Source organism: Meles meles, chromosome 15 (genome assembly GCF_922984935.1).
Source record: "Meles meles chromosome 15, mMelMel3.1 paternal haplotype, whole genome shotgun sequence".
NCBI classification, from domain to species: domain Eukaryota; kingdom Metazoa; phylum Chordata; class Mammalia; order Carnivora; family Mustelidae; genus Meles; species Meles meles.
The window spans coordinates 79,273,820-79,344,366 of record NC_060080.1 but is presented as its reverse complement, the minus strand read 5'-3'; positions in this window follow the sequence as shown (position 1 = coordinate 79,344,366).

Below are 70,547 nucleotides of genomic sequence, written 5' to 3'. Positions count from 1 at the left end.
GAACTGGGCACACACGGCCGCAGAGGCCTGTTCGCCTTCAGGGCGTTTCTAGCTTTGGGAAGCCTAAGGGACTGGACGTGCACTTAACTCCGAGGATCGAACGGGTTTCTCGTCTGCCCTTGTTCTGAGTTCTGTCCCGAACTCGGAACACACGGCAGAAGAGGCCTCCTCGCAGGAAGAGCCTTCATACGTTTTGGAACCCTAAGGGCCTTCGTCGGCATTATACTTAGAGCTTCCAACGTGCTTATGGTCCGCCTTTGTTCGAAGTTCTCTCCTGAACGGCCAACACTCAGCCACCTATGAATCTGCACTAAAGATCGAGTTTAAGGTTGGGAAGCCCAAGGGTCTTGGCCTGCACGGACTTTTCCGTCTGCAACTTGCTGTTAGTGCGCCTGTAGTTCCAACTTCTTTCCGCCCCTGGGCACCAACTGCCCTTGGCGCACCTTCCCTTTAAGACCGCGTTTACGTTTTGGAAGCATAAGCGTCTTTGTGGGCCCCTCCCTCAGAGTATGCCACAAGCTTCTCGTCCGCCCTTGTTCGAAGGTCTTTCCTTAACTGGGAACACACTGCCACTAAGGAGACTTAACCTTAAGCGCGAATATACGTTTTGGAAGCCTAAGGGACTGGGCGTGCACCTCAATCCGAGTATCCAAAGGGCTTCCAGTCTGCCCTTGTTCTAAGTCCTTTCCTGAACTGGGAACCCAGGACCCCGTAGGCCTCTTCGCCTTCAGAGCGTTGATCCGTTTTGGAAGCCTAAGGGACTGGACGTGCCCTGAACTCAGCGTATCCAACTGGCTTCTAGTCTGCCCTTGTCCGAAGTCCATTCCTGAACTGGGAACACACGGACGTATCGGCCTGTTCGCCCTAAGAGCGTTTATACGTTTTGGAAGCATAGGGTCCCGGACGTGCACTTAACTCAGAGTAGCCAACTGGCTCCTAGTCTGCCCTTGTTGTAAGTCCTTTCCTGCACTGGGAACGCACGGCCGAATAGGCCTCCCCGCGTGAAGAGCCTCTGTACGTTTTGGAAGCCTAACGGAGGCTGCATTTTGCTTAGCGCTTCCAACTGGCTTCTCATCCGCCTTTGCTCTAAATTCTTTCCTGAACTGGGAACACACTGCCCCAAATGGGACTTCCCCCGACAGGGCGAGGATGCAAGTGTAAGGGTCTTGGTGTTCACTTCCCTCAGAGAATCCAAGTTGGCGTCTGTCCGTCCCGGTTCTAGCTTCTTTCCTCAACGGGGAAAACACGGCCAGAGTGGGTTTCAGTATGCAGCGGGATTTTACGTTTTGGAAGCCGAAGCGCCCTGGCGAGCACTGAACTCAGGGTCTCCTACCTGCCTAGAGACCGCCCTTGTTCTAACACCTTTTCTCAACTGGGAAAACACGGCCCTTGTGGAGTGTTCACCTCCAGTGCGTGTGTAGGTTTTGGAAGCATAAAGGCCTCGAGGTGAATTTAACCCCGAGTGTCCCACATGTTTCTAGTCTGCCCTTGTTCTAAGATCTTTCCTCACCTGGGAACTCACGGCCCCTTATGGGACTTAACCGCAAGAGCGATTACACGTTTTGGGAGCCGAAGGGACTTGCGTGCACTTACCTTCGAGGATTCAACGGGCCTATCGTGCGCCCAGGTTCTAACTTCTTTCCACAAGTGGGAACACACCGCCACATATGAATCTTCACTAAAGATCGAGCTTCCGTTTTGGAAGCATAAGGGTCTTGCCCTGCACTTAGCGTGGAGCATGCAGCTTGCCCATCGTGCACGCGGGTTCTAACATCTTGGCACGACCGGGAGCAAACTGCCATTGTGAATCTTCCCTCTCAGATCGCTTTGGCGTTTTGGAAGCATAAGCCTCCTTGTGGGCCCCGAACTCAGAGGATCCAACAAGCTTCTAGTCCGCTCGTGGTCTAAGTTCTTTCCTGAACTGGGAACACCCTGCCACTGAGTAGAATCCACCTTACGTGCGATTATGCGTTTTGGAAGCGTCAGGGACTGGACGTGCACTTCAATCCGAGTGTCCAGCGGGCTTCCAGGCTGCCCTTGTTCTGAGTCCTTTCCTGAACTGGGCACACACGGCCGCAGAGGCCTGTTCGCCTTCAGAGCGTTTCTAGCTTTGGGAAGCCTAAGGGACTGGACGTGCACTTAACTCCGAGGATCGAACGGGTTTCTCGTCTGCCCTTGTTCTGAGTTCTTTCCCGAACTCGGAACACACGGCAGAAGAGGCCTCCTCGCAGGAAGAGCCTTCATACGTTTTGGAACCCTAAGGGCCTTCGTCGGCATTATACTTAGAGCTTCCAACGTGCTTATGGTCCGCCTTTGTTCTAAGTTCTCTCCTGAACGGCCAACACTCAGCCACCTATGAATCTGCACTAAAGATCGAGTTTAAGGTTGGGAAGCCCAAGGGTCTTGGCCTGCACGGACTTTTCCGTCTGCAACTTGCTGTTAGTGCGCCTGTAGTTCCAACTTCTTTCCGCCCCTGGGCACCAACTGCCCTTGGCGCACCTTCCCTTTAAGACCGCGTTTACGTTTTGGAAGCATAAGCGTCTTTGTGGGCCCCTCCCTCAGAGTATGCCACAAGCTTCTCGTCCGCCCTTGTTCGAAGGTCTTTCCTTAACTGGGAACACACTGCCACTAAGGAGACTTAACCTTAAGCGCGAATATACGTTTTGGAAGCCTAAGGGACTGGGCGTGCACCTCAATCCGAGTATCCAAAGGGCTTCCAGTCTGCCCTTGTTCTAAGTCCTTTCCTGAACTGGGAACCCAGGACCCCGTAGGCCTCTTCGCCTTCAGAGCGTTGATCCGTTTTGGAAGCCTAAGGGACTGGACGTGCCCTGAACTCAGCGTATCCAACTGGCTTCTAGTCTGCCCTTGTTCGAAGTCCATTCCTGAACTGGGAACACACGGACGTATCGGCCTGTTCGCCCTAAGAGCGTTTATACGTTTTGGAAGCATAGGGTCCCGGACGTGCACTTAACTCAGAGTAGCCAACTGGCTCCTAGTCTGCCCTTGTTGTAAGTCCTTTCCTGCACTGGGAACGCACGGCCGAATAGGCCTCCCCGCGAGAAGAGCCTCTGTACGTTTTGGAAGCCTAACGGAGGCTGCATTTTGCTTAGCGCTTCCAACTGGCTTCTCGTCCGCCTTTGCTCTAAATTCTTTCCTGAACTGGGAACACACTGCCCCAAATGGGACTTCCCCCGACAGGGCGAGGATGCAAGTGTAAGGGTCTTGGTGTTCACTTCCCTCAGAGAATCCAAGTTGGCGTCTGTCCGTCCCGGTTCTAGCTTCTTTCCTCAACGGGGAAAACACGGCCAGAGTGGGTTTCAGTATGCAGCGGGATTTTACGTTTTGGAAGCCGAAGCGCCCTGGCGAGCACTGAACTCAGGGTCTCCTACCTACCTAGAGACCGCCCTTGTTCTAACACCTTTTCTCAACTGGGAAAACACGGCCCTTGTGGAGTGTTCACCTCCAGTGCGTGTGTAGGTTTTGGAAGCATAAAGGCCTCGAGGTGAATTTAACCCCGAGTGTCCCACATGTTTCTAGTCTGCCCTTGTTCTAAGATCTTTCCTCACCTGGGAACTCACGGCCCCTTATGGGACTTAACCGCAAGAGCGATTACACGTTTTGGGAGCCGAAGGGACTTGCGTGCACTTACCTTCGAGGATTCAACGGGCCTATCGTGCGCCCAGGTTCTAACTTCTTTCCACAAGTGGGAACACACCGCCACATATGAATCTTCACTAAAGATCGAGCTTCCGTTTTGGAAGCATGAGGGTCTTGCCCTGCACTTAGCCTGGAGCATGCAGCTTGCCCATCGTGCACGCGGGTTCTAACATCTTGGCACGACCGGGAGCAAACTGCCATTGTGAATCTTCCCTCTCAGATCGCTTTGGCGTTTTGGAAGCATAAGCCTCCTTGTGGGCCCCGAACTCAGAGGATCCAACAAGCTTCTAGTCCGCTCGTGGTCTAAGTTCTTTCCTGAACTGGGAACACCCTGCCACTGAGTAGAATCCACCTTACGTGCGATTATGCGTTTTGGAAGCGTCAGGGACTGGACGTGCACTTCAATCCGAGTGTCCAGCGGGCTTCCAGGCTGCCCTTGTTCTGAGTCCTTTCCTGAACTGGGCACACACGGCCGCAGAGGCCTGTTCGCCTTCAGGGCGTTTCTAGCTTTGGGAAGCCTAAGGGACTGGACGTGCACTTAACTCCGAGGATCGAACGGGTTTCTCGTCTGCCCTTGTTCTGAGTTCTTTCCCGAACTCGGAACACACGGCAGAAGAGGCCTCCTCGCAGGAAGAGCCTTCATACGTTTTGGAACCCTAAGGGCCTTCGTCGGCATTATACTTAGAGCTTCCAACGTGCTTATGGTCCGCCTTTGTTCTAAGTTCTCTCCTGAACGGCCAACACTCAGCCACCTATGAATCTGCACTAAAGATCGAGTTTAAGGTTGGGAAGCCCAAGGGTCTTGGCCTGCACGGACTTTTCCGTCTGCAACTTGCTGTTAGTGCGCCTGTAGTTCCAACTTCTTTCCGCCCCTGGGCACCAACTGCCCTTGGCGCACCTTCCCTTTAAGACCGCGTTTACGTTTTGGAAGCATAAGCGTCTTTGTGGGCCCCTCCCTCAGAGTATGCCACAAGCTTCTCGTCCGCCCTTGTTCGAAGGTCTTTCCTTAACTGGGAACACACTGCCACTAAGGAGACTTAACCTTAAGCGCGAATATACGTTTTGGAAGCCTAAGGGACTGGGCGTGCACCTCAATCCGAGTATCCAAAGGGCTTCCAGTCTGCCCTTGTTCTAAGTCCTTTCCTGAACTGGGAACCCAGGACCCCGTAGGCCTCTTCGCCTTCAGAGCGTTGATCCGTTTTGGAAGCCTAAGGGACTGGACGTGCCCTGAACTCAGCGTATCCAACTGGCTTCTAGTCTGCCCTTGTCCGAAGTCCATTCCTGAACTGGGAACACACGGACGTATCGGCCTGTTCGCCCTAAGAGCGTTTATACGTTTTGGAAGCATAGGGTCCCGGACGTGCACTTAACTCAGAGTAGCCAACTGGCTCCTAGTCTGCCCTTGTTGTAAGTCCTTTCCTGCACTGGGAACGCACGGCCGAATAGGCCTCCCCGCGTGAAGAGCCTCTGTACGTTTTGGAAGCCTAACGGAGGCTGCATTTTGCTTAGCGCTTCCAACTGGCTTCTCGTCCGCCTTTGCTCTAAATTCTTTCCTGAACTGGGAACACACTGCCCCAAATGGGACTTCCCCCGACAGGGCGAGGATGCAAGTGTAAGGGTCTTGGTGTTCACTTCCCTCAGAGAATCCAAGTTGGCGTCTGTCCGTCCCGGTTCTAGCTTCTTTCCTCAACGGGGAAAACACGGCCAGAGTGGGTTTCAGTATGCAGCGGGATTTTACGTTTTGGAAGCCGAAGCGCCCTGGCGAGCACTGAACTCAGGGTCTCCTACCTGCCTAGAGACCGCCCTTGTTCTAACACCTTTTCTCAACTGGGAAAACACGGCCCTTGTGGAGTGTTCACCTCCAGTGCGTGTGTAGGTTTTGGAAGCATAAAGGCCTCGAGGTGAATTTAACCCCGAGTGTCCCACATGTTTCTAGTCTGCCCTTGTTCTAAGATCTTTCCTCACCTGGGAACTCACGGCCCCTTATGGGACTTAACCGCAAGAGCGATTACACGTTTTGGGAGCCGAAGGGACTTGCGTGCACTTACCTTCGAGGATTCAACGGGCCTATCGTGCGCCCAGGTTCTAACTTCTTTCCACAAGTGGGAACACACCGCCACATATGAATCTTCACTAAAGATCGAGCTTCCGTTTTGGAAGCATAAGGGTCTTGCCCTGCACTTAGCGTGGAGCATGCAGCTTGCCCATCGTGCACGCGGGTTCTAACATCTTGGCACGACCGGGAGCAAACTGCCATTGTGAATCTTCCCTCTCAGATCGCTTTGGCGTTTTGGAAGCATAAGCCTCCTTGTGGGCCCCGAACTCAGAGGATCCAACAAGCTTCTAGTCCGCTCGTGGTCTAAGTTCTTTCCTGAACTGGGAACACCCTGCCACTGAGTAGAATCCACCTTACGTGCGATTATGCGTTTTGGAAGCGTCAGGGACTGGACGTGCACTTCAATCCGAGTGTCCAGCGGGCTTCCAGGCTGCCCTTGTTCTGAGTCCTTTCCTGAACTGGGCACACACGGCCGCAGAGGCCTGTTCGCCTTTAGGGCGTTTCTAGCTTTGGGAAGCCTAAGGGACTGGACGTGCACTTAACTCCGAGGATCGAACGGGTTTCTCGTCTGCCCTTGTTCTGAGTTCTTTCCCGAACTCGGAACACACGGCAGAAGAGGCCTCCTCGCAGGAAGAGCCTTCATACGTTTTGGATCCCTAAGGGCCTTCGTCGGCATTATACTTAGAGCTTCCAACGTGCTTATGGTCCGCCTTTGTTCTAAGTTCTCTCCTGAACGGCCAACACTCAGCCACCTATGAATCTGCACTAAAGATCGAGTTTAAGGTTGGGAAGCCCAAGGGTCTTGGCCTGCACGGACTTTTCCGTCTGCAACTTGCTGTTAGTGCGCCTGTAGTTCCAACTTCTTTCCGCCCCTGGGCACCAACTGCCCTTGGCGCACCTTCCCTTTAAGACCGCGTTTACGTTTTGGAAGCATAAGCGTCTTTGTGGGCCCCTCCCTCAGAGTATGCCACAAGCTTCTCGTCCGCCCTTGTTCGAAGGTCTTTCCTTAACTGGGAACACACTGCCACTAAGGAGACTTAACCTTAAGCGCGAATATACGTTTTGGAAGCCTAAGGGACTGGGCGTGCACCTCAATCCGAGTATCCAAAGGGCTTCCAGTCTGCCCTTGTTCTAAGTCCTTTCCTGAACTGGGAACCCAGGACCCCGTAGGCCTCTTCGCCTTCAGAGCGTTGATCCGTTTTGGAAGCCTAAGGGACTGGACGTGCCCTGAACTCAGCGTATCCAACTGGCTTCTAGTCTGCCCTTGTTCGAAGTCCATTCCTGAACTGGGAACACACGGACGTATCGGCCTGTTCGCCCTAAGAGCGTTTATACGTTTTGGAAGCATAGGGTCCCGGACGTGCACTTAACTCAGAGTAGCCAACTGGCTCCTAGTCTGCCCTTGTTGTAAGTCCTTTCCTGCACTGGGAACGCACGGCCGAATAGGCCTCCCCGCGTGAAGAGCCTCTGTACGTTTTGGAAGCCTAACGGAGGCTGCATTTTGCTTAGCGCTTCCAACTGGCTTCTCGTCCGCCTTTGCTCTAAATTCTTTCCTGAACTGGGAACACACTGCCCCAAATGGGACTTCCCCCGACAGGGCGAGGATGCAAGTGTAAGGGTCTTGGTGTTCACTTCCCTCAGAGAATCCAAGTTGGCGTCTGTCCGTCCCGGTTCTAGCTTCTTTCCTCAACGCGGAAAACACGGCCAGAGTGGGTTTCAGTATGCAGCGGGATTTTACGTTTTGGAAGCCGAAGCGCCCTGGCGAGCACTGAACTCAGGGTCTCCTACCTGCCTAGAGACCGCCCTTGTTCTAACACCTTTTCTCAACTGGGAAAACAGGGCCCTTGTGGAGTGTTCACCTCCAGTGCGTGTGTAGGTTTTGGAAGCATAAAGGCCTCGACGGGAATTTAACCCCGAGTGTCCCACATGCTTCTAGTCTGCCCTTGTTCTAAGATCTTTCCTCACCTGGGAACTCACGGCCCCTTATGGGACTTAACCGCAAGAGCGATTACACGTTTTGGGAGCCGAAGGGACTTGCGTGCACTTACCTTCGAGGATTCAACGGGCCTATCGTGCGCCCAGGTTCTAACTTCTTTCCACAAGTGGGAACACACCGCCACATATGAATCTTCACTAAAGATCGAGCTTCCGTTTTGGAAGCATAAGGGTCTTGCCCTGCACTTAGCGTGGAGCATGCAGCTTGCCCATCGTGCACGCAGGTTCTAACATCTTGGCACGACCGGGAGCAAACTGCCATTGTGAATCTTCCCTCTCAGATCGCTTTGGCGTTTTGGAAGCATAAGCCTCCTTGTGGGCCCCGAACTCAGAGGATCCAACAAGCTTCTAGTCCGCTCGTGGTCTAAGTTCTTTCCTGAACTGGGAACACCCTGCCACTGAGTAGAATCCACCTTACGTGCGATTATGCGTTTTGGAAGCGTCAGGGACTGGACGTGCACTTCAATCCGAGTGTCCAGCGGGCTTCCAGGCTGCCCTTGTTCTGAGTCCTTTCCTGAACTGGGCACACACGGCCGCAGAGGCCTGTTCGCCTTCAGAGCGTTTCTAGCTTTGGGAAGCCTAAGGGACTGGACGTGCACTTAACTCCGAGGATCGAACGGGTTTCTCGTCTGCCCTTGTTCTGAGTTCTTTCCCGAACTCGGAACACACGGCAGAAGAGGCCTCCTCGCAGGAAGAGCCTTCATACGTTTTGGAACCCTAAGGGCCTTCGTCGGCATTATACTTAGAGCTTCCAACGTGCTTATGGTCCGCCTTTGTTCTAAGTTCTCTCCTGAACGGCCAACACTCAGCCACCTATGAATCTGCACTAAAGATCGAGTTTAAGGTTGGGAAGCCCAAGGGTCTTGGCCTGCACGGACTTTTCCGTCTGCAACTTGCTGTTAGTGCGCCTGTAGTTCCAACTTCTTTCCGCCCCTGGGCACCAACTGCCCTTGGCGCACCTTCCCTTTAAGACCGCGTTTACGTTTTGGAAGCATAAGCGTCTTTGTGGGCCCCTCCCTCAGAGTATGCCACAAGCTTCTCGTCCGCCCTTGTTCGAAGGTCTTTCCTTAACTGGGAACACACTGCCACTAAGGAGACTTAACCTTAAGCGCGAATATACGTTTTGGAAGCCTAAGGGACTGGGCGTGCACCTCAATCCGAGTATCCAAAGGGCTTCCAGTCTGCCCTTGTTCTAAGTCCTTTCCTGAACTGGGAACCCAGGACCCCGTAGGCCTCTTCGCCTTCAGAGCGTTGATCCGTTTTGGAAGCCTAAGGGACTGGACGTGCCCTGAACTCAGCGTATCCAACTGGCTTCTAGTCTGCCCTTGTTCGAAGTCCATTCCTGAACTGGGAACACACGGACGTATCGGCCTGTTCGCCCTAAGAGCGTTTATACGTTTTGGAAGCAGAGGGTCCCGGACGTGCACTTAACTCAGAGTAGCCAACTGGCTCCTAGTCTGCCCTTGTTGTAAGTCCTTTCCTGCACTGGGAACGCACGGCCGAATAGGCCTCCCCGCGAGAAGAGCCTCTGTACGTTTTGGAAGCCTAACGGAGGCTGCATTTTGCTTAGCGCTTCCAACTGGCTTCTCGTCCGCCTTTGCTCTAAATTCTTTCCTGAACTGGGAACACACTGCCCCAAATGGGACTTCCCCCGACAGGGCGAGGATGCAAGTGTAAGGGTCTTGGTGTTCACTTCCCTCAGAGAATCCAAGTTGGCGTCTGTCCGTCCCGGTTCTAGCTTCTTTCCTCAACGCGGAAAACACGGCCAGAGTGGGTTTCAGTATGCAGCGGGATTTTACGTTTTGGAAGCCGAAGCGCCCTGGCGAGCACTGAACTCAGGGTCTCCTACCTGCCTAGAGACCGCCCTTGTTCTAACACCTTTTCTCAACTGGGAAAACACGGCCCTTGTGGAGTGTTCACCTCCAGTGCGTGTGTAGGTTTTGGAAGCATAAAGGCCTCGACGGGAATTTAACCCCGAGTGTCCCACATGTTTCTAGTCTGCCCTTGTTCTAAGATCTTTCCTCACCTGGGAACTCACGGCCCCTTATGGGACTTAACCGCAAGAGCGATTACACGTTTTGGGAGCCGAAGGGACTTGCGTGCACTTACCTTCGAGGATTCAACGGGCCTATCGTGCGCCCAGGTTCTAACTTCTTTCCACAAGTGGGAACACACCGCCACATATGAATCTTCACTAAAGATCGAGCTTCCGTTTTGGAAGCATAAGGGTCTTGCCCTGCACTTAGCGTGGAGCATGCAGCTTGCCCATCGTGCACGCGGGTTCTAACATCTTGGCACGACCGGGAGCAAACTGCCATTGTGAATCTTCCCTCTCAGATCGCTTTGGCGTTTTGGAAGCATAAGCCTCCTTGTGGGCCCCGAACTCAGAGGATCCAACAAGCTTCTAGTCCGCTCGTGGTCTAAGTTCTTTCCTGAACTGGGAACACCCTGCCACTGAGTAGAATCCACCTTACGTGCGATTATGCGTTTTGGAAGCGTCAGGGACTGGACGTGCACTTCAATCCGAGTGTCCAGCGGGCTTCCAGGCTGCCCTTGTTCTGAGTCCTTTCCTGAACTGGGCACACACGGCCGCAGAGGCCTGTTCGCCTTTAGGGCGTTTCTAGCTTTGGGAAGCCTAAGGGACTGGACGTGCACTTAACTCCGAGGATCGAACGGGTTTCTCGTCTGCCCTTGTTCTGAGTTCTTTCCCGAACTCGGAACACACGGCAGAAGAGGCCTCCTCGCAGGAAGAGCCTTCATACGTTTTGGATCCCTAAGGGCCTTCGTCGGCATTATACTTAGAGCTTCCAACGTGCTTATGGTCCGCCTTTGTTCTAAGTTCTCTCCTGAACGGCCAACACTCAGCCACCTATGAATCTGCACTAAAGATCGAGTTTAAGGTTGGGAAGCCCAAGGGTCTTGGCCTGCACGGACTTTTCCGTCTGCAACTTGCTGTTAGTGCGCCTGTAGTTCCAACTTCTTTCCGCCCCTGGGCACCAACTGCCCTTGGCGCACCTTCCCTTTAAGACCGCGTTTACGTTTTGGAAGCATAAGCGTCTTTGTGGGCCCCTCCCTCAGAGTATGCCACAAGCTTCTCGTCCGCCCTTGTTCGAAGGTCTTTCCTTAACTGGGAACACACTGCCACTAAGGAGACTTAACCTTAAGCGCGAATATACGTTTTGGAAGCCTAAGGGACTGGGCGTGCACCTCAATCCGAGTATCCAAAGGGCTTCCAGTCTGCCCTTGTTCTAAGTCCTTTCCTGAACTGGGAACCCAGGACCCCGTAGGCCTCTTCGCCTTCAGAGCGTTGATCCGTTTTGGAAGCCTAAGGGACTGGACGTGCCCTGAACTCAGCGTATCCAACTGGCTTCTAGTCTGCCCTTGTTCGAAGTCCATTCCTGAACTGGGAACACACGGACGTATCGGCCTGTTCGCCCTAAGAGCGTTTATACGTTTTGGAAGCATAGGGTCCCGGACGTGCACTTAACTCAGAGTAGCCAACTGGCTCCTAGTCTGCCCTTGTTGTAAGTCCTTTCCTGCACTGGGAACGCACGGCCGAATAGGCCTCCCCGCGAGAAGAGCCTCTGTACGTTTTGGAAGCCTAACGGAGGCTGCATTTTGCTTAGCGCTTCCAACTGGCTTCTCGTCCGCCTTTGCTCTAAATTCTTTCCTGAACTGGGAACACACTGCCCCAAATGGGACTTCCCCCGACAGGGCGAGGATGCAAGTGTAAGGGTCTTGGTGTTCACTTCCCTCAGAGAATCCAAGTTGGCGTCTGTCCGTCCCGGTTCTAGCTTCTTTCCTCAACGGGGAAAACACGGCCAGAGTGGGTTTCAGTATGCAGCGGGATTTTACGTTTTGGAAGCCGAAGCGCCCTGGCGAGCACTGAACTCAGGGTCTCCTACCTGCCTAGAGACCGCCCTTGTTCTAACACCTTTTCTCAACTGGGAAAACACGGCCCTTGTGGAGTGTTCACCTCCAGTGCGTGTGTAGGTTTTGGAAGCATAAAGGCCTCGAGGTGAATTTAACCCCGAGTGTCCCACATGTTTCTAGTCTGCCCTTGTTCTAAGATCTTTCCTCACCTGGGAACTCACGGCCCCTTATGGGACTTAACCGCAAGAGCGATTACACGTTTTGGGAGCCGAAGGGACTTGCGTGCACTTACCTTCGAGGATTCAACGGGCCTATCGTGCGCCCAGGTTCTAACTTCTTTCCACAAGTGGGAACACACCGCCACATATGAATCTTCACTAAAGATCGAGCTTCCGTTTTGGAAGCATAAGGGTCTTGCCCTGCACTTAGCGTGGAGCATGCAGCTTGCCCATCGTGCACGTGGGTTCTAACATCTTGGCACGACCGGGAGCAAACTGCCATTGTGAATCTTCCCTCTCAGATCGCTTTGGCGTTTTGGAAGCATAAGCCTCCTTGTGGGCCCCGAACTCAGAGGATCCAACAAGCTTCTAGTCCGCTCGTGGTCTAAGTTCTTTCCTGAACTGGGAACACCCTGCCACTGAGTAGAATCCACCTTACGTGCGATTATGCGTTTTGGAAGCGTCAGGGACTGGACGTGCACTTCAATCCGAGTGTCCAGCGGGCTTCCAGGCTGCCCTTGTTCTCTGTCCTTTCCTGAACTGGGCACACACGGCCGCTGAGGCCTGTTCGCCTTTAGGGCGTTTCTAGCTTTGGGAAGCCTAAGGGACTGGACGTGCACTTAACTCCGAGGATCGAACGGGTTTCTCGTCTGCCCTTGTTCTGAGTTCTTTCCCGAACTCGGAACACACGGCAAAAGAGGCCTCCTCGCAGGAAGAGCCTTCATACGTTTTGGATCCCTAAGGGCCTTCGTCGGCATTATACTTAGAGCTTCCAACGTGCTTATGGTCCGCCTTTGTTCTAAGTTCTCTCCTGAACGGCCAACACTCAGCCACCTATGAATCTGCACTAAAGATCGAGTTTAAGGTTGGGAAGCCCAAGGGTCTTGGCCTGCACGGACTTTTCCGTCTGCAACTTGCTGTTAGTGCGCCTGTAGTTCCAACTTCTTTCCGCCCCTGGGCACCAACTGCCCTTGGCGCACCTTCCCTTTAAGACCGCGTTTACGTTTTGGAAGCATAAGCGTCTTTGTGGGCCCCTCCCTCAGAGTATGCCACAAGCTTCTCGTCCGCCCTTGTTCGAAGGTCTTTCCTTAACTGGGAACACACTGCCACTAAGGAGACTTAACCTTAAGCGCGAATATACGTTTTGGAAGCCTAAGGGACTGGGCGTGCACCTCAATCCGAGTATCCAAAGGGCTTCCAGTCTGCCCTTGTTCTAAGTCCTTTCCTGAACTGGGAACCCAGGACCCCGTAGGCCTCTTCGCCTTCAGAGCGTTGATCCGTTTTGGAAGCCTAAGGGACTGGACGTGCCCTGAACTCAGCGTATCCAACTGGCTTCTAGTCTGCCCTTGTTCGAAGTCCATTCCTGAACTGGGAACACACGGACGTATCGGTCTGTTCGCCCTAAGAGCGTTTATACGTTTTGGAAGCATAGGGTCCCGGACGTGCACTTAACTCAGAGTAGCCAACTGGCTCCTAGTCTGCCCTTGTTGTAAGTCCTTTCCTGCACTGGGAACGCACGGCCGAATAGGCCTCCCCGCGAGAAGAGCCTCTGTACGTTTTGGAAGCCTAACGGAGGCTGCATTTTGCTTAGCGCTTCCAACTGGCTTCTCGTCCGCCTTTGCTCTAAATTCTTTCCTGAACTGGGAACACACTGCCCCAAATGGGACTTCCCCCGACAGGGCGAGGATGCAAGTGTAAGGGTCTTGGTGTTCACTTCCCTCAGAGAATCCAAGTTGGCGTCTGTCCGTCCCGGTTCTAGCTTCTTTCCTCAACGGGGAAAACACGGCCAGAGTGGGTTTCAGTATGCAGCGGGATTTTACGTTTTGGAAGCCGAAGCGCCCTGGCGAGCACTGAACTCAGGGTCTCCTACCTGCCTAGAGACCGCCCTTGTTCTAACACCTTTTCTCAACTGGGAAAACACGGCCCTTGTGGAGTGTTCACCTCCAGTGCGTGTGTAGGTTTTGGAAGCATAAAGGCCTCGAGGTGAATTTAACCCCGAGTGTCCCACATGTTTCTAGTCTGCCCTTGTTCTAAGATCTTTCCTCACCTGGGAACTCACGGCCCCTTATGGGACTTAACCGCAAGAGCGATTACACGTTTTGGGAGCCGAAGGGACTTGCGTGCACTTACCTTCGAGGATTCAACGGGCCTATCGTGCGCCCAGGTTCTAACTTCTTTCCACAAGTGGGAACACACCGCCACATATGAATCTTCACTAAAGATCGAGCTTCCGTTTTGGAAGCATAAGGGTCTTGCCCTGCACTTAGCGTGGAGCATGCAGCTTGCCCATCGTGCACGCGGGTTCTAACATCTTGGCACGACCGGGAGCAAACTGCCATTGTGAATCTTCCCTCTCAGATCGCTTTGGCGTTTTGGAAGCATAAGCCTCCTTGTGGGCCCCGAACTCAGAGGATCCAACAAGCTTCTAGTCCGCTCGTGGTCTAAGTTCTTTCCTGAACTGGGAACACCCTGCCACTGAGTAGAATCCACCTTACATGCGATTATGCGTTTTGGAAGCGTCAGGGACTGGACGTGCACTTCAATCCGAGTGTCCAGCGGGCTTCCAGGCTGCCCTTGTTCTGAGTCCTTTCCTGAACTGGGCACACACGGCCGCAGAGGCCTGTTCGCCTTTAGGGCGTTTCTAGCTTTGGGAAGCCTAAGGGACTGGACGTGCACTTAACTCCGAGGATCGAACGGGTTTCTCGTCTGCCCTTGTTCTGAGTTCTTTCCCGAACTCGGAACACACGGCAGAAGAGGCCTCCTCGCAGGAAGAGCCTTCATACGTTTTGGATCCCTAAGGGCCTTCGTCGGCATTATACTTAGAGCTTCCAACGTGCTTATGGTCCGCCTTTGTTCTAAGTTCTCTCCTGAACGGCCAACACTCAGCCACCTATGAATCTGCACTAAAGATCGAGTTTAAGGTTGGGAAGCCCAAGGGTCTTGGCCTGCACGGACTTTTCCGTCGGCAACTTGCTGTTAGTGCGCCTGTAGTTCCAACTTCTTTCCGCCCCTGGGCACCAACTGCCCTTGGCGCACCTTCCCTTTAAGACCGCGTTTACGTTTTGGAAGCATAAGCGTCTTTGTGGGCCCCTCCCTCAGAGTATGCCACAAGCTTCTCGTCCGCCCTTGTTCGAAGGTCTTTCCTTAACTGGGAACACACTGCCACTAAGGAGACTTAACCTTAAGCGCGAATATACGTTTTGGAAGCCTAAGGACTGGGCGTGCACCTCAATCCGAGTATCCAAAGGGCTTCCAGTCTGCCCTTGTTCTAAGTCCTTTCCTGAACTGGGAACCCAGGACCCCGTAGGCCTCTTCGCCTTCAGAGCGTTGATCCGTTTTGGAAGCCTAAGGGACTGGACGTGCCCTGAACTCAGCGTATCCAACTGGCTTCTAGTCTGCCCTTGTTCGAAGTCCATTCCTGAACAGGGAACACACGGACGTATCGGCCTGTTCGCCCTAAGAGCGTTTATACGTTTTGGAAGCATAGGGTCCCGGACGTGCACTTAACTCAGAGTAGCCAACTGGCTCCTAGTCTGCCCTTGTTGTAAGTCCTTTCCTGCACTGGGAACGCACGGCCGAATAGGCCTCCCCGCGAGAAGAGCCTCTGTACGTTTTGGAAGCCTAACGGAGGCTGCATTTTGCTTAGCGCTTCCAACTGGCTTCTCGTCCGCCTTTGCTCTAAATTCTTTCCTGAACTGGGAACACACTGCCCCAAATGGGACTTCCCCCGACAGGGCGAGGATGCAAGTGTAAGGGTCTTGGTGTTCACTTCCCTCAGAGAATCCAAGTTGGCGTCTGTCCGTCCCGGTTCTAGCTTCTTTCCTCAACGGGGAAAACACGGCCAGAGTGGGTTTCAGTATGCAGCGGGATTTTACGTTTTGGAAGCCGAAGCGCCCTGGCGAGCACTGAACTCAGGGTCTCCTACCTGCCTAGAGACCGCCCTTGTTCTAACACCTTTTCTCAACTGGGAAAACACGGCCCTTGTGGAGTGTTCACCTCCAGTGCGTGTGTAGGTTTTGTAAGCATAAAGGCCTCGAGGTGAATTTAACCCCGAGTGTCCCACATGTTTCTAGTCTGCCCTTGTTCTAAGATCTTTCCTCACCTGGGAACTCACGGCCCCTTATGGGACTTAACCGCAAGAGCGATTACACGTTTTGGGAGCCGAAGGGACTTGCGTGCACTTACCTTCGAGGATTCAACGGGCCTATCGTGCGCCCAGGTTCTAACTTCTTTCCACAAGTGGGAACACACCGCCACATATGAATCTTCACTAAAGATCGAGCTTCCGTTTTGGAAGCATAAGGGTCTTGCCCTGCACTTAGCGTGGAGCATGCAGCTTGCCCATCGTGCACGCGGGTTCTAACATCTTGGCACGACCGGGAGCAAACTGCCATTGTGAATCTTCCCTCTCAGATCGCTTTGGCGTTTTGGAAGCATAAGCCTCCTTGTGGGCCCCGAACTCAGAGGATCCAACAAGCTTCTAGTCCGCTCGTGGTCTAAGTTCTTTCCTGAACTGGGAACACCCTGCCACTGAGTAGAATCCACCTTACGTGCGATTATGCGTTTTGGAAGCGTCAGGGACTGGACGTGCACTTCAATCCGAGTGTCCAGCGGGCTTCCAGGCTGCCCTTGTTCTGAGTCCTTTCCTGAACTGGGCACACACGGCCGCAGAGGCCTGTTCGCCTTTAGGGCGTTTCTAGCTTTGGGAAGCCTAAGGGACTGGACGTGCACTTAACTCCGAGGATCGAACGGGTTTCTCGTCTGCCCTTGTTCTGAGTTCTTTCCCGAACTCGGAACACACGGCAGAAGAGGCCTCCTCGCAGGAAGAGCCTTCATACGTTTTGGAACCCTAAGGGCCTTCGTCGGCATTATACTTAGATCTTCCAACGTGCTTATGGTCCGCCTTTGTTCTAAGTTCTCTCCTGAACGGCCAACACTCAGCCACCTATGAATCTGCACTAAAGATCGAGTTTAAGGTTGGGAAGCCCAAGGGTCTTGGCCTGCACGGACTTGTTCATCTGCAACTTGCTGTTAGTGCGCCTGTAGTTCCAACTTCTTTCCGCCCCTGGGCACCAACTGCCCTTGGCGCACCTTCCCTTTAAGACCGCGTTTACGTTTTGGAAGCATAAGCGTCTTTGTGGGCCCCTCCCTCAGAGTATGCCACAAGCTTCTCGTCCGCCCTTGTTCGAAGGTCTTTCCTTAACTGGGAACACACTGCCACTAAGGAGACTTAACCTTAAGCGCGAATATACGTTTTGGAAGCCTAAGGGACTGGGCGTGCACCTCAATCCGAGTATCCAAAGGGCTTCCAGTCTGCCCTTGTTCTAAGTCCTTTCCTGAACTGGGAACCCAGGACCCCGTAGGCCTCTTCGCCTTCAGAGCGTTGATCCGTTTTGGAAGCCTAAGGGACTGGACGTGCCCTGAACTCAGCGTATCCAACTGGCTTCTAGTCTGCCCTTGTTCGAAGTCCATTCCTGAACTGGGAACACACGGACGTATCGGCCTGTTCGCCCTAAGAGCGTTTATACGTTTTGGAAGCATAGGGTCCCGGACGTGCACTTAACTCAGAGTAGCCAACTGGCTCCTAGTCTGCCCTTGTTGTAAGTCCTTTCCTGCACTGGGAACGCACGGCCGAATAGGCCTCCCCGCGTGAAGAGCCTCTGTACGTTTTGGAAGCCTAACGGAGGCTGCATTTTGCTTAGCGCTTCCAACTGGCTTCTCGTCCGCCTTTGCTCTAAATTCTTTCCTGAACTGGGAACACACTGCCCCAAATGGGACTTCCCCCGACAGGGCGAGGATGCAAGTGTAAGGGTCTTGGTGTTCACTTCCCTCAGAGAATCCAAGTTGGCGTCTGTCCGTCCCGGTTCTAGCTTCTTTCCTCAACGCGGAAAACACGGCCAGAGTGGGTTTCAGTATGCAGCGGGATTTTACGTTTTGGAAGCCGAAGCGCCCTGGCGAGCACTGAACTCAGGGTCTCCTACCTGCCTAGAGACCGCCCTTGTTCTAACACCTTTTCTCAACTGGGAAAACACGGCCCTTGTGGAGTGTTCACCTCCAGTGCGTGTGTAGGTTTTGGAAGCATAAAGGCCTCGACGGGAATTTAACCCCGAGTGTCCCCCATGCTTCTAGTCTGCCCTTGTTCTAAGATCTTTCCTCACCTGGGAACTCACGGCCCCTTATGGGACTTAACCGCAAGAGCGATTACACGTTTTGGGAGCCGAAGGGACTTGCGTGCACTTACCTTCGAGGATTCAACGGGCCTATCGTGCGCCCAGGTTCTAACTTCTTTCCACAAGTGGGAACACACCGCCACATATGAATCTTCACTAAAGATCGAGCTTCCGTTTTGGAAGCATAAGGGTCTTGCCCTGCACTTAGCGTGGAGCATGCAGCTTGCCCATCGTGCACGCGGGTTCTAACATCTTGGCACGACCGGGAGCAAACTGCCATTGTGAATCTTCCCTCTCAGATCGCTTTGGCGTTTTGGAAGCATAAGCCTCCTTGTGGGCCCCGAACTCAGAGGATCCAACAAGCTTCTAGTCCGCTCGTGGTCTAAGTTCTTTCCTGAACTGGGAACACCCTGCCACTGAGTAGAATCCACCTTACGTGCGATTATGCGTTTTGGAAGCGTCAGGGACTGGACGTGCACTTCAATCCGAGTGTCCAGCGGGCTTCCAGGCTGCCCTTGTTCTGAGTCCTTTCCTGAACTGGGCACACACGGCCGCAGAGGCCTGTTCGCCTTTAGGGCGTTTCTAGCTTTGGGAAGCCTAAGGGACTGGACGTGCACTTAACTCCGAGGATCGAACGGGTTTCTCGTCTGCCCTTGTTCTGAGTTCTTTCCCGAACTCGGAACACACGGCAGAAGAGGCCTCCTCGCAGGAAGAGCCTTCATACGTTTTGGAACCCTAAGGGCCTTCGTCGGCATTATACTTAGAGCTTCCAACGTGCTTATGGTCCGCCTTTGTTCTAAGTTCTCTCCTGAACGGCCAAAACTCAGCCACCTATGAATCTGCACTAAAGATCGAGTTTAAGGTTGGGAAGCCCAAGGGTCTTGGCCTGCACGGACTTGTCCATCTGCAACTTGCTGTTAGTGCGCCTGTAGTTCCAACTTCTTTCCGCCCCTGGGCACCAACTGCCCTTGGCGCACCTTCCCTTTAAGACCGCGTTTACGTTTTGGAAGCATAAGCGTCTTTGTGGGCCCCTCCCTCAGAGTATGCCACAAGCTTCTCGTCCGCCCTTGTTCGAAGGTCTTTCCTTAACTGGGAACACACTGCCACTAAGGAGACTTAACCTTAAGCGCGAATATACGTTTTGGAAGCCTAAGGGACTGGGCGTGCACCTCAATCCGAGTATCCAAAGGGCTTCCAGTCTGCCCTTGTTCTAAGTCCTTTCCTGAACTGGGAACCCAGGACCCCGTAGGCCTCTTCGCCTTCAGAGCGTTGATCCGTTTTGGAAGCCTAAGGGACTGGACGTGCCCTGAACTCAGCGTATCCAACTGGCTTCTAGTCTGCCCTTGTTCGAAGTCCATTCCTGAACTGGGAACACACGGACGTATCGGCCTGTTCGCCCTAAGAGCGTTTATACGTTTTGGAAGCATAGGGTCCCGGGCGTGCACTTAACTCAGAGTAGCCAACTGGCTCCTAGTCTGCCCTTGTTGTAAGTCCTTTCCTGCACTGGGAACGCACGGCCGAATAGGCCTCCCCGCGTGAAGAGCCTCTGTACGTTTTGGAAGCCTAACGGAGGCTGCATTTTGCTTAGCGCTTCCAACTGGCTTCTCGTCCGCCTTTGCTCTAAATTCTTTCCTGAACTGGGAACACACTGCCCCAAATGGGACTTCCCCCGACAGGGCGAGGATGCAAGTGTAAGGGTCTTGGTGTTCACTTCCCTCAGAGAATCCAAGTTGGCGTCTGTCCGTCCCGGTTCTAGCTTCTTTCCTCAACGCGGAAAACACGGCCAGAGTGGGTTTCAGTATGCAGCGGGATTTTACGTTTTGGAAGCCGAAGCGCCCTGGCGAGCACTGAACTCAGGGTCTCCTACCTGCCTAGAGACCGCCCTTGTTCTAACACCTTTTCTCAACTGGGAAAACACGGCCCTTGTGGAGTGTTCACCTCCAGTGCGTGTGTAGGTTTTGGAAGCATAAAGGCCTCGACGGGAATTTAACCCCGAGTGTCCCCCATGCTTCTAGTCTGCCCTTGTTCTAAGATCTTTCCTCACCTGGGAACTCACGGCCCCTTATGGGACTTAACCGCAAGAGCGATTACACGTTTTGGGAGCCGAAGGGACTTGCGTGCACTTACCTTCGAGGATTCAACGGGCCTATCGTGCGCCCAGGTTCTAACTTCTTTCCACAAGTGGGAACACACCGCCACATATGAATCTTCACTAAAGATCGAGCTTCCGTTTTGGAAGCATAAGGGTCTTGCCCTGCACTTAGCGTGGAGCATGCAGCTTGCCCATCGTGCACGCGGGTTCTAACATCTTGGCACGACCGGGAGCAAACTGCCATTGTGAATCTTCCCTCTCAGATCGCTTTGGCGTTTTGGAAGCATAAGCCTCCTTGTGGGCCCCGAACTCAGAGGATCCAACAAGCTTCTAGTCCGCTCGTGGTCTAAGTTCTTTCCTGAACTGGGAACACCCTGCCACTGAGTAGAATCCACCTTACGTGCGATTATGCGTTTTGGAAGCGTCAGGGACTGGACGTGCACTTCAATCCGAGTGTCCAGCGGGCTTCCAGGCTGCCCTTGTTCTGAGTCCTTTCCTGAACTGGGCACACACGGCCGCAGAGGCCTGTTCGCCTTCAGGGCGTTTCTAGCTTTGGGAAGCCTAAGGGACTGGACGTGCACTTAACTCCGAGGATCGAACGGGTTTCTCGTCTGCCCTTGTTCTGAGTTCTTTCCCGAACTCGGAACACACGGCAGAAGAGGCCTCCTCGCAGGAAGAGCCTTCATACGTTTTGGAACCCTAAGGGCCTTCGTCGGCATTATACTTAGAGCTTCCAACGTGCTTATGGTCCGCCTTTGTTCTAAGTTCTCTCCTGAACGGCCAACACTCAGCCACCTATGAATCTGCACTAAAGATCGAGTTTAAGGTTGGGAAGCCCAAGGGTCTTGGCCTGCACGGACTTTTCCGTCTGCAACTTGCTGTTAGTGCGCCTGTAGTTCCAACTTCTTTCCGCCCCTGGGCACCAACTGCCCTTGGCGCACCTTCCCTTTAAGACCGCGTTTACGTTTTGGAAGCATAAGCGTCTTTGTGGGCCCCTCCCTCAGAGTATGCCACAAGCTTCTCGTCCGCCCTTGTTCGAAGGTCTTTCCTTAACTGGGAACACACTGCCACTAAGGAGACTTAACCTTAAGCGCGAATATACGTTTTGGAAGCCTAAGGGACTGGGCGTGCACCTCAATCCGAGTATCCAAAGGGCTTCCAGTCTGCCCTTGTTCTAAGTCCTTTCCTGAACTGGGAACCCAGGACCCCGTAGGCCTCTTCGCCTTCAGAGCGTTGATCCGTTTTGGAAGCCTAAGGGACTGGACGTGCCCTGAACTCAGCGTATCCAACTGGCTTCTAGTCTGCCCTTGTTCGAAGTCCATTCCTGAACTGGGAACACACGGACGTATCGGCCTGTTCGCCCTAAGAGCGTTTATACGTTTTGGAAGCATAGGGTCCCGGGCGTGCACTTAACTCAGAGTAGCCAACTGGCTCCTAGTCTGCCCTTGTTGTAAGTCCTTTCCTGCACTGGGAACGCACGGCCGAATAGGCCTCCCCGCGTGAAGAGCCTCTGTACGTTTTGGAAGCCTAACGGAGGCTGCATTTTGCTTAGCGCTTCCAACTGGCTTCTCGTCCGCCTTTGCTCTAAATTCTTTCCTGAACTGGGAACACACTGCCCCAAATGGGACTTCCCCCGACAGGGCGAGGATGCAAGTGTAAGGGTCTTGGTGTTCACTTCCCTCAGAGAATCCAAGTTGGCGTCTGTCCGTCCCGGTTCTAGCTTCTTTCCTCAACGCGGAAAACACGGCCAGAGTGGGTTTCAGTATGCAGCGGGATTTTACGTTTTGGAAGCCGAAGCGCCCTGGCGAGCACTGAACTCAGGGTCTCCTACCTGCCTAGAGACCGCCCTTGTTCTAACACCTTTTCTCAACTGGGAAAACACGGCCCTTGTGGAGTGTTCACCTCCAGTGCGTGTGTAGGTTTTGGAAGCATAAAGGCCTCGACGGGAATTTAACCCCGAGTGTCCCCCATGCTTCTAGTCTGCCCTTGTTCTAAGATCTTTCCTCACCTGGGAACTCACGGCCCCTTATGGGACTTAACCGCAAGAGCGATTACACGTTTTGGGAGCCGAAGGGACTTGCGTGCACTTACCTTCGAGGATTCAACGGGCCTATCGTGCGCCCAGGTTCTAACTTCTTTCCACAAGGGGGAACACACCGCCACATATGAATCTTCACTAAAGATCGAGCTTCCGTTTTGGAAGCATAAGGGTCTTGCCCTGCACTTAGCGTGGAGCATGCAGCTTGCCCATCGTGCACGCGGGTTCTAACATCTTGGCACGACCGGGAGCAAACTGCCATTGTGAATCTTCCCTCTCAGATCGCTTTGGCGTTTTGGAAGCATAAGCCTCCTTGTGGGCCCCGAACTCAGAGGATCCAACAAGCTTCTAGTCCGCTCGTGGTCTAAGTTCTTTCCTGAACTGGGAACACCCTGCCACTGAGTAGAATCCACCTTACGTGCGATTATGCGTTTTGGAAGCGTCAGGGACTGGACGTGCACTTCAATCCGAGTGTCCAGCGGGCTTCCAGGCTGCCCTTGTTCTGAGTCCTTTCCTGAACTGGGCACACACGGCCGCAGAGGCCTGTTCGCCTTCAGAGCGTTTCTAGCTTTGGGAAGCCTAAGGGACTGGACGTGCACTTAACTCCGAGGATCGAACGGGTTTCTCGTCTGCCCTTGTTCTGAGTTCTTTCCCGAACTCGGAACACACGGCAGAAGAGGCCTCCTCGCAGGAAGAGCCTTCATACGTTTTGGAACCCTAAGGGCCTTCGTCGGCATTATACTTAGAGCTTCCAACGTGCTTATGGTCCGCCTTTGTTCTAAGTTCTCTCCTGAACGGCCAACACTCAGCCACCTATGAATCTGCACTAAAGATCGAGTTTAAGGTTGGGAAGCCCAAGGGTCTTGGCCTGCACGGACTTTTCCGTCTGCAACTTGCTGTTAGTGCGCCTGTAGTTCCAACTTCTTTCCGCCCCTGGGCACCAACTGCCCTTGGCGCACCTTCCCTTTAAGACCGCGTTTACGTTTTGGAAGCATAAGCGTCTTTGTGGGCCCCTCCCTCAGAGTATGCCACAAGCTTCTCGTCCGCCCTTGTTCGAAGGTCTTTCCTTAACTGGGAACACACTGCCACTAAGGAGACTTAACCTTAAGCGCGAATATACGTTTTGGAAGCCTAAGGGACTGGGCGTGCACCTCAATCCGAGTATCCAAAGGGCTTCCAGTCTGCCCTTGTTCTAAGTCCTTTCCTGAACTGGGAACCCAGGACCCCGTAGGCCTCTTCGCCTTCAGAGCGTTGATCCGTTTTGGAAGCCTAAGGGACTGGACGTGCCCTGAACTCAGCGTATCCAACTGGCTTCTAGTCTGCCCTTGTTCGAAGTCCATTCCTGAACTGGGAACACACGGACGTATCGGCCTGTTCGCCCTAAGAGCGTTTATACGTTTTGGAAGCATAGGGTCCCGGGCGTGCACTTAACTCAGAGTAGCCAACTGGCTCCTAGTCTGCCCTTGTTGTAAGTCCTTTCCTGCACTGGGAACGCACGGCCGAATAGGCCTCCCCGCGAGAAGAGCCTCTGTACGTTTTGGAAGCCTAACGGAGGCTGCATTTTGCTTAGCGCTTCCAACTGGCTTCTCGTCTGCCTTTGCTCTAAATTCTTTCCTGAACTGGGAACACACTGCCCCAAATGGGACTTCCCCCGACAGGGCGAGGATGCAAGTGTAAGGGTCTTGGTGTTCACTTCCCTCAGAGAATCCAAGTTGGCGTCTGTCCGTCCCGGTTCTAGCTTCTTTCCTCAACGCGGAAAACACGGCCAGAGTGGGTTTCAGTATGCAGCGGGATTTTACATTTTGGAAGCCGAAGCGCCCTGGCGAGCACTGAACTCAGGGTCTCCTACCTGCCTAGAGACCGCCCTTGTTCTAACACCTTTTCTCAACTGGGAAAACACGGCCCTTGTGGAGTGTTCACCTCCAGTGCGTGTGTAGGTTTTGGAAGCATAAAGGCCTCGACGGGAATTTAACCCCGAGTGTCCCACATGCTTCTAGTCTGCCCTTGTTCTAAGATCTTTCCTCACCTGGGAACTCACGGCCCCTTATGGGACTTAACCGCAAGAGCGATTACACGTTTTGGGAGCCGAAGGGACTTGCGTGCACTTACCTTCGAGGATTCAACGGGCCTATCGTGCGCCCAGGTTCTAACTTCTTTCCACAAGTGGGAACACACCGCCACATATGAATCTTCACTAAAGATCGAGCTTCCGTTTTGGAAGCATAAGGGTCTTGCCCTGCACTTAGCGTGGAGCATGCAGCTTGCCCATCGTGCACGCGGGTTCTAACATCTTGGCACGACCGGGAGCAAACTGCCATTGTGAATCTTCCCTCTCAGATCGCTTTGGCGTTTTGGAAGCATAAGCCTCCTTGTGGGCCCCGAACTCAGAGGATCCAACAAGCTTCTAGTCCGCTCGTGGTCTAAGTTCTTTCCTGAACTGGGAACACCCTGCCACTGAGTAGAATCCACCTTACGTGCGATTATGCGTTTTGGAAGCGTCAGGGACTGGACGTGCACTTCAATCCAAGTGTCCAGCGGGCTTCCAGGCTGCCCTTGTTCTGAGTCCTTTCCTGAACTGGGCACACACGGCCGCAGAGGCCTGTTCGCCTTCAGAGCGTTTCTAGCTTTGGGAAGCCTAAGGGACTGGACGTGCACTTAACTCCGAGGATCGAACGGGTTTCTCGTCTGCCCTTGTTCTGAGTTCTTTCCCGAACTCGGAACACACGGCAGAAGAGGCCTCCTCGCAGGAAGAGCCTTCATACGTTTTGGAACCCTAAGGGCCTTCGTCGGCATTATACTTAGAGCTTCCAACGTGCTTATGGTCCGCCTTTGTTCTAAGTTCTCTCCTGAACGGCCAACACTCAGCCACCTATGAATCTGCACTAAAGATCGAGTTTAAGGTTGGGAAGCCCAAGGGTCTTGGCCTGCACGGACTTTTCCGTCTGCAACTTGCTGTTAGTGCGCCTGTAGTTCCAACTTCTTTCCGCCCCTGGGCACCAACTGCCCTTGGCGCACCTTCCCTTTAAGACCGCGTTTACGTTTTGGAAGCATAAGCGTCTTTGTGGGCCCCTCCCTCAGAGTATGCCACAAGCTTCTCGTCCGCCCTTGTTCGAAGGTCTTTCCTTAACTGGGAACACACTGCCACTAAGGAGACTTAACCTTAAGCGCGAATATACGTTTTGGAAGCCTAAGGGACTGGGCGTGCACCTCAATCCGAGTATCCAAAGGGCTTCCAGTCTGCCCTTGTTCTAAGTCCTTTCCTGAACTGGGAACCCAGGACCCCGTAGGCCTCTTCGCCTTCAGAGCGTTGATCCGTTTTGGAAGCCTAAGGGACTGGACGTGCCCTGAACTCAGCGTATCCAACTGGCTTCTAGTCTGCCCTTGTTCGAAGTCCATTCCTGAACTGGGAACACACGGACGTATCGGCCTGTTCGCCCTAAGAGCGTTTATACGTTTTGGAAGCATAGGGTCCCGGACGTGCACTTAACTCAGAGTAGCCAACTGGCTCCTAGTCTGCCCTTGTTGTAAGTCCTTTCCTGCACTGGGAACGCACGGCCGAATAGGCCTCCCCGCGTGAAGAGCCTCTGTACGTTTTGGAAGCCTAACGGAGGCTGCATTTTGCTTAGCGCTTCCAACTGGCTTCTTGTCCGCCTTTGCTCTAAATTCTTTCCTGAACTGGGAACACACTGCCCCAAATGGGACTTCCCCCGACAGGGCGAGGATGCAAGTGTAAGGGTCTTGGTGTTCACTTCCCTCAGAGAATCCAAGTTGGCGTCTGTCCGTCCCGGTTCTAGCTTCTTTCCTCAACGCGGAAAACACGGCCAGAGTGGGTTTCAGTATGCAGCGGGATTTTACGTTTTGGAAGCCGAAGCGCCCTGGCGAGCACTGAACTCAGGGTCTCCTACCTGCCTAGAGACCGCCCTTGTTCTAACACCTTTTCTCAACTGGGAAAACACGGCCCTTGTGGAGTGTTCACCTCCAGTGCGTGTGTAGGTTTTGGAAGCATAAAGGCCTCGACGGGAATTTAACCCCGAGTGTCCCACATGCTTCTAGTCTGCCCTTGTTCTAAGATCTTTCCTCACCTGGGAACTCACGGCCCCTTATGGGACTTAACCGCAAGAGCGATTACACGTTTTGGGAGCCGAAGGGACTTGCGTGCACTTACCTTCGAGGATTCAACGGGCCTATCGTGCGCCCAGGTTCTAACTTCTTTCCACAAGTGGGAACACACCGCCACATATGAATCTTCACTAAAGATCGAGCTTCCGTTTTGGAAGCATAAGGGTCTTGCCCTGCACTTAGCGTGGAGCATGCAGCTTGCCCATCGTGCACGCGGGTTCTAACATCTTGGCACGACCGGGAGCAAACTGCCATTGTGAATCTTCCCTCTCAGATCGCTTTGGCGTTTTGGAAGCATAAGCCTCCTTGTGGGCCCCGAACTCAGAGGATCCAACAAGCTTCTAGTCCGCTCGTGGTCTAAGTTCTTTCCTGAACTGGGAACACCCTGCCACTGAGTAGAATCCACCTTACGTGCGATTATGCGTTTTGGAAGCGTCAGGGACTGGACGTGCACTTCAATCCGAGTGTCCAGCGGGCTTCCAGGCTGCCCTTGTTCTGAGTCCTTTCCTGAACTGGGCACACACGGCCGCAGAGGCCTGTTCGCCTTCAGAGCGTTTCTAGCTTTGGGAAGCCTAAGGGACTGGACGTGCACTTAACTCCGAGGATCGAACGGGTTTCTCGTCTGCCCTTGTTCTGAGTTCTTTCCCGAACTCGGAACACACGGCAGAAGAGGCCTCCTCGCAGGAAGAGCCTTCATACGTTTTGGAACCCTAAGGGCCTTCGTCGGCATTATACTTAGAGCTTCCAACGTGCTTATGGTCCGCCTTTGTTCTAAGTTCTCTCCTGAACGGCCAACACTCAGCCACCTATGAATCTGCACTAAAGATCGAGTTTAAGGTTGGGAAGCCCAAGGGTCTTGGCCTGCACGGACTTTTCCGTCTGCAACTTGCTGTTAGTGCGCCTGTAGTTCCAACTTCTTTCCGCCCCTGGGCACCAACTGCCCTTGGCGCACCTTCCCTTTAAGACCGCGTTTACATTTTGGAAGCATAAGCGTCTTTGTGGGCCCCTCCCTCAGAGTATGCCACAAGCTTCTCGTCCGCCCTTGTTCGAAGGTCTTTCCTTAACTGGGAACACACTGCCACTAAGGAGACTTAACCTTAAGCGCGAATATACGTTTTGGAAGCCTAAGGGACTGGGCGTGCACCTCAATCCGAGTATCCAAAGGGCTTCCAGTCTGCCCTTGTTCTAAGTCCTTTCCTGAACTGGGAACCCAGGACCCCGTAGGCCTCTTCGCCTTCAGAGCGTTGATCCGTTTTGGAAGCCTAAGGGACTGGACGTGCCCTGAACTCAGCGTATCCAACTGGCTTCTAGTCTGCCCTTGTTCGAAGTCCATTCCTGAACTGGGAACACACGGACGTATCGGCCTGTTCGCCCTAAGAGCGTTTATACGTTTTGGAAGCATAGGGTCCCGGACGTGCACTTAACTCAGAGTAGCCAACTGGCTCCTAGTCTGCCCTTGTTGTAAGTCCTTTCCTGCACTGGGAACGCACGGCCGAATAGGCCTCCCCGCGTGAAGAGCCTCTGTACGTTTTGGAAGCCTAACGGAGGCTGCATTTTGCTTAGCGCTTCCAACTGGCTTCTCGTCCGCCTTTGCTCTAAATTCTTTCCTGAACTGGGAACACACTGCCCCAAATGGGACTTCCCCCGACAGGGCGAGGATGCAAGTGTAAGGGTCTTGGTGTTCACTTCCCTCAGAGAATCCAAGTTGGCGTCTGTCCGTCCCGGTTCTAGCTTCTTTCCTCAACGCGGAAAACACGGCCAGAGTGGGTTTCAGTATGCAGCGGGATTTTACGTTTTGGAAGCCGAAGCGCCCTGGCGAGCACTGAACTCAGGGTCTCCTACCTGCCTAGAGACCGCCCTTGTTCTAACACCTTTTCTCAACTGGGAAAACACGGCCCTTGTGGAGTGTTCACCTCCAGTGCGTGTGTAGGTTTTGGAAGCATAAAGGCCTCGACGGGAATTTAACCCCGAGTGTCCCACATGCTTCTAGTCTGCCCTTGTTCTAAGATCTTTCCTCACCTGGGAACTCACGGCCCCTTATGGGACTTAACCGCAAGAGCGATTACACGTTTTGGGAGCCGAAGGGACTTGCGTGCACTTACCTTCGAGGATTCAACGGGCCTATCGTGCGCCCAGGTTCTAACTTCTTTCCACAAGTGGGAACACACCGCCACATATGAATCTTCACTAAAGATCGAGCTTCCGTTTTGGAAGCATAAGGGTCTTGCCCTGCACTTAGCGTGGAGCATGCAGCTTGCCCATCGTGCACGCGGGTTCTAACATCTTGGCACGACCGGGAGCAAACTGCCATTGTGAATCTTCCCTCTCAGATCGCTTTGGCGTTTTGGAAGCATAAGCCTCCTTGTGGGCCCCGAACTCAGAGGATCCAACAAGCTTCTAGTCCGCTCGTGGTCTAAGTTCTTTCCTGAACTGGGAACACCCTGCCACTGAGTAGAATCCACCTTACGTGCGATTATGCGTTTTGGAAGCGTCAGGGACTGGACGTGCACTTCAATCCGAGTGTCCAGCGGGCTTCCAGGCTGCCCTTGTTCTGAGTCCTTTCCTGAACTGGGCACACACGGCCGCAGAGGCCTGTTCGCCTTCAGAGCGTTTCTAGCTTTGGGAAGCCTAAGGGACTGGACGTGCACTTAACTCCGAGGATCGAACGGGTTTCTCGTCTGCCCTTGTTCTGAGTTCTTTCCCGAACTCGGAACACACGGCAGAAGAGGCCTCCTCGCAGGAAGAGCCTTCATACGTTTTGGAACCCTAAGGGCCTTCGTCGGCATTATACTTAGAGCTTCCAACGTGCTTATGGTCCGCCTTTGTTCTAAGTTCTCTCCTGAACGGCCAACACTCAGCCACCTATGAATCTGCACTAAAGATCGAGTTTAAGGTTGGGAAGCCCAAGGGTCTTGGCCTGCACGGACTTTTCCGTCTGCAACTTGCTGTTAGTGCGCCTGTAGTTCCAACTTCTTTCCGCCCCTGGGCACCAACTGCCCTTGGCGCACCTTCCCTTTAAGACCGCGTTTACGTTTTGGAAGCATAAGCGTCTTTGTGGGCCCCTCCCTCAGAGTATGCCACAAGCTTCTCGTCCGCCCTTGTTCGAAGGTCTTTCCTTAACTGGGAACACACTGCCACTAAGGAGACTTAACCTTAAGCGCGAATATACGTTTTGGAAGCCTAAGGGACTGGGCGTGCACCTCAATCCGAGTATCCAAAGGGCTTCCAGTCTGCCCTTGTTCTAAGTCCTTTCCTGAACTGGGAACCCAGGACCCCGTAGGCCTCTTCGCCTTCAGAGCGTTGATCCGTTTTGGAAGCCTAAGGGACTGGACGTGCCCTGAACTCAGCGTATCCAACTGGCTTCTAGTCTGCCCTTGTTCGAAGTCCATTCCTGAACTGGGAACACACGGACGTATCGGCCTGTTCGCCCTAAGAGCGTTTATACGTTTTGGAAGCATAGGGTCCCGGACGTGCACTTAACTCAGAGTAGCCAACTGGCTCCTAGTCTGCCCTTGTTGTAAGTCCTTTCCTGCACTGGGAACGCACGGCCGAATAGGCCTCCCCGCGTGAAGAGCCTCTGTACGTTTTGGAAGCCTAACGGAGGCTGCATTTTGCTTAGCGCTTCCAACTGGCTTCTCGTCCGCCTTTGCTCTAAATTCTTTCCTGAACTGGGAACACACTGCCCCAAATGGGACTTCCCCCGACAGGGCGAGGATGCAAGTGTAAGGGTCTTGGTGTTCACTTCCCTCAGAGAATCCAAGTTGGCGTCTGTCCGTCCCGGTTCTAGCTTCTTTCCTCAACGCGGAAAACACGGCCAGAGTGGGTTTCAGTATGCAGCGGGATTTTACGTTTTGGAAGCCGAAGCGCCCTGGCGAGCACTGAACTCAGGGTCTCCTACCTGCCTAGAGACCGCCCTTGTTCTAACACCTTTTCTCAACTGGGAAAACACGGCCCTTGTGGAGTGTTCACCTCCAGTGCGTGTGTAGGTTTTGGAAGCATAAAGGCCTCGACGGGAATTTAACCCCGAGTGTCCCACATGCTTCTAGTCTGCCCTTGTTCTAAGATCTTTCCTCACCTGGGAACTCACGGCCCCTTATGGGACTTAACCGCAAGAGCGATTACACGTTTTGGGAGCCGAAGGGACTTGCGTGCACTTACCTTCGAGGATTCAACGGGCCTATCGTGCGCCCAGGTTCTAACTTCTTTCCACAAGTGGGAACACACCGCCACATATGAATCTTCACTAAAGATCGAGCTTCCGTTTTGGAAGCATAAGGGTCTTGCCCTGCACTTAGCGTGGAGCATGCAGCTTGCCCATCGTGCACGCGGGTTCTAACATCTTGGCACGACCGGGAGCAAACTGCCATTGTGAATCTTCCCTCTCAGATCGCTTTGGCGTTTTGGAAGCATAAGCCTCCTTGTGGGCCCCGAACTCAGAGGATCCAACAAGCTTCTAGTCCGCTCGTGGTCTAAGTTCTTTCCTGAACTGGGAACACCCTGCCACTGAGTAGAATCCACCTTACGTGCGATTATGCGTTTTGGAAGCGTCAGGGACTGGACGTGCACTTCAATCCGAGTGTCCAGCGGGCTTCCAGGCTGCCCTTGTTCTGAGTCCTTTCCTGAACTGGGCACACACGGCCGCAGAGGCCTGTTCGCCTTCAGAGCGTTTCTAGCTTTGGGAAGCCTAAGGGACTGGACGTGCACTTAACTCCGAGGATCGAACGGGTTTCTCGTCTGCCCTTGTTCTGAGTTCTTTCCCGAACTCGGAACACACGGCAGAAGAGGCCTCCTCGCAGGAAGAGCCTTCATACGTTTTGGAACCCTAAGGGCCTTCGTCGGCATTACACTTAGAGCTTCCAACGTGCTTATGGTCCGCCTTTGTTCTAAGTTCTCTCCTGAACGGCCAACACTCAGCCACCTATGAATCTGCACTAAAGATCGAGTTTAAGGTTGGGAAGCCCAAGGGTCTTGGCCTGCACGGACTTTTCCGTCGGCAACTTGCTGTTAGTGCGCCTGTAGTTCCAACTTCTTTCCGCCCCTGGGCACCGACTGCCCTTGGCGCACCTTCACTTTAAGACCGCGTTTACGTTTTGGAAGCATAAGCGTCTTTGTGGGCCCCTCCCTCAGAGTATGCAACAAGCTTCTCCTCCGCCCTTGTTCGAAGGTCTTTCCTTAACTGGGAACACACTGCCACTAAGGAGACTTAACCTTAAGCGCGAATATACGTTTTGGAAGCCTAAGGGACTGGACGTGCACCTCAATCCGAGTATCCAAAGGGCTTCCAGTCTGCCCTTGTTCTAAGTCCTTTCCTGAACTGGGAACCCAGGACCCCATAGGCCTCTTCGCCTTCAGAGCGTTGATCCGTTTTGGAAGCCTAAGGGACTGGACGTGCCCTGAACTCAGCGTATCCAACTGGCTTCTAGTCTGCCCTTGTTCGAAGTCCATTCCTGAACTGGGAACACACGGACGTATCGGCCTGTTCGCCCTAAGAGCGTTTATACGTTTTGGAAGCATAGGGTTCCGGGCGTGCACTTAACTCAGAGTAGCCAACTGGCTCCTAGTCTAGCCTTGTTGTAAGTCCTTTCCTGCACTGGGAACGCACGGCCGAATAGGCCTCCCCGCGTGAAGAGCCTCTGTACGTTTTGGAAGCCTAACGGAGGCTGCATTTTGCTTAGCGCTTCCAACTGGCTTCTCGTCCGCCTTTGCTCTAAATTCTTTCCTGAACTGGGAACACACTGCCCCAAATGGGACTTCCCCCGACAGGGCGAGGATGCAAGTGTAAGGGTCTTGGTGTTCACTTCCCTCAGAGAATCCAAGTTGGCGTCTGTCCGTCCCGGTTCTAGCTTCTTTCCTCAACGCGGAAAACACGGCCAGAGTGGGTTTCAGTATGCAGCGGGATTTTACGTTTTGGAAGCCGAAGCGCCCTGGCGAGCACTGAACTCAGGGTCTCCTACCTGCCTAGAGACCGCCCTTGTTCTAACACCTTTTCTCAACTGGGAAAACACGGCCCTTGTGGAGTGTTCACCTCCAGTGCGTGTGTAGGTTTTGGAAGCATAAAGGCCTCGACGGGAATTTAACCCCGAGTGTCCCCCATGCTTCTAATCTGCCCTTGTTCTAAGATCTTTCCTCACCTGGGAACTCACGGCCCCTTATGGGACTTAACCGCAAGAGCGATTACACGTTTTGGGAGCCGAAGGGACTTGCGTGCACTTACCTTCGAGGATTCAACGGGCCTATCGTGCGCCCAGGTTCTAACTTCTTTCCACAAGTGGGAACACACCGCCACATATGAATCTTCACTAAAGATCGAGCTTCCGTTTTGGAAGCATAAGGGTCTTGCCCTGCACTTAGCGTGGAGCATGCAGCTTGCCCATCGTGCACGCGGGTTCTAACATCTTGGCACGACCGGGAGCAAACTGCCATTGTGAATCTTCCCTCTCAGATCGCTTTGGCGTTTTGGAAGCATAAGCCTCCTTGTGGGCCCCGAACTCAGAGGATCCAACAAGCTTCTAGTCCGCTCGTGGTCTAAGTTCTTTCCTGAACTGGGAACACCCTGCCACTGAGTAGAATCCACCTTACGTGCGATTATGCGTTTTGGAAGCGTCAGGGACTGGACGTGCACTTCAATCCGAGTGTCCAGCGGGCTTCCAGGCTGCCCTTGTTCTGAGTCCTTTCCTGAACTGGGCACACACGGCCGCAGAGGCCTGTTCGCCTTCAGAGCGTTTCTAGCTTTGGGAAGCCTAAGGGACTGGACGTGCACTTAACTCCGAGGATCGAACGGGTTTCTCGTCTGCCCTTGTTCTGAGTTCTTTCCCGAACTCGGAACACACGGCAGAAGAGGCCTCCTCGCAGGAAGAGCCTTCATACGTTTTGGAACCCTAAGGGCCTTCGTCGGCATTATACTTAGAGCTTCCAACGTGCTTATGGTCCGCCTTTGTTCTAAGTTCTCTCCTGAACGGCCAACACTCAGCCACCTATGAATCTGCACTAAAGATCGAGTTTAAGGTTGGGAAGCCCAAGGGTCTTGGCCTGCACGGACTTTTCCGTCTGCAACTTGCTGTTAGTGCGCCTGTAGTTCCAACTTCTTTCCGCCCCTGGGCACCAACTGCCCTTGGCGCACCTTCCCTTTAAGACCGCGTTTACGTTTTGGAAGCATAAGCGTCTTTGTGGGCCCCTCCCTCAGAGTATGCCACAAGCTTCTCGTCCGCCCTTGTTCGAAGGTCTTTCCTTAACTGGGAACACACTGCCACTAAGGAGACTTAACCTTAAGCGCGAATATACGTTTTGGAAGCCTAAGGGACTGGGCGTGCACCTCAATCCGAGTATCCAAAGGGCTTCCAGTCTGCCCTTGTTCTAAGTCCTTTCCTGAACTGGGAACCCAGGACCCCGTAGGCCTCTTCGCCTTCAGAGCGTTGATCCGTTTTGGAAGCCTAAGGGACTGGACGTGCCCTGAACTCAGCGTATCCAACTGGCTTCTAGTCTGCCCTTGTTCGAAGTCCATTCCTGAACTGGGAACACACGGACGTATCGGCCTGTTCGCCCTAAGAGCGTTTATACGTTTTGGAAGCATAGGGTCCCGGACGTGCACTTAACTCAGAGTAGCCAACTGGCTCCTAGTCTGCCCTTGTTGTAAGTCCTTTCCTGCACTGGGAACGCACGGCCGAATAGGCCTCCCCGCGTGAAGAGCCTCTGTACGTTTTGGAAGCCTAACGGAGGCTGCATTTTGCTTAGCGCTTCCAACTGGCTTCTCGTCCGCCTTTGCTCTAAATTCTTTCCTGAACTGGGAACACACTGCCCCAAATGGGACTTCCCCCGACAGGGCGAGGATGCAAGTGTAAGGGTCTTGGTGTTCACTTCCCTCAGAGAATCCAAGTTGGCGTCTGTCCGTCCCGGTTCTAGCTTCTTTCCTCAACGCGGAAAACACGGCCAGAGTGGGTTTCAGTATGCAGCGGGATTTTACGTTTTGGAAGCCGAAGCGCCCTGGCGAGCACTGAACTCAGGGTCTCCTACCTGCCTAGAGACCGCCCTTGTTCTAACACCTTTTCTCAACTGGGAAAACACGGCCCTTGTGGAGTGTTCACCTCCAGTGCGTGTGTAGGTTTTGGAAGCATAAAGGCCTCGACGGGAATTTAACCCCGAGTGTCCCACATGCTTCTAGTCTGCCCTTGTTCTAAGATCTTTCCTCACCTGGGAACTCACGGCCCCTTATGGGACTTAACCGCAAGAGCGATTACACGTTTTGGGAGCCGAAGGGACTTGCGTGCACTTACCTTCGAGGATTCAACGGGCCTATCGTGCGCCCAGGTTCTAACTTCTTTCCACAAGGGGGAACACACCGCCACATATGAATCTTCACTAAAGATCGAGCTTCCGTTTTGGAAGCATAAGGGTCTTGCCCTGCACTTAGCGTGGAGCATGCAGCTTGCCCATCGTGCACGCGGGTTCTAACATCTTGGCACGACCGGGAGCAAACTGCCATTGTGAATCTTCCCTCTCAGATCGCTTTGGCGTTTTGGAAGCATAAGCCTCCTTGTGGGCCCCGAACTCAGAGGATCCAACAAGCTTCTAGTCCGCTCGTGGTCTAAGTTCTTTCCTGAACTGGGAACACCCTGCCACTGAGTAGAATCCACCTTACGTGCGATTATGCGTTTTGGAAGCGTCAGGGACTGGACGTGCACTTCAATCCGAGTGTCCAGCGGGCTTCCAGGCTGCCCTTGTTCTGAGTCCTTTCCTGAACTGGGCACACACGGCCGCAGAGGCCTGTTCGCCTTCAGAGCGTTTCTAGCTTTGGGAAGCCTAAGGGACTGGACGTGCACTTAACTCCGAGGATCGAACGGGTTTCTCGTCTGCCCTTGTTCTGAGTTCTTTCCCGAACTCGGAACACACGGCAGAAGAGGCCTCCTCGCAGGAAGAGCCTTCATACGTTTTGGAACCCTAAGGGCCTTCGTCGGCATTATACTTAGAGCTTCCAACGTGCTTATGGTCCGCCTTTGTTCTAAGTTCTCTCCTGAACGGCCAACACTCAGCCACCTATGAATCTGCACTAAAGATCGAGTTTAAGGTTGGGAAGCCCAAGGGTCTTGGCCTGCACGGACTTTTCCGTCTGCAACTTGCTGTTAGTGCGCCTGTAGTTCCAACTTCTTTCCGCCCCTGGGCACCAACTGCCCTTGGCGCACCTTCCCTTTAAGACCGCGTTTACGTTTTGGAAGCATAAGCGTCTTTGTGGGCCCCTCCCTCAGAGTATGCCACAAGCTTCTCGTCCGCCCTTGTTCGAAGGTCTTTCCTTAACTGGGAACACACTGCCACTAAGGAGACTTAACCTTAAGCGCGAATATACGTTTTGGAAGCCTAAGGGACTGGACGTGCACCTCAATCCGAGTATCCAAAGGGCTTCCAGTCTGCCCTTGTTCTAAGTCCTTTCCTGAACTGGGAACCCAGGACCCCATAGGCCTCTTCGCCTTCAGAGCGTTGATCCGTTTTGGAAGCCTAAGGGACTGGACGTGCCCTGAACTCAGCGTATCCAACTGGCTTCTAGTCTGCCCTTGTTCGAAGTCCATTCCTCTACTGGGAACACACGGACGTATCGGCCTGTTCGCCCTAAGAGCGTTTATACGTTTTGGAAGCATAGGGTTCCGGGCGTGCACTTAACTCAGAGTAGCCAACTGGCTCCTAGTCTGCCCTTGTTGTAAGTCCTTTCCTGCACTGGGAACGCACGGCCGAATAGGCCTCCCCGCGTGAAGAGCCTCTGTACGTTTTGGAAGCCTAACGGAGGCTGCATTTTGCTTAGCACTTCCAACTGGCTTCTCGTCCGCCTTTGCTCTAAATTCTTTCCTGAACTGGGAACACACTGCCCCAAATGGGACTTCCCCCGACAGGGCGAGGATGCAAGTGTAAGGGTCTTGGTGTTCACTTCCCTCAGAGAATCCAAGTTGGCGTCTGTCCGTCCCGGTTCTAGCTTCTTTCCTCAACGCGGAAAACACGGCCAGAGTGGGTTTCAGTATGCAGCGGGATTTTACGTTTTGGAAGCCGAAGCGCCCTGGCGAGCACTGAACTCAGGGTCTCCTACCTGCCTAGAGACCGCCCTTGTTCTAACACCTTTTCTCAACTGGGAAAACACGGCCCTTGTGGAGTGTTCACCTCCAGTGCGTGTGTAGGTTTTGGAAGCATAAAGGCCTCGACGGGAATTTAACCCCGAGTGTCCCCCATGCTTCTAGTCTGCCCTTGTTCTAAGATCTTTCCTCACCTGGGAACTCACGGCCCCTTATGGGACTTAACCGCAAGAGCGATTACACGTTTTGGGAGCCGAAGGGACTTGCGTGCACTTACCTTCGAGGATTCAACGGGCCTATCGTGCGCCCAGGTTCTAACTTCTTTCCACAAGTGGGAACACACCGCCACATATGAATCTTCACTAAAGATCGAGCTTCCGTTTTGGAAGCATAAGGGTCTTGCCCTGCACTTAGCGTGGAGCATGCAGCTTGCCCATCGTGCACGCGGGTTCTAACATCTTGGCACGACCGGGAGCAAACTGCCATTGTGAATCTTCCCTCTCAGATCGCTTTGGCGTTTTGGAAGCATAAGCCTCCTTGTGGGCCCCGAACTCAGAGGATCCAACAAGCTTCTAGTCCGCTCGTGGTCTAAGTTCTTTCCTGAACTGGGAACACCCTGCCACTGAGTAGAATCCACCTTACGTGCGATTATGCGTTTTGGAAGCGTCAGGGACTGGACGTGCACTTCAATCCGAGTGTCCAGCGGGCTTCCAGGCTGCCCTTGTTCTGAGTCCTTTCCTGAACTGGGCACACACGGCCGCAGAGGCCTGTTCGCCTTCAGAGCGTTTCTAGCTTTGGGAAGCCTAAGGGACTGGACGTGCACTTAACTCCGAGGATCGAACGGGTTTCTCGTCTGCCCTTGTTCTGAGTTCTTTCCCGAACTCGGAACACACGGCAGAAGAGGCCTCCTCGCAGGAAGAGCCTTCATACGTTTTGGAACCCTAAGGGCCTTCGTCGGCATTATACTTAGAGCTTCCAACGTGCTTATGGTCCGCCTTTGTTCTAAGTTCTCTCCTGAACGGCCAACACTCAGCCACCTATGAATCTGCACTAAAGATCGAGTTTAAGGTTGGGAAGCCCAAGGGTCTTGGCCTGCACGGACTTTTCCGTCTGCAACTTGCTGTTAGTGCGCCTGTAGTTCCAACTTCTTTCCGCCCCTGGGCACCAACTGCCCTTGGCGCACCTTCCCTTTAAGACCGCGTTTACGTTTTGGAAGCATAAGCGTCTTTGTGGGCCCCTCCCTCAGAGTATGCCACAAGCTTCTCGTCCGCCCTTGTTCGAAGGTCTTTCCTTAACTGGGAACACACTGCCACTAAGGAGACTTAACCTTAAGCGCGAATATACGTTTTGGAAGCCTAAGGGACTGGGCGTGCACCTCAATCCGAGTATCCAAAGGGCTTCCAGTCTGCCCTTGTTCTAAGTCCTTTCCTGAACTGGGAACCCAGGACCCCGTAGGCCTCTTCGCCTTCAGAGCGTTGATCCGTTTTGGAAGCCTAAGGGACTGGACGTGCCCTGAACTCAGCGTATCCAACTGGCTTCTAGTCTGCCCTTGTTCGAAGTCCATTCCTGAACTGGGAACACACGGACGTATCGGCCTGTTCGCCCTAAGAGCGTTTATACGTTTTGGAAGCATAGGGTCCCGGACGTGCACTTAACTCAGAGTAGCCAACTGGCTCCTAGTCTGCCCTTGTTGTAAGTCCTTTCCTGCACTGGGAACGCACGGCCGAATAGGCCTCCCCGCGTGAAGAGCCTCTGTACGTTTTGGAAGCCTAACGGAGGCTGCATTTTGCTTAGCGCTTCCAACTGGCTTCTCGTCCGCCTTTGCTCTAAATTCTTTCCTGAACTGGGAACACACTGCCCCAAATGGGACTTCCCCCGACAGGGCGAGGATGCAAGTGTAAGGGTCTTGGTGTTCACTTCCCTCAGAGAATCCAAGTTGGCGTCTGTCCGTCCCGGTTCTAGCTTCTTTCCTCAACGCGGAAAACACGGCCAGAGTGGGTTTCAGTATGCAGCGGGATTTTACGTTTTGGAAGCCGAAGCGCCCTGGCGAGCACTGAACTCAGGGTCTCCTACCTGCCTAGAGACCGCCCTTGTTCTAACACCTTTTCTCAACTGGGAAAACACGGCCCTTGTGGAGTGTTCACCTCCAGTGCGTGTGTAGGTTTTGGAAGCATAAAGGCCTCGACGGGAATTTAACCCCGAGTGTCCCACATGCTTCTAGTCTGCCCTTGTTCTAAGATCTTTCCTCACCTGGGAACTCACGGCCCCTTATGGGACTTAACCGCAAGAGCGATTACACGTTTTGGGAGCCGAAGGGACTTGCGTGCACTTACCTTCGAGGATTCAACGGGCCTATCGTGCGCCCAGGTTCTAACTTCTTTCCACAAGGGGGAACACACCGCCACATATGAATCTTCACTAAAGATCGAGCTTCCGTTTTGGAAGCATAAGGGTCTTGCCCTGCACTTAGCGTGGAGCATGCAGCTTGCCCATCGTGCACGCGGGTTCTAACATCTTGGCACGACCGGGAGCAAACTGCCATTGTGAATCTTCCCTCTCAGATCGCTTTGGCGTTTTGGAAGCATAAGCCTCCTTGTGGGCCCCGAACTCAGAGGATCCAACAAGCTTCTAGTCCGCTCGTGGTCTAAGTTCTTTCCTGAACTGGGAACACCCTGCCACTGAGTAGAATCCACCTTACGTGCGATTATGCGTTTTGGAAGCGTCAGGGACTGGACGTGCACTTCAATCCGAGTGTCCAGCGGGCTTCCAGGCTGCCCTTGTTCTGAGTCCTTTCCTGAACTGGGCACACACGGCCGCAGAGGCCTGTTCGCCTTCAGAGCGTTTCTAGCTTTGGGAAGCCTAAGGGACTGGACGTGCACTTAACTCCGAGGATCGAACGGGTTTCTCGTCTGCCCTTGTTCTGAGTTCTTTCCCGAACTCGGAACACACGGCAGAAGAGGCCTCCTCGCAGGAAGAGCCTTCATACGTTTTGGAACCCTAAGGGCCTTCGTCGGCATTATACTTAGAGCTTCCAACGTGCTTATGGTCCGCCTTTGTTCTAAGTTCTCTCCTGAACGGCCAACACTCAGCCACCTATGAATCTGCACTAAAGATCGAGTTTAAGGTTGGGAAGCCCAAGGGTCTTGGCCTGCACGGACTTTTCCGTCTGCAACTTGCTGTTAGTGCGCCTGTAGTTCCAACTTCTTTCCGCCCCTGGGCACCAACTGCCCTTGGCGCACCTTCCCTTTAAGACCGCGTTTACGTTTTGGAAGCATAAGCGTCTTTGTGGGCCCCTCCCTCAGAGTATGCCACAAGCTTCTCGTCCGCCCTTGTTCGAAGGTCTTTCCTTAACTGGGAACACACTGCCACTAAGGAGACTTAACCTTAAGCGCGAATATACGTTTTGGAAGCCTAAGGGACTGGGCGTGCACCTCAATCCGAGTATCCAAAGGGCTTCCAGTCTGCCCTTGTTCTAAGTCCTTTCCTGAACTGGGAACCCAGGACCCCGTAGGCCTCTTCGCCTTCAGAGCGTTGATCCGTTTTGGAAGCCTAAGGGACTGGACGTGCCCTGAACTCAGCGTATCCAACTGGCTTCTAGTCTGCCCTTGTTCGAAGTCCATTCCTGAACTGGGAACACACGGACGTATCGGCCTGTTCGCCCTAAGAGCGTTTATACGTTTTGGAAGCATAGGGTCCCGGACGTGCACTTAACTCAGAGTAGCCAACTGGCTCCTAGTCTGCCCTTGTTGTAAGTCCTTTCCTGCACTGGGAACGCACGGCCGAATAGGCCTCCCCGCGTGAAGAGCCTCTGTACGTTTTGGAAGCCTAACGGAGGCTGCATTTTGCTTAGCGCTTCCAACTGGCTTCTCGTCCGCCTTTGCTCTAAATTCTTTCCTGAACTGGGAACACACTGCCCCAAATGGGACTTCCCCCGACAGGGCGAGGATGCAAGTGTAAGGGTCTTGGTGTTCACTTCCCTCAGAGAATCCAAGTTGGCGTCTGTCCGTCCCGGTTCTAGCTTCTTTCCTCAACGCGGAAAACACGGCCAGAGTGGGTTTCAGTATGCAGCGGGATTTTACGTTTTGGAAGCCGAAGCGCCCTGGCGAGCACTGAACTCAGGGTCTCCTACCTGCCTAGAGACCGCCCTTGTTCTAACACCTTTTCTCAACAGGGAAAACACGGCCCTTGTGGAGTGTTCACCTCCAGTGCGTGTGTAGGTTTTGGAAGCATAAAGGCCTCGACGGGAATTTAACCCCGAGTGTCCCACATGCTTCTAGTCTGCCCTTGTTCTAAGATCTTTCCTCACCTGGGAACTCACGGCCCCTTATGGGACTTAACCGCAAGAGCGATTACACGTTTTGGGAGCCGAAGGGACTTGCGTGCACTTACCTTCGAGGATTCAACGGGCCTATCGTGCGCCCAGGTTCTAACTTCTTTCCACAAGTGGGAACACACCGCCACATATGAATCTTCACTAAAGATCGAGCTTCCGTTTTGGAAGCATAAGGGTCTTGCCCTGCACTTAGCGTGGAGCATGCAGCTTGCCCATCGTGCACGTGGGTTCTAACATCTTGGCACGACCGGGAGCAAACTGCCATTGTGAATCTTCCCTCTCAGATCGCTTTGGCGTTTTGGAAGCATAAGCCTCCTTGTGGGCCCCGAACTCAGAGGATCCAACAAGCTTCTAGTCCGCTCGTGGTCTAAGTTCTTTCCTGAACTGGGAACACCCTGCCACTGAGTAGAATCCACCTTACGTGCGATTATGCGTTTTGGAAGCGTCAGGGACTGGACGTGCACTTCAATCCGAGTGTCCAGCGGGCTTCCAGGCTGCCCTTGTTCTGAGTCCTTTCCTGAACTGGGCACACACGGCCGCAGAGGCCTGTTCGCCTTCAGAGCGTTTCTAGCTTTGGGAAGCCTAAGGGACTGGACGTGCACTTAACTCCGAGGATCGAACGGGTTTCTCGTCTGCCCTTGTTCTGAGTTCTTTCCCGAACTCGGAACACACGGCAGAAGAGGCCTCCTCGCAGGAAGAGCCTTCATACGTTTTGGAACCCTAAGGGCCTTCGTCGGCATTATACTTAGATCTTCCAACGTGCTTATGGTCCGCCTTTGTTCTAAGCTCTCTCCTGAACGGCCAACACTCAGCCACCTATGAATCTGCACTAAAGATCGAGTTTAAGGTTGGGAAGCCCAAGGGTCTTGGCCTGCACGGACTTTTCCGTCTGCAACTTGCTGTTAGTGCGCCTGTAGTTCCAACTTCTTTCCGCCCCTGGGCACCAACTGCCCTTGGCGCACCTTCCCTTTAAGACCGCGTTTACGTTTTGGAAGCATAAGCGTCTTTGTGGGCCCCTCCCTCAGAGTATGCCACAAGCTTCTCGTCCGCCCTTGTTCGAAGGTCTTTCCTTAACTGGGAACACACTGCCACTAAGGAGACTTAACCTTAAGCGCGAATATACGTTTTGGAAGCCTAAGGGACTGGACGTGCACCTCAATCCGAGTATCCAAAGGGCTTCCAGTCTGCCCTTGTTCTAAGTCCTTTCCTGAACTGGGAACCCAGGACCCCATAGGCCTCTTCGCCTTCAGAGCGTTGATCCGTTTTGGAAGCCTAAGGGACTGGACGTGCCCTGAACTCAGCGTATCCAACTGGCTTCTAGTCTGCCCTTGTTCGAAGTCCATTCCTGAACTGGGAACACACGGACGTATCGGCCTGTTCGCCCTAAGAGCGTTTATACGTTTTGGAAGCATAGGGTCCCGGGCGTGCACTTAACTCAGAATAGCCAACTGGCTCCTAGTCTGCCCTTGTTGTAAGTCCTTTCCTGCACTGGGAACGCACGGCCGAATAGGCCTCCCCGCGTGAAGAGCCTCTGTACGTTTTGGAAGCCTAACGGAGGCTGCATTTTGCTTAGCGCTTCCAACTGGCTTCTCGTCCGCCTTTGCTCTAAATTCTTTCCTGAACTGGGAACACACTGCCCCAAATGGGACTTCCCCCGACAGGGCGAGGATGCAAGTGTAAGGGTCTTGGTGTTCACTTCCCTCAGAGAATCCAAGTTGGCGTCTGTCCGTCCCGGTTCTAGCTTCTTTCCTCAACGCGGAAAACACGGCCAGAGTGGGTTTCAGTATGCAGCGGGATTTTACGTTTTGGAAGCCGAAGCGCCCTGGCGAGCACTGAACTCAGGGTCTCCTACCTGCCTAGAGACCGCCCTTGTTCTAACACCTTTTCTCAACTGGGAAAACACGGCCCTTGTGGAGTGTTCACCTCCAGTGCGTGTGTAGGTTTTGGAAGCATAAAGGCCTCGACGGGAATTTAACCCCGAGTGTCCCCCATGCTTCTAGTCTGCCCTTGTTCTAAGATCTTTCCTCACCTGGGAACTCACGGCCCCTTATGGGACTTAACCGCAAGAGCGATTACACGTTTTGGGAGCCGAAGGGACTTGCGTGCACTTACCTTCGAGGATTCAACGGGCCTATCGTGCGCCCAGGTTCTAACTTCTTTCCACAAGTGGGAACACACCGCCACATATGAATCTTCACTAAAGATCGAGCTTCCGTTTTGGAAGCATAAGGGTCTTGCCCTGCACTTAGCGTGGAGCATGCAGCTTGCCCATCGTGCACGCGGGTTCTAACATCTTGGCACGACCGGGAGCAAACTGCCATTGTGAATCTTCCCTCTCAGATCGCTTTGGCGTTTTGGAAGCATAAGCCTCCTTGTGGGCCCCGAACTCAGAGGATCCAACAAGCTTCTAGTCCGCTCGTGGTCTAAGTTCTTTCCTGAACTGGGAACACCCTGCCACTGAGTAGAATCCACCTTACGTGCGATTATGCGTTTTGGAAGCGTCAGGGACTGGACGTGCACTTCAATCCGAGTGTCCAGCGGGCTTCCAGGCTGCCCTTGTTCTGAGTCCTTTCCTGAACTGGGCACACACGGCCGCAGAGGCCTGTTCGCCTTCAGAGCGTTTCTAGCTTTGGGAAGCCTAAGGGACTGGACGTGCACTTAACTCCGAGGATCGAACGGGTTTCTCGTCTGCCCTTGTTCTGAGTTCTTTCCCGAACTCGGAACACACGGCAGAAGAGGCCTCCTCGCAGGAAGAGCCTTCATACGTTTTGGAACCCTAAGGGCCTTCGTCGGCATTATACTTAGAGCTTCCAACGTGCTTATGGTCCGCCTTTGTTCTAAGCTCTCTCCTGAACGGCCAACACTCAGCCACCTATGAATCTGCACTAAAGATCGAGTTTAAGGTTGGGAAGCCCAAGGGTCTTGGCCTGCACGGACTTTTCCGTCGGCAACTTGCTGTTAGTGCGCCTGTAGTTCCAACTTCTTTCCGCCCCTGGGCACCAACTGCCCTTGGCGCACCTTCCCTTTAAGACCGCGTTTACGTTTTGGAAGCATAAGCGTCTTTGTGGGCCCCTCCCTCAGAGTATGCCACAAGCTTCTCGTCCGCCCTTGTTCGAAGGTCTTTCCTTAACTGGGAACAAACTGCCACTAAGGAGACTTAACCTTAAGCGCGAATATACGTTTTGGAAGCCTAAGGGACTGGGCGTGCACCTCAATCCGAGTATCCAAAGGGCTTCCAGTCTGCCCTTGTTCTAAGTCCTTTCCTGAACTGGGAACCCAGGACCCCGTAGGCCTCTTCGCCTTCAGAGCGTTGATCCGTTTTGGAAGCCTAAGGGACTGGACGTGCCCTGAACTCAGCGTATCCAACTGGCTTCTAGTCTGCCCTTGTTCGAAGTCCATTCCTGAACTGGGAACACACGGACGTATCGGCCTGTTCGCCCTAAGAGCGTTTATACGTTTTGGAAGCATAGGGTTCCGGGCGTGCACTTAACTCAGAGTAGCCAACTGGCTCCTAGTCTGCCCTTGTTGTAAGTCCTTTCCTGCACTGGGAACGCACGGCCGAATAGGCCTCCCCGCGTGAAGAGCCTCTGTACGTTTTGGAAGCCTAACGGAGGCTGCATTTTGCTTAGCGCTTCCAACTGGCTTCTCGTCCGCCTTTGCTCTAAATTCTTTCCTGAACTGGGAACACACTGCCCCAAATGGGACTTCCCCCGACAGGGCGAGGATGCAAGTGTAAGGGTCTTGGTGTTCACTTCCCTCAGAGAATCCAAGTTGGCGTCTGTCCGTCCCGGTTCTAGCTTCTTTCCTCAACGCGGAAAACACGGCCAGAGTGGGTTTCAGTATGCAGCGGGATTTTACGTTTTGGAAGCCGAAGCGCCCTGGCGAGCACTGAACTCAGGGTCTCCTACCTGCCTAGAGACCGCCCTTGTTCTAACACCTTTTCTCAACTGGGAAAACACGGCCCTTGTGGAGTGTTCACCTCCAGTGCGTGTGTAGGTTTTGGAAGCATAAAGGCCTCGACGGGAATTTAACCCCGAGTGTCCCACATGCTTCTAGTCTGCCCTTGTTCTAAGATCTTTCCTCACCTGGGAACTCACGGCCCCTTATGGGACTTAACCGCAAGAGCGATTACACGTTTTGGGAGCCGAAGGGACTTGCGTGCACTTACCTTCGAGGATTCAACGGGCCTATCGTGCGCCCAGGTTCTAACTTCTTTCCACAAGTGGGAACACACCGCCACATATGAATCTTCACTAAAGATCGAGCTTCCGTTTTGGAAGCATAAGGGTCTTGCCCTGCACTTAGCGTGGAGCATGCAGCTTGCCCATCGTGCACGCGGGTTCTAACATCTTGGCACGACCGGGAGCAAACTGCCATTGTGAATCTTCCCTCTCAGATCGCTTTGGCGTTTTGGAAGCATAAGCCTCCTTGTGGGCCCCGAACTCAGAGGATCCAACAAGCTTCTAGTCCGCTCGTGGTCTAAGTTCTTTCCTGAACTGGGAACACCCTGCCACTGAGTAGAATCCACCTTACGTGCGATTATGCGTTTTGGAAGCGTCAGGGACTGGACGTGCACTTCAATCCGAGTGTCCAGCGGGCTTCCAGGCTGCCCTTGTTCTGAGTCCTTTCCTGAACTGGGCACACACGGCCGCAGAGGCCTGTTCGCCTTTAGGGCGTTTCTAGCTTTGGGAAGCCTAAGGGACTGGACGTGCACTTAACTCCGAGGATCGAACGGGTTTCTCGTCTGCCCTTGTTCTGAGTTCTTTCCCGAACTCGGAACACACGGCAGAAGAGGCCTCCTCGCAGGAAGAGCCTTCATACGTTTTGGAACCCTAAGGGCCTTCGTCGGCATTATACTTAGAGCTTCCAACGTGCTTATGGTCCGCCTTTGTTCTAAGCTCTCTCCTGAACGGCCAACACTCAGCCACCTATGAATCTGCACTAAAGATCGAGTTTAAGGTTGGGAAGCCCAAGGGTCTTGGCCTGCACGGACTTTTCCGTCGGCAACTTGCTGTTAGTGCGCCTGTAGTTCCAACTTCTTTCCGCCCCTGGGCACCAACTGCCCTTGGCGCACCTTCCCTTTAAGACCGCGTTTACGTTTTGGAAGCATAAGCGTCTTTGTGGGCCCCTCCCTCAGAGTATGCCACAAGCTTCTCGTCCGCCCTTGTTCGAAGGTCTTTCCTTAACTGGGAACACACTGCCACTAAGGAGACTTAACCTTAAGCGCGAATATACGTTTTGGAAGCCTAAGGGACTGGGCGTGCACCTCAATCCGAGTATCCAAAGGGCTTCCAGTCTGCCCTTGTTCTAAGTCCTTTCCTGAACTGGGAACCCAGGACCCCGTAGGCCTCTTCGCCTTCAGAGCGTTGATCCGTTTTGGAAGCCTAAGGGACTGGACGTGCCCTGAACTCAGCGTATCCAACTGGCTTCTAGTCTGCCCTTGTTCGAAGTCCATTCCTGAACTGGGAACACACGGACGTATCGGCCTGTTCGCCCTAAGAGCGTTTATACGTTTTGGAAGCATAGGGTTCCGGGCGTGCACTTAACTCAGAGTAGCCAACTGGCTCCTAGTCTGCCCTTGTTGTAAGTCCTTTCCTGCACTGGGAACGCACGGCCGAATAGGCCTCCCCGCGTGAAGAGCCTCTGTACGTTTTGGAAGCCTAACGGAGGCTGCATTTTGCTTAGCGCTTCCAACTGGCTTCTCGTCCGCCTTTGCTCTAAATTCTTTCCTGAACTGGGAACACACTGCCCCCAATGGGACTTCCCCCGACAGGGCGAGGATGCAAGTGTAAGGGTCTTGGTGTTCACTTCCCTCAGAGAATCCAAGTTGGCGTCTGTCCGTCCCGGTTCTAGCTTCTTTCCTCAACGCGGAAAACACGGCCAGAGTGGGTTTCAGTATGCAGCGGGATTTTACGTTTTGGAAGCCGAAGCGCCCTGGCGAGCACTGAACTCAGGGTCTCCTACCTGCCTAGAGACCGCCCTTGTTCTAACACCTTTTCTCAACTGGGAAAACACGGCCCTTGTGGAGTGTTCACCTCCAGTGCGTGTGTAGGTTTTGGAAGCATAAAGGCCTCGACGGGAATTTAACCCCGAGTGTCCCCCATGCTTCTAGTCTGCCCTTGTTCTAAGATCTTTCCTCACCTGGGAACTCACGGCCCCTTATGGGACTTAACCGCAAGAGCGATTACACGTTTTGGGAGCCGAAGGGACTTGCGTGCACTTACCTTCGAGGATTCAACGGGCCTATCGTGCGCCCAGGTTCTAACTTCTTTCCACAAGTGGGAACACACCGCCACATATGAATCTTCACTAAAGATCGAGCTTCCGTTTTGGAAGCATAAGGGTCTTGCCCTGCACTTAGCGTGGAGCATGCAGCTTGCCCATCGTGCACGCGGGTTCTAACATCTTGGCACGACCGGGAGCAAACTGCCATTGTGAACCTTCCCTCTCAGATCGCTTTGGCGTTTTGGAAGCATAAGCCTCCTTGTGGGCCCCGAACTCAGAGGATCCAACAAGCTTCTAGTCCGCTCGTGGTCTAAGTTCTTTCCTGAACTGGGAACACCCTGCCACTGAGTAGAATCCACCTTACGTGCGATTATGCGTTTTGGAAGCGTCAGGGACTGGACGTGCACTTCAATCCGAGTGTCCAGCGGGCTTCCAGGCTGCCCTTGTTCTGAGTCCTTTCCTGAACTGGGCACACACGGCCGCAGAGGCCTGTTCGCCTTCAGAGCGTTTCTAGCTTTGGGAAGCCTAAGGGACTGGACGTGCACTTAACTCCGAGGATCGAACGGGTTTCTCGTCTGCCCTTGTTCTGAGTTCTTTCCCGAACTCGGAACACACGGCAGAAGAGGCCTCCTCGCAGGAAGAGCCTTCATACGTTTTGGAACCCTAAGGGCCTTCGTCGGCATTATACTTAGAGCTTCCAACGTGCTTATGGTCCGCCTTTGTTCTAAGCTCTCTCCTGAACGGCCAACACTCAGCCACCTATGAATCTGCACTAAAGATCGAGTTTAAGGTTGGGAAGCCCAAGGGTCTTGGCCTGCACGGACTTTTCCGTCTGCAACTCGCTGTTAGTGCGCCTGTAGTTCCAACTTCTTTCCGCCCCTGGGCACCAACTGCCCTTGGCGCACCTTCCCTTTAAGACCGCGTTTACGTTTTGGAAGCATAAGCGTCTTTGTGGGCCCCTCCCTCAGAGTATGCCACAAGCTTCTCGTCCGCCCTTGTTCGAAGGTCTTTCCTTAACTGGGAACACACTGCCACTAAGGAGACTTAACCTTAAGCGCGAATATACGTTTTGGAAGCCTAAGGGACTGGACGTGCACCTCAATCCGAGTATCCAAAGGGCTTCCAGTCTGCCCTTGTTCTAAGTCCTTTCCTGAACTGGGAACCCAGGACCCCATAGGCCTCTTCGCCTTCAGAGCGTTGATCCGTTTTGGAAGCCTAAGGGACTGGACGTGCCCTGAACTCAGCGTATCCAACTGGCTTCTAGTCTGCCCTTGTTCGAAGTCCATTCCTGAACTGGGAACACACGGACGTATCGGCCTGTTCGCCCTAAGAGCGTTTATACGTTTTGGAAGCATAGGGTTCCGGGCGTGCACTTAACTCAGAGTAGCCAACTGGCTCCTAGTCTGCCCTTGTTGTAAGTCCTTTCCTGCACTGGGAACGCACGGCCGAATAGGCCTCCCCGCGTGAAGAGCCTCTGTACGTTTTGGAAGCCTAACGGAGGCTGCATTTTGCTTAGCGCTTCCAACTGGCTTCTCGTCCGCCTTTGCTCTAAATTCTTTCCTGAACTGGGAACATACTGCCCCCAATGGGACTTCCCCCGACAGGGCGAGGATGCAAGTGTAAGGGTCTTGGTGTTCACTTCCCTCAGAGAATCCAAGTTGGCGTCTGTCCGTCCCGGTTCTAGCTTCTTTCCTCAACGCGGAAAACACGGCCAGAGTGGGTTTCAGTATGCAGCGGGATTTTACGTTTTGGAAGCCGAAGCGCCCTGGCGAGCACTGAACTCAGGGTCTCCTACCTGCCTAGAGACCGCCCTTGTTCTAACACCTTTTCTCAACTGGGAAAACACGGCCCTTGTGGAGTGTTCACCTCCAGTGCGTGTGTAGGTTTTGGAAGCATAAAGGCCTCGACGGGAATTTAACCCCGAGTGTCCCCCATGCTTCTAGTCTGCCCTTGTTCTAAGATCTTTCCTCACCTGGGAACTCACGGCCCCTTATGGGACTTAACCGCAAGAGCGATTACACGTTTTGGGAGCCGAAGGGACTTGCGTGCACTTACCTTCGAGGATTCAACGGGCCTATCGTGCGCCCAGGTTCTAACTTCTTTCCACAAGTGGGAACACACCGCCACATATGAATCTTCACTAAAGATCGACCTTCCGTTTTGGAAGCATAAGGGTCTTGCCCTGCACTTAGCGTGGAGCATGCAGCTTGCCCATCGTGCACGCGGGTTCTAACATCTTGGCACGACCGGGAGCAAACTGCCATTGTGAATCTTCCCTCTCAGATCGCTTTGGCGTTTTGGAAGCATAAGCCTCCTTGTGGGCCCCGAACTCAGAGGATCCAACAAGCTTCTAGTCCGCTCGTGGTCTAAGTTCTTTCCTGAACTGGGAACACCCTGCCACTGAGTAGAATCCACCTTACGTGCGATTATGCGTTTTGGAAGCGTCAGGGACTGGACGTGCACTTCAATCCGAGTGTCCAGCGGGCTTCCAGGCTGCCCTTGTTCTGAGTCCTTTCCTGAACTGGGCACACACGGCCGCAGAGGCCTGTTCGCCTTCAGAGCGTTTCTAGCTTTGGGAAGCCTAAGGGACTGGACGTGCACTTAACTCCGAGGATCGAACGGGTTTCTCGTCTGCCCTTGTTCTGAGTTCTTTCCCGAACTCGGAACACACGGCAGAAGAGGCCTCCTCGCAGGAAGAGCCTTCATACGTTTTGGAACCCTAAGGGCCTTCGTCGGCATTATACTTAGAGCTTCCAACGTGCTTATGGTCCGCCTTTGTTCAAAGCTCTCTCCTGAACGGCCAACACTCAGCCACCTATGAATCTGCACTAAAGATCGAGTTTAAGGTTGGGAAGCCCAAGGGTCTTGGCCTGCACGGACTTTTCCGTCGGCAACTTGCTGTTAGTGCGCCTGTAGTTCCAACTTCTTTCCGCCCCTGGGCACCAACTGCCCTTGGCGCACCTTCCCTTTAAGACCGCGTTTACGTTTTGGAAGCATAAGCGTCTTTGTGGGCCCCTCCCTCAGAGTATGCCACAAGCTTCTCGTCCGCCCTTGTTCGAAGGTCTTTCCTTAACTGGGAACACACTGCCACTAAGGAGACTTAACCTTAAGCGCGAATATACGTTTTGGAAGCCTAAGGGACTGGACGTGCACCTCAATCCGAGTATCCAAAGGGCTTCCAGTCTGCCCTTGTTCTAAGTCCTTTCCTGAACTGGGAACCCAGGACCCCATAGGCCTCTTCGCCTTCAGAGCGTTGATCCGTTTTGGAAGCCTAAGGGACTGGACGTGCCCTGAACTCAGCGTATCCAACTGGCTTCTAGTCTGCCCTTGTTCGAAGTCCATTCCTGAACTGGGAACACACGGACGTATCGGCCTGTTCGCCCTAAGAGCGTTTATACGTTTTGGAAGCATAGGGTTCCGGGCGTGCACTTAACTCAGAGTAGCCAACTGGCTCCTAGTCTGCCCTTGTTGTAAGTCCTTTCCTGCACTGGGAACGCACGGCCGAATAGGCCTCCCCGCGTGAAGAGCCTCTGTACGTTTTGGAAGCCTAACGGAGGCTGCATTTTGCTTAGCGCTTCCAACTGGCTTCTCGTCCGCTTTTGCTCTAAATTCTTTCCTGAACTGGGAACACACTGCCCCAAATGGGACTTCCCCCGACAGGGCGAGGATGCAAGTGTAAGGGTCTTGGTGTTCACTTCCCTCAGAGAATCCAAGTTGGCGTCTGTCCGTCCCGGTTCTAGCTTCTTTCCTCAACGCGGAAAACACGGCCAGAGTGGGTTTCAGTATGCAGCGGGATTTTACGTTTTGGAAGCCGAAGCGCCCTGGCGAGCACTGAACTCAGGGTCTCCTACCTGCCTAGAGACCGCCCTTGTTCTAACACCTTTTCTCAACTGGGAAAACACGGCCCTTGTGGAGTGTTCACCTCCAGTGCGTGTGTAGGTTTTGGAAGCATAAAGGCCTCGACGGGAATTTAACCCCGAGTGTCCCCCATGCTTCTAGTCTGCCCTTGTTCTAAGATCTTTCCTCACCTGGGAACTCACGGCCCCTTATGGGACTTAACCGCAAGAGCGATTACACGTTTTGGGAGCCGAAGGGACTTGCGTGCACTTACCTTCGAGGATTCAACGGGCCTATCGTGCGCCCAGGTTCTAACTTCTTTCCACAAGTGGGAACACACCGCCACATATGAATCTTCACTAAAGATCGAGCTTCCGTTTTGGAAGCATAAGGGTCTTGCCCTGCACTTAGCGTGGAGCATGCAGCTTGCCCATCGTGCACGCGGGTTCTAACATCTTGGCACGACCGGGAGCAAACTGCCATTGTGAACCTTCCCTCTCAGATCGCTTTGGCGTTTTGGAAGCATAAGCCTCCTTGTGGGCCCCGAACTCAGAGGATCCAACAAGCTTCTAGTCCGCTCGTGGTCTAAGTTCTTTCCTGAACTGGGAACACCCTGCCACTGAGTAGAATCCACCTTACGTGCGATTATGCGTTTTGGAAGCGTCAGGGACTGGACGTGCACTTCAATCCGAGTGTCCAGCGGGCTTCCAGGCTGCCCTTGTTCTGAGTCCTTTCCTGAACTGGGCACACACGGCCGCAGAGGCCTGTTCGCCTTCAGAGCGTTTCTAGCTTTGGGAAGCCTAAGGGACTGGACGTGCACTTAACTCCGAGGATCGAACGGGTTTCTCGTCTGCCCTTGTTCTGAGTTCTTTCCCGAACTCGGAACACACGGCAGAAGAGGCCTCCTCGCAGGAAGAGCCTTCATACGTTTTGGAACCCTAAGGGCCTTCGTCGGCATTATACTTAGAGCTTCCAACGTGCTTATGGTCCGCCTTTGTTCTAAGCTCTCTCCTGAACGGCCAACACTCAGCCACCTATGAATCTGCACTAAAGATCGAGTTTAAGGTTGGGAAGCCCAAGGGTCTTGGCCTGCACGGACTTTTCCGTCTGCAACTCGCTGTTAGTGCGCCTGTAGTTCCAACTTCTTTCCGCCCCTGGGCACCAACTGCCCTTGGCGCACCTTCCCTTTAAGACCGCGTTTACGTTTTGGAAGCATAAGCGTCTTTGTGGGCCCCTCCCTCAGAGTATGCCACAAGCTTCTCGTCCGCCCTTGTTCGAAGGTCTTTCCTTAACTGGGAACACACTGCCACTAAGGAGACTTAACCTTAAGCGCGAATATACGTTTTGGAAGCCTAAGGGACTGGACGTGCACCTCAATCCGAGTATCCAAAGGGCTTCCAGTCTGCCCTTGTTCTAAGTCCTTTCCTGAACTGGGAACCCAGGACCCCATAGGCCTCTTCGCCTTCAGAGCGTTGATCCGTTTTGGAAGCCTAAGGGACTGGACGTGCCCTGAACTCAGCGTATCCAACTGGCTTCTAGTCTGCCCTTGTTCGAAGTCCATTCCTGAACTGGGAACACACGGACGTATCGGCCTGTTCGCCCTAAGAGCGTTTATACGTTTTGGAAGCATAGGGTTCCGGGCGTGCACTTAACTCAGAGTAGCCAACTGGCTCCTAGTCTGCCCTTGTTGTAAGTCCTTTCCTGCACTGGGAACGCACGGCCGAATAGGCCTCCCCGCGTGAAGAGCCTCTGTACGTTTTGGAAGCCTAACGGAGGCTGCATTTTGCTTAGCGCTTCCAACTGGCTTCTCGTCCGCCTTTGCTCTAAATTCTTTCCTGAACTGGGAACACACTGCCCCCAATGGGACTTCCCCCGACAGGGCGAGGATGCAAGTGTAAGGGTCTTGGTGTTCACTTCCCTCAGAGAATCCAAGTTGGCGTCTGTCCGTCCCGGTTCTAGCTTCTTTCCTCAACGCGGAAAACACGGCCAGAGTGGGTTTCAGTATGCAGCGGGATTTTACGTTTTGGAAGCCGAAGCGCCCTGGCGAGCACTGAACTCAGGGTCTCCTACCTGCCTAGAGACCGCCCTTGTTCTAACACCTTTTCTCAACTGGGAAAACACGGCCCTTGTGGAGTGTTCACCTCCAGTGCGTGTGTAGGTTTTGGAAGCATAAAGGCCTCGACGGGAATTTAACCCCGAGTGTCCCCCATGCTTCTAGTCTGCCCTTGTTCTAAGATCTTTCCTCACCTGGGAACTCACGGCCCCTTATGGGACTTAACCGCAAGAGCGATTACACGTTTTGAGAGCCGAAGGGACTTGCGTGCACTTACCTTCGAGGATTCAACGGGCCTATCGTGCGCCCAGGTTCTAACTTCTTTCCACAAGTGGGAACACACCGCCACATATGAATCTTCACTAAAGATCGACCTTCCGTTTTGGAAGCATAAGGGTCTTGCCCTGCACTTAGCGTGGAGCATGCAGCTTGCCCATCGTGCACGCGGGTTCTAACATCTTGGCACGACCGGGAGCAAACTGCCATTGTGAATCTTCCCTCTCAGATCGCTTTGGCGTTTTGGAAGCATAAGCCTCCTTGTGGGCCCCGAACTCAGAGGATCCAACAAGCTTCTAGTCCGCTCGTGGTCTAAGTTCTTTCCTGAACTGGGAACACCCTGCCACTGAGTAGAATCCACCTTACGTGCGATTATGCGTTTTGGAAGCGTCAGGGACTGGACGTGCACTTCAATCCGAGTGTCCAGCGGGCTTCCAGGCTGCCCTTGTTCTGAGTCCTTTCCTGAACTGGGCACACACGGCCGCAGAGGCCTGTTCGCCTTCAGAGCGTTTCTAGCTTTGGGAAGCCTAAGGGACTGGACGTGCACTTAACTCCGAGGATCGAACGGGTTTCTCGTCTGCCCTTGTTCTGAGTTCTTTCCCGAACTCGGAACACACAGCAGAAGAGGCCTCCTCGCAGGAAGAGCCTTCATACGTTTTGGAACCCTAAGGGCCTTCGTCGGCATTATACTTAGAGCTTCCAACGTGCTTATGGTCCGCCTTTGTTCAAAGCTCTCTCCTGAACGGCCAACACTCAGCCACCTATGAATCTGCACTAAAGATCGAGTTTAAGGTTGGGAAGCCCAAGGGTCTTGGCCTGCACGGACTTTTCCGTCTGCAACTCGCTGTTAGTGCGCCTGTAGTTCCAACTTCTTTCCGCCCCTGGGCACCAACTGCCCTTGGCGCACCTTCCCTTTAAGACCGCGTTTACGTTTTGGAAGCATAAGCGTCTTTGTGGGCCCCTCCCTCAGAGTATGCCACAAGCTTCTCGTCCGCCCTTGTTCGAAGGTCTTTCCTTAACTGGGAACACACTGCCACTAAGGAGACTTAACCTTAAGCGCGAATATACGTTTTGGAAGCCTAAGGGACTGGACGTGCACCTCAATCCGAGTATCCAAAGGGCTTCCAGTCTGCCCTTGTTCTAAGTCCTTTCCTGAACTGGGAACCCAGGACCCCATAGGCCTCTTCGCCTTCAGAGCGTTGATCCGTTTTGGAAGCCTAAGGGACTGGACGTGCCCTGAACTCAGCGTATCCAACTGGCTTCTAGTCTGCCCTTGTTCGAAGTCCATTCCTGAACTGGGAACACACGGACGTATCGGCCTGTTCGCCCTAAGAGCGTTTATACGTTTTGGAAGCATAGGGTTCCGGGCGTGCACTTAACTCAGAGTAGCCAACTGGCTCCTAGTCTGCCCTTGTTGTAAGTCCTTTCCTGCACTGGGAACGCACGGCCGAATAGGCCTCCCCGCGTGAAGAGCCTCTGTACGTTTTGGAAGCCTAACGGAGGCTGCATTTTGCTTAGCGCTTCCAACTGGCTTCTCGTCCGCCTTTGCTCTAAATTCTTTCCTGAACTGGGAACACACTGCCCCCAATGGGACTTCCCCCGACAGGGCGAGGATGCAAGTGTAAGGGTCTTGGTGTTCACTTCCCTCAGAGAATCCAAGTTGGCGTCTGTCCGTCCCGGTTCTAGCTTCTTTCCTCAACGCGGAAAACACGGCCAGAGTGGGTTTCAGTATGCAGCGGGATTTTACGTTTTGGAAGCCGAAGCGCCCTGGCGAGCACTGAACTCAGGGTCTCCTACCTGCCTAGAGACCGCCCTTGTTCTAACACCTTTTCTCAACTGGGAAAACACGGCCCTTGTGGAGTGTTCACCTCCAGTGCGTGTGTAGGTTTTGGAAGCATAAAGGCCTCGACGGGAATTTAACCCCGAGTGTCCCCCATGCTTCTAGTCTGCCCTTGTTCTAAGATCTTTCCTCACCTGGGAACTCACGGCCCCTTATGGGACTTAACCGCAAGAGCGATTACACGTTTTGGGAGCCGAAGGGACTTGCGTGCACTTACCTTCGAGGATTCAACGGGCCTATCGTGCGCCCAGGTTCTAACTTCTTTCCACAAGTGGGAACACACCGCCACATATGAATCTTCACTAAAGATCGACCTTCCGTTTTGGAAGCATAAGGGTCTTGCCCTGCACTTAGCGTGGAGCATGCAGCTTGCCCATCGTGCACGCGGGTTCTAACATCTTGGCACGACCGGGAGCAAACTGCCATTGTGAATCTTCCCTCTCAGATCGCTTTGGCGTTTTGGAAGCATAAGCCTCCTTGTGGGCCCCGAACTCAGAGGATCCAACAAGCTTCTAGTCCGCTCGTGGTCTAAGTTCTTTCCTGAACTGGGAACACCCTGCCACTGAGTAGAATCCACCTTACGTGCGATTATGCGTTTTGGAAGCGTCAGGGACTGGACGTGCACTTCAATCCGAGTGTCCAGCGGGCTTCCAGGCTGCCCTTGTTCTGAGTCCTTTCCTGAACTGGGCACACACGGCCGCAGAGGCCTGTTCGCCTTCAGAGCGTTTCTAGCTTTGGGAAGCCTAAGGGACTGGACGTGCACTTAACTCCGAGGATCGAACGGGTTTCTCGTCTGCCCTTGTTCTGAGTTCTTTCCCGAACTCGGAACACACGGCAGAAGAGGCCTCCTCGCAGGAAGAGCCTTCATACGTTTTGGAACCCTAAGGGCCTTCGTCGGCATTATACTTAGAGCTTCCAACGTGCTTATGGTCCGCCTTTGTTCAAAGCTCTCTCCTGAACGGCCAACACTCAGCCACCTATGAATCTGCACTAAAGATCGAGTTTAAGGTTGGGAAGCCCAAGGGTCTTGGCCTGCACGGACTTTTCCGTCTGCAACTCGCTGTTAGTGCGCCTGTAGTTCCAACTTCTTTCCGCCCCTGGGCACCAACTGCCCTTGGCGCACCTTCCCTTTAAGACCGCGTTTACGTTTTGGAAGCATAAGCGTCTTTGTGGGCCCCTCCCTCAGAGTATGCCACAAGCTTCTCGTCCGCCCTTGTTCGAAGGTCTTTCCTTAACTGGGAACACACTGCCACTAAGGAGACTTAACCTTAAGCGCGAATATACGTTTTGGAAGCCTAAGGGACTGGACGTGCACCTCAATCCGAGTATCCAAAGGGCTTCCAGTCTGCCCTTGTTCTAAGTCCTTTCCTGAACTGGGAACCCAGGACCCCATAGGCCTCTTCGCCTTCAGAGCGTTGATCCGTTTTGGAAGCCTAAGGGACTGGACGTGCCCTGAACTCAGCGTATCCAACTGGCTTCTAGTCTGCCCTTGTTCGAAGTCCATTCCTGAACTGGGAACACACGGACGTATCGGCCTGTTCGCCCTAAGAGCGTTTATACGTTTTGGAAGCATAGGGTTCCGGGCGTGCACTTAACTCAGAGTAGCCAACTGGCTCCTAGTCTGCCCTTGTTGTAAGTCCTTTCCTGCACTGGGAACGCACGGCCGAATAGGCCTCCCCGCGTGAAGAGCCTCTGTACGTTTTGGAAGCCTAACGGAGGCTGCATTTTGCTTAGCGCTTCCAACTGGCTTCTCGTCCGCCTTTGCTCTAAATTCTTTCCTGAACTGGGAACACACTGCCCCAAATGGGACTTCCCCCGACAGGGCGAGGATGCAAGTGTAAGGGTCTTGGTGTTCACTTCCCTCAGAGAATCCAAGTTGGCGTCTGTCCGTCCCGGTTCTAGCTTCTTTCCTCAACGCGGAAAACACGGCCAGAGTGGGTTTCAGTATGCAGCGGGATTTTACGTTTTGGAAGCCGAAGCGCCCTGGCGAGCACTGAACTCAGGGTCTCCTACCTGCCTAGAGACCGCCCTTGTTCTAACACCTTTTCTCAACTGGGAAAACACGGCCCTTGTGGAGTGTTCACCTCCAGTGCGTGTGTAGGTTTTGGAAGCATAAAGGCCTCGACGGGAATTTAACCCCGAGTGTCCCCCATGCTTCTAGTCTGCCCTTGTTCTAAGATCTTTCCTCACCTGGGAACTCACGGCCCCTTATGGGACTTAACCGCAAGAGCGATTACACGTTTTGGGAGCCGAAGGGACTTGCGTGCACTTACCTTCGAGGATTCAACGGGCCTATCGTGCGCCCAGGTTCTAACTTCTTTCCACAAGTGGGAACACACCGCCACATATGAATCTTCACTAAAGATCGAGCTTCCGTTTTGGAAGCATAAGGGTCTTGCCCTGCACTTAGCGTGGAGCATGCAGCTTGCCCATCGTGCACGCGGGTTCTAACATCTTGGCACGACCGGGAGCAAACTGCCATTGTGAACCTTCCCTCTCAGATCGCTTTGGCCTTTTGGAAGCATAAGCCTCCTTGTGGGCCCCGAACTCAGAGGATCCAACAAGCTTCTAGTCCGCTCGTGGTCTAAGTTCTTTCCTGAACTGGGAACACCCTGCCACTGAGTAGAATCCACCTTACGTGCGATTATGCGTTTTGGAAGCGTCAGGGACTGGACGTGCACTTCAATCCGAGTGTCCAGCGGGCTTCCAGGCTGCCCTTGTTCTGAGTCCTTTCCTGAACTGGGCACACACGGCCGCAGAGGCCTGTTCGCCTTCAGAGCGTTTCTAGCTTTGGGAAGCCTAAGGGACTGGACGTGCACTTAACTCCGAGGATCGAACGGGTTTCTCGTCTGCCCTTGTTCTGAGTTCTTTCCCGAACTCGGAACACACGGCAGAAGAGGCCTCCTCGCAGGAAGAGCCTTCATACGTTTTGGAACCCTAAGGGCCTTCGTCGGCATTATACTTAGAGCTTCCAACGTGCTTATGGTCCGCCTTTGTTCTAAGCTCTCTCCTGAACGGCCAACACTCAGCCACCTATGAATCTGCACTAAAGATCGAGTTTAAGTTTGGGAAGCCCAAGGGTCTTGGCCTGCACGGACTTTTCCGTTGGCAACTCGCTGTTAGTGCGCCTGTAGTTCCAACTTCTTTCCGCCCCTGGGCACCAACTGCCCTTGGCGCACCTTCCCTTTAAGACCGCGTTTACGTTTTGGAAGCATAAGCGTCTTTGTGGGCCCCTCCCTCAGAGTATGCCACAAGCTTCTCGTCCGCCCTTGTTCGAAGGTCTTTCCTTAACTGGGAACACACTGCCACTAAGGAGACTTAACCTTAAGCGCGAATATACGTTTTGGAAGCCTAAGGGACTGGACGTGCACCTCAATCCGAGTATCCAAAGGGCTTCCAGTCTGCCCTTGTTCTAAGTCCTTTCCTGAACTGGGAACCCATGACCCCATAGGCCTCTTCGCCTTCAGAGCGTTGATCCGTTTTGGAAGCCTAAGGGACTGGACGTGCCCTGAACTCAGCGTATCCAACTGGCTTCTAGTCTGCCCTTGTTCGAAGTCCATTCCTGAACTGGGAACACACGGACGTATCGGCCTGTTCGCCCTAAGAGCGTTTATACGTTTTGGAAGCATAGGGTTCCGGGCGTGCACTTAACTCAGAGTAGCCAACTGGCTCCTAGTCTGCCCTTGTTGTAAGTCCTTTCCTGCACTGGGAACGCACGGCCGAATAGGCCTCCCCGCGTGAAGAGCCTCTGTACGTTTTGGAAGCCTAACGGAGGCTGCATTTTGCTTAGCGCTTCCAACTGGCTTCTCGTCCGCCTTTGCTCTAAATTCTTTCCTGAACTGGGAACACACTGCCCCAAATGGGACTTCCCCCGACAGGGCGAGGATGCAAGTGTAAGGGTCTTGGTGTTCACTTCCCTCAGAGAATCCAAGTTGGCGTCTGTCCGTCCCGGTTCTAGCTTCTTTCCTCAACGCGGAAAACACGGCCAGAGTGGGTTTCAGTATGCAGCGGGATTTTACGTTTTGGAAGCCGAAGCGCCCTGGCGAGCACTGAACTCAGGGTCTCCTACCTGCCTAGAGACCGCCCTTGTTCTAACACCTTTTCTCAACTGGGAAAACACGGCCCTTGTGGAGTGTTCACCTCCAGTGCGTGTGTAGGTTTTGGAAGCATAAAGGCCTCGACGGGAATTTAACCCCGAGTGTCCCCCATGCTTCTAGTCTGCCCTTGTTCTAAGATCTTTCCTCACCTGGGAACTCACGGCCCCTTATGGGACTTAACCGCAAGAGCGATTACACGTTTTGGGAGCCGAAGGGACTTGCGTGCACTTACCTTCGAGGATTCAACGGGCCTATCGTGCGCCCAGGTTCTAACTTCTTTCCACAAGTGGGAACACACCGCCACATATGAATCTTCACTAAAGATCGACCTTCCGTTTTGGAAGCATAAGGGTCTTGCCCTGCACTTAGCGTGGAGCATGCAGCTTGCCCATCGTGCACGCGGGTTCTAACATCTTGGCACGACCGGGAGCAAACTGCCATTGTGAACCTTCCCTCTCAGATCGCTTTGGCGTTTTGGAAGCATAAGCCTCCTTGTGGGCCCCGAACTCAGAGGATCCAACAAGCTTCTAGTCCGCTCGTGGTCTAAGTTCTTTCCTGAACTGGGAACACCCTGCCACTGAGTAGAATCCACCTTACGTGCGATTATGCGTTTTGGAAGCGTCAGGGACTGGACGTGCACTTCAATCCGAGTGTCCAGCGGGCTTCCAGGCTGCCCTTGTTCTGAGTCCTTTCCTGAACTGGGCACACACGGCCGCAGAGGCCTGTTCGCCTTCAGAGCGTTTCTAGCTTTGGGAAGCCTAAGGGACTGGACGTGCACTTAACTCCGAGGATCGAACGGGTTTCTCGTCTGCACTTGTTCTGAGTTCTTTCCCGAACTCGGAACACACGGCAGAAGAGGCCTCCTCGCAGGAAGAGCCTTCATACGTTTTGGAACCCTAAGGGCCTTCGTCGGCATTATACTTAGAGCTTCCAACGTGCTTATGGTCCGCCTTTGTTCTAAGCTCTCTCCTGAACGGCCAACACTCAGCCACCTATGAATCTGCACTAAAGATCGAGTTTAAGGTTGGGAAGCCCAAGGGTCTTGGCCTGCACGGACTTTTCCGTCGGCAACTCGCTGTTAGTGCGCCTGTAGTTCCAACTTCTTTCCGCCCCTGGGCACCAACTGCCCTTGGCGCACCTTCCCTTTAAGACCGCGTTTACGTTTTGGAAGCATAAGCGTCTTTGTGGGCCCCTCCCTCAGAGTATGCCACAAGCTTCTCGTCCGCCCTTGTTCGAAGGTCTTTCCTTAACTGGGAACACACTGCCACTAAGGAGACTTAACCTTAAGCGCGAATATACGTTTTGGAAGCCTAAGGGACTGGACGTGCACCTCAATCCGAGTATCCAAAGGGCTTCCAGTCTGCCCTTGTTCTAAGTCCTTTCCTGAACTGGGAACCCAGGACCCCATAGGCCTCTTCGCCTTCAGAGCGTTGATCCGTTTTGGAAGCCTAAGGGACTGGACGTGCCCTGAACTCAGCGTATCCAACTGGCTTCTAGTCTGCCCTTGTTCGAAGTCCATTCCTGAACTGGGAACACACGGACGTATCGGCCTGTTCGCCCTAAGAGCGTTTATACGTTTTGGAAGCATAGGGTTCCGGGCGTGCACTTAACTCAGAGTAGCCAACTGGCTCCTAGTCTGCCCTTGTTGTAAGTCCTTTCCTGCACTGGGAACGCACGGCCGAATAGGCCTCCCCGCGTGAAGAGCCTCTGTACGTTTTGGAAGCCTAACGGAGGCTGCATTTTGCTTAGCGCTTCCAACTGGCTTCTCGTCCGCCTTTGCTCTAAATTCTTTCCTGAACTGGGAACACACTGCCCCCAATGGGACTTCCCCCGACAGGGCGAGGATGCAAGTGTAAGGGTCTTGGTGTTCACTTCCCTCAGAGAATCCAAGTTGGCGTCTGTCCGTCCCGGTTCTAGCTTCTTTCCTCAACGCGGAAAACACGGCCAGAGTGGGTTTCAGTATGCAGCGGGATTTTACGTTTTGGAAGCCGAAGCGCCCTGGCGAGCACTGAACTCAGGGTCTCCTACCTGCCTAGAGACCGCCCTTGTTCTAACACCTTTTCTCAACTGGGAAAACACGGCCCTTGTGGAGTGTTCACCTCCAGTGCGTGTGTAGGTTTTGGAAGCATAAAGGCCTCGACGGGAATTTAACCCCGAGTGTCCCCCATGCTTCTAGTCTGCCCTTGTTCTAATATCTTTCCTCACCTGGGAACTCACGGCCCCTTATGGGACTTAACCGCAAGAGCGATTACACGTTTTGGGAGCCGAAGGGACTTGCGTGCACTTACCTTCGAGGATTCAACGGGCCTATCGTGCGCCCAGGTTCTAACTTCTTTCCACAAGTGGGAACACACCGCCACATATGAATCTTCACTAAAGATCGACCTTCCGTTTTGGAAGCATAAGGGTCTTGCCCTGCACTTAGCGTGGAGCATGCAGCTTGCCCATCGTGCACGCGGGTTCTAACATCTTGGCACGACCGGGAGCAAACTGCCATTGTGAACCTTCCCTCTCAGATCGCTTTGGCGTTTTGGAAGCATAAGCCTCCTTGTGGGCCCCGAACTCAGAGGATCCAACAAGCTTCTAGTCCGCTCGTGGTCTAAGTTCTTTCCTGAACTGGGAACACCCTGCCACTGAGTAGAATCCACCTTACGTGCGATTATGCGTTTTGGAAGCGTCAGGGACTGGACGTGCACTTCAATCCGAGTGTCCAGCGGGCTTCCAGGCTGCCCTTGTTCTGAGTCCTTTCCTGAACTGGGCACACACGGCCGCAGAGGCCTGTTCGCCTTCAGAGCGTTTCTAGCTTTGGGAAGCCTAAGGGACTGGACGTGCACTTAACTCCGAGGATCGAACGGGTTTCTCGTCTGCCCTTGTTCTGAGTTCTTTCCCGAACTCGGAACACACGGCAGAAGAGGCCTCCTCGCAGGAAGAGCCTTCATACGTTTTGGAACCCTAAGGGCCTTCGTCGGCATTATACTTAGAGCTTCCAACGTGCTTATGGTCCGCCTTTGTTCTAAGCTCTCTCCTGAACGGCCAACACTCAGCCACCTATGAATCTGCACTAAAGATCGAGTTTAAGGTTGGGAAGCCCAAGGGTCTTGGCCTGCATGGACTTTTCCGTCGGCAACTCGCTGTTAGTGCGCCTGTAGTTCCAACTTCTTTCCGCCCCTGGGCACCAACTGCCCTTGGCGCACCTTCCCTTTAAGACCGCGTTTACGTTTTGGAAGCATAAGCGTCTTTGTGGGCCCCTCCCTCAGAGTATGCCACAAGCTTCTCGTCCGCCCTTGTTCGAAGGTCTTTCCTTAACTGGGAACACACTGCCACTAAGGAGACTTAACCTTAAGCGCGAATATACGTTTTGGAAGCCTAAGGGACTGGACGTGCACCTCAATCCGAGTATCCAAAGGGCTTCCAGTCTGCCCTTGTTCTAAGTCCTTTCCTGAACTGGGAACCCAGGACCCCATAGGCCTCTTCGCCTTCAGAGCGTTGATCCGTTTTGGAAGCCTAAGGGACTGGACGTGCCCTGAACTCAGCGTATCCAACTGGCTTCTAGTCTGCCCTTGTTCGAAGTCCATTCCTGAACTGGGAACACACGGACGTATCGGCCTGTTCGCCCTAAGAGCGTTTATACGTTTTGGAAGCATAGGGTTCCGGGCGTGCACTTAACTCAGAGTAGCCAACTGGCTCCTAGTCTGCCCTTGTTGTAAGTCCTTTCCTGCACTGGGAACGCACGGCCGAATAGGCCTCCCCGCGTGAAGAGCCTCTGTACGTTTTGGAAGCCTAACGGAGGCTGCATTTTGCTTAGCGCTTCCAACTGGCTTCTCGTCCGCCTTTGCTCTAAATTCTTTCCTGAACTGGGAACACACTGCCCCAAATGGGACTTCCCCCGACAGGGCGAGGATGCAAGTGTAAGGGTCTTGGTGTTCACTTCCCTCAGAGAATCCAAGTTGGCGTCTGTCCGTCCCGGTTCTAGCTTCTTTCCTCAACGCGGAAAACACGGCCAGAGTGGGTTTCAGTATGCAGCGGGATTTTACGTTTTGGAAGCCGAAGCGCCCTGGCGAGCACTGAACTCAGGGTCTCCTACCTGCCTAGAGACCGCCCTTGTTCTAACACCTTTTCTCAACTGGGAAAACACGGCCCTTGTGGAGTGTTCACCTCCAGTGCGTGTGTAGGTTTTGGAAGCATAAAGGCCTCGACGGGAATTTAACCCCGAGTGTCCCCCATGCTTCTAGTCTGCCCTTGTTCTAAGATCTTTCCTCACCTGGGAACTCACGGCCCCTTATGGGACTTAACCGCAAGAGCGATTACACGTTTTGGGAGCCGAAGGGACTTGCGTGCACTTACCTTCGAGGATTCAACGGGCCTATCGTGCGCCCAGGTTCTAACTTCTTTCCACAAGTGGGAACACACCGCCACATATGAATCTTCACTAAAGATCGAGCTTCCGTTTTGGAAGCATAAGGGTCTTGCCCTGCACTTAGCGTGGAGCATGCAGCTTGCCCATCGTGCACGCGGGTTCTAACATCTTGGCACGACCGGGAGCAAACTGCCATTGTGAACCTTCCCTCTCAGATCGCTTTGGCGTTTTGGAAGCATAAGCCTCCTTGTGGGCCCCGAACTCAGAGGATCCAACAAGCTTCTAGTCCGCTCGTGGTCTAAGTTCTTTCCTGAACTGGGAACACCCTGCCACTGAGTAGAATCCACCTTACGTGCGATTATGCGTTTTGGAAGCGTCAGGGACTGGACGTGCACTTCAATCCGAGTGTCCAGCGGGCTTCCAGGCTGCCCTTGTTCTGAGTCCTTTCCTGAACTGGGCACACACGGCCGCAGAGGCCTGTTCGCCTTCAGAGCGTTTCTAGCTTTGGGAAGCCTAAGGGACTGGACGTGCACTTAACTCCGAGGATCGAACGGGTTTCTCGTCTGCCCTTGTTCTGAGTTCTTTCCCGAACTCGGAACACACGGCAGAAGAGGCCTCCTCGCAGGAAGAGCCTTCATACGTTTTGGAACCCTAAGGGCCTTCGTCGGCATTATACTTAGAGCTTCCAACGTGCTTATGGTCCGCCTTTGTTCTAAGCTCTCTCCTGAACGGCCAACACTCAGCCACCTATGAATCTGCACTAAAGATCGAGTTTAAGTTTGGGAAGCCCAAGGGTCTTGGCCTGCACGGACTTTTCCGTTGGCAACTCGCTGTTAGTGCGCCTGTAGTTCCAACTTCTTTCCGCCCCTGGGCACCAACTGCCCTTGGCGCACCTTCCCTTTAAGACCGCGTTTACGTTTTGGAAGCATAAGCGTCTTTGTGGGCCCCTCCCTCAGAGTATGCCACAAGCTTCTCGTCCGCCCTTGTTCGAAGGTCTTTCCTTAACTGGGAACACACTGCCACTAAGGAGACTTAACCTTAAGCGCGAATATACGTTTTGGAAGCCTAAGGGACTGGACGTGCACCTCAATCCGAGTATCCAAAGGGCTTCCAGTCTGCCCTTGTTCTAAGTCCTTTCCTGAACTGGGAACCCAGGACCCCATAGGCCTCTTCGCCTTCAGAGCGTTGATCCGTTTTGGAAGCCTAAGGGACTGGACGTGCCCTGAACTCAGCGTATCCAACTGGCTTCTAGTCTGCCCTTGTTCGAAGTCCATTCCTGAACTGGGAACACACGGACGTATCGGCCTGTTCGCCCTAAGAGCGTTTATACGTTTTGGAAGCATAGGGTTCCGGGCGTGCACTTAACTCAGAGTAGCCAACTGGCTCCTAGTCTGCCCTTGTTGTAAGTCCTTTCCTGCACTGGGAACGCACGGCCGAATAGGCCTCCCCGCGTGAAGAGCCTCTGTACGTTTTGGAAGCCTAACGGAGGCTGCATTTTGCTTAGCGCTTCCAACTGGCTTCTCGTCCGCCTTTGCTCTAAATTCTTTCCTGAACTGGGAACACACTGCCCCAAATGGGACTTCCCCCGACAGGGCGAGGATGCAAGTGTAAGGGTCTTGGTGTTCACTTCCCTCAGAGAATCCAAGTTGGCGTCTGTCCGTCCCGGTTCTAGCTTCTTTCCTCAACGCGGAAAACACGGCCAGAGTGGGTTTCAGTATGCAGCGGGATTTTACGTTTTGGAAGCCGAAGCGCCCTGGCGAGCACTGAACTCAGGGTCTCCTACCTGCCTAGAGACCGCCCTTGTTCTAACACCTTTTCTCAACTGGGAAAACACGGCCCTTGTGGAGTGTTCACCTCCAGTGCGTGTGTAGGTTTTGGAAGCATAAAGGCCTCGACGGGAATTTAACCCCGAGTGTCCCCCATGCTTCTAGTCTGCCCTTGTTCTAAGATCTTTCCTCACCTGGGAACTCACGGCCCCTTATGGGACTTAACCGCAAGAGCGATTACACGTTTTGGGAGCCGAAGGGACTTGCGTGCACTTACCTTCGAGGATTCAACGGGCCTATCGTGCGCCCAGGTTCTAACTTCTTTCCACAAGTGGGAACACACCGCCACATATGAATCTTCACTAAAGATCGACCTTCCGTTTTGGAAGCATAAGGGTCTTGCCCTGCACTTAGCGTGGAGCATGCAGCTTGCCCATCGTGCACGCGGGTTCTAACATCTTGGCACGACCGGGAGCAAACTGCCATTGTGAACCTTCCCTCTCAGATCGCTTTGGCGTTTTGGAAGCATAAGCCTCCTTGTGGGCCCCGAACTCAGAGGATCCAACAAGCTTCTAGTCCGCTCGTGGTCTAAGTTCTTTCCTGAACTGGGAACACCCTGCCACTGAGTAGAATCCACCTTACGTGCGATTATGCGTTTTGGAAGCGTCAGGGACTGGACGTGCACTTCAATCCGAGTGTCCAGCGGGCTTCCAGGCTGCCCTTGTTCTGAGTCCTTTCCTGAACTGGGCACACACGGCCGCAGAGGCCTGTTCGCCTTCAGAGCGTTTCTAGCTTTGGGAAGCCTAAGGGACTGGACGTGCACTTAACTCCGAGGATCGAACGGGTTTCTCGTCTGCACTTGTTCTGAGTTCTTTCCCGAACTCGGAACACACGGCAGAAGAGGCCTCCTCGCAGGAAGAGCCTTCATACGTTTTGGAACCCTAAGGGCCTTCGTCGGCATTATACTTAGAGCTTCCAACGTGCTTATGGTCCGCCTTTGTTCTAAGCTCTCTCCTGAACGGCCAACACTCAGCCACCTATGAATCTGCACTAAAGATCGAGTTTAAGGTTGGGAAGCCCAAGGGTCTTGGCCTGCACGGACTTTTCCGTCGGCAACTCGCTGTTAGTGCGCCTGTAGTTCCAACTTCTTTCCGCCCCTGGGCACCAACTGCCCTTGGCGCACCTTCCCTTTAAGACCGCGTTTACGTTTTGGAAGCATAAGCGTCTTTGTGGGCCCCTCCCTCAGAGTATGCCACAAGCTTCTCGTCCGCCCTTGTTCGAAGGTCTTTCCTTAACTGGGAACACACTGCCACTAAGGAGACTTAACCTTAAGCGCGAATATACGTTTTGGAAGCCTAAGGGACTGGACGTGCACCTCAATCCGAGTATCCAAAGGGCTTCCAGTCTGCCCTTGTTCTAAGTCCTTTCCTGAACTGGGAACCCAGGACCCCATAGGCCTCTTCGCCTTCAGAGCGTTGATCCGTTTTGGAAGCCTAAGGGACTGGACGTGCCCTGAACTCAGCGTATCCAACTGGCTTCTAGTCTGCCCTTGTTCGAAGTCCATTCCTGAACTGGGAACACACGGACGTATCGGCCTGTTCGCCCTAAGAGCGTTTATACGTTTTGGAAGCATAGGGTTCCGGGCGTGCACTTAACTCAGAGTAGCCAACTGGCTCCTAGTCTGCCCTTGTTGTAAGTCCTTTCCTGCACTGGGAACGCACGGCCGAATAGGCCTCCCCGCGTGAAGAGCCTCTGTACGTTTTGGAAGCCTAACGGAGGCTGCATTTTGCTTAGCGCTTCCAACTGGCTTCTCGTCCGCCTTTGCTCTAAATTCTTTCCTGAACTGGGAACACACTGCCCCCAATGGGACTTCCCCCGACAGGGCGAGGATGCAAGTGTAAGGGTCTTGGTGTTCACTTCCCTCAGAGAATCCAAGTTGGCGTCTGTCCGTCCCGGTTCTAGCTTCTTTCCTCAACGCGGAAAACACGGCCAGAGTGGGTTTCAGTATGCAGCGGGATTTTACGTTTTGGAAGCCGAAGCGCCCTGGCGAGCACTGAACTCAGGGTCTCCTACCTGCCTAGAGACCGCCCTTGTTCTAACACCTTTTCTCAACTGGGAAAACACGGCCCTTGTGGAGTGTTCACCTCCAGTGCGTGTGTAGGTTTTGGAAGCATAAAGGCCTCGACGGGAATTTAACCCCGAGTGTCCCCCATGCTTCTAGTCTGCCCTTGTTCTAATATCTTTCCTCACCTGGGAACTCACGGCCCCTTATGGGACTTAACCGCAAGAGCGATTACACGTTTTGGGAGCCGAAGGGACTTGCGTGCACTTACCTTCGAGGATTCAACGGGCCTATCGTGCGCCCAGGTTCTAACTTCTTTCCACAAGTGGGAACACACCGCCACATATGAATCTTCACTAAAGATCGACCTTCCGTTTTGGAAGCATAAGGGTCTTGCCCTGCACTTAGCGTGGAGCATGCAGCTTGCCCATCGTGCACGCGGGTTCTAACATCTTGGCACGACCGGGAGCAAACTGCCATTGTGAACCTTCCCTCTCAGATCGCTTTGGCGTTTTGGAAGCATAAGCCTCCTTGTGGGCCCCGAACTCAGAGGATCCAACAAGCTTCTAGTCCGCTCGTGGTCTAAGTTCTTTCCTGAACTGGGAACACCCTGCCACTGAGTAGAATCCACCTTACGTGCGATTATGCGTTTTGGAAGCGTCAGGGACTGGACGTGCACTTCAATCCGAGTGTCCAGCGGGCTTCCAGGCTGCCCTTGTTCTGAGTCCTTTCCTGAACTGGGCACACACGGCCGCAGAGGCCTGTTCGCCTTCAGAGCGTTTCTAGCTTTGGGAAGCCTAAGGGACTGGACGTGCACTTAACTCCGAGGATCGAACGGGTTTCTCGTCTGCCCTTGTTCTGAGTTCTTTCCCGAACTCGGAACACACGGCAGAAGAGGCCTCCTCGCAGGAAGAGCCTTCATACGTTTTGGAACCCTAAGGGCCTTCGTCGGCATTATACTTAGAGCTTCCAACGTGCTTATGGTCCGCCTTTGTTCTAAGCTCTCTCCTGAACGGCCAACACTCAGCCACCTATGAATCTGCACTAAAGATCGAGTTTAAGGTTGGGAAGCCCAAGGGTCTTGGCCTGCATGGACTTTTCCGTCGGCAACTCGCTGTTAGTGCGCCTGTAGTTCCAACTTCTTTCCGCCCCTGGGCACCAACTGCCCTTGGCGCACCTTCCCTTTAAGACCGCGTTTACGTTTTGGAAGCATAAGCGTCTTTGTGGGCCCCTCCCTCAGAGTATGCCACAAGCTTCTCGTCCGCCCTTGTTCGAAGGTCTTTCCTTAACTGGGAACACACTGCCACTAAGGAGACTTAACCTTAAGCGCGAATATACGTTTTGGAAGCCTAAGGGACTGGACGTGCACCTCAATCCGAGTATCCAAAGGGCTTCCAGTCTGCCCTTGTTCTAAGTCCTTTCCTGAACTGGGAACCCAGGACCCCATAGGCCTCTTCGCCTTCAGAGCGTTGATCCGTTTTGGAAGCCTAAGGGACTGGACGTGCCCTGAACTCAGCGTATCCAACTGGCTTCTAGTCTGCCCTTGTTCGAAGTCCATTCCTGAACTGGGAACACACGGACGTATCGGCCTGTTCGCCCTAAGAGCGTTTATACGTTTTGGAAGCATAGGGTTCCGGGCGTGCACTTAACTCAGAGTAGCCAACTGGCTCCTAGTCTGCCCTTGTTGTAAGTCCTTTCCTGCACTGGGAACGCACGGCCGAATAGGCCTCCCCGCGTGAAGAGCCTCTGTACGTTTTGGAAGCCTAACGGAGGCTGCATTTTGCTTAGCGCTTCCAACTGGCTTCTCGTCCGCCTTTGCTCTAAATTCTTTCCTGAACTGGGAACACACTGCCCCAAATGGGACTTCCCCCGACAGGGCGAGGATGCAAGTGTAAGGGTCTTGGTGTTCACTTCCCTCAGAGAATCCAAGTTGGCGTCTGTCCGTCCCGGTTCTAGCTTCTTTCCTCAACGCGGAAAACACGGCCAGAGTGGGTTTCAGTATGCAGCGGGATTTTACGTTTTGGAAGCCGAAGCGCCCTGGCGAGCACTGAACTCAGGGTCTCCTACCTGCCTAGAGACCGCCCTTGTTCTAACACCTTTTCTCAACTGGGAAAACACGGCCCTTGTGGAGTGTTCACCTCCAGTGCGTGTGTAGGTTTTGGAAGCATAAAGGCCTCGACGGGAATTTAACCCCGAGTGTCCCCCATGCTTCTAGTCTGCCCTTGTTCTAAGATCTTTCCTCACCTGGGAACTCACGGCCCCTTATGGGACTTAACCGCAAGAGCGATTACACGTTTTGGGAGCCGAAGGGACTTGCGTGCACTTACCTTCGAGGATTCAACGGGCCTATCGTGCGCCCAGGTTCTAACTTCTTTCCACAAGTGGGAACACACCGCCACATATGAATCTTCACTAAATATCGACCTTCCGTTTTGGAAGCATAAGGGTCTTGCCCTGCACTTAGCGTGGAGCATGCAGCTTGCCCATCGTGCACGCGGGTTCTAACATCTTGGCACGACCGGGAGCAAACTGCCATTGTGAACCTTCCCTCTCAGATCGCTTTGGCGTTTTGGAAGCATAAGCCTCCTTGTGGGCCCCGAACTCAGAGGATCCAACAAGCTTCTAGTCCGCTCGTGGTCTAAGTTCTTTCCTGAACTGGGAACACCCTGCCACTGAGTAGAATCCACCTTACGTGCGATTATGCGTTTTGGAAGCGTCAGGGACTGGACGTGCACTTCAATCCGAGTGTCCAGCGGGCTTCCAGGCTGCCCTTGTTCTGAGTCCTTTCCTGAACTGGGCACACACGGCCGCAGAGGCCTGTTCGCCTTCAGAGCGTTTCTAGCTTTGGGAAGCCTAAGGGACTGGACGTGCACTTAACTCCGAGGATCGAACGGGTTTCTCGTCTGCCCTTGTTCTGAGTTCTTTCCCGAACTCGGAACACACGGCAGAAGAGGCCTCCTCGCAGGAAGAGCCTTCATACGTTTTGGAACCCTAAGGGCCTTCGTCGGCATTATACTTAGAGCTTCCAACGTGCTTATGGTCCGCCTTTGTTCTAAGCTCTCTCCTGAACGGCCAACACTCAGCCACCTATGAATCTGCACTAAAGATCGAGTTTAAGGTTGGGAAGCCCAAGGGTCTTGGCCTGCACGGACTTTTCCGTCGGCAACTCGCTGTTAGTGCGCCTGTAGTTCCAACTTCTTTCCGCCCCTGGGCACCAACTGCCCTTGGCGCACCTTCCCTTTAAGACCGCGTTTACGTTTTGGAAGCATAAGCGTCTTTGTGGGCCCCTCCCTCAGAGTATGCCACAAGCTTCTCGTCCGCCCTTGTTCGAAGGTCTTTCCTTAACTGGGAACACACTGCCACTAAGGAGACTTAACCTTAAGCGCGAATATACGTTTTGGAAGCCTAAGGGACTGGACGTGCACCTCAATCCG